Here is a 70429-nt window from a genome sequence, read left to right on the forward strand (position 1 = left end):
CTCACATGGTCCAACATTATCGATATTTCTATTCAGAAAGAAGAGCATTCTAGCCTAACAGATAGCCACTTTAAATTTAAGATTCGGTTAATTATGGAATTTCCAGTCATCAGACTTACTTTATGGCCGAGTAGGAGTGCAGGCTTATTTCAATAACAGCGCCCGGTTCTCGAACCCTCAAATCACCCAAGGAAAATGAGTAATTAACTTGGATTTTTAATTATTAACCGAGATTTACCGACAACCGACAACCGACAACCGACAAAGATTGAAAATTTAACCGACTACAGATAAAGTAATGAAATTCTAACCGACAACCGACATATGAGGACCCCTCATTCAGACCTTCCCAACAATAGCACGTCATGACGTACACTAACCCATAAACCCTTAACACCCTAGCACCAGCATCCATGTTCTCGATACTCTTCTTTAAATACTTTCTTTGGTAATAACATGGAGAATTTTTAAAACAATCAAAGCTTCTTAGGTTTGCCACCATTTCCTTTCACTCTCATCGAAGGACAAATTATTTATTATTAAAGAGTTAGTCACAAGATTTTTCATTACAGCATTGCTACTGATCATGAATCAAACATTAGGTCATGAAAAGAACTGAAATGATCGCCAACTAAATAAACAAATCCTCCTTGTCAGCACCTCAGGAAATGTACAGAGAACAGCATAGAGACTATGTGCTTACTGATGTAAGGATGCAAATGTGTTAAGACCCTGAGTATTTGTCTAGTCGAGGATTTGAATACCGACACACTCTTAAGAGAGTTGACCGCTCTCAAGTCGCTTCAATCGATATGAATCTATTTTCCCTGTCCCCTGATCAGCTTATGAAACAAACAAAATAAGAGAAAATTAGCCAACGAGACTTTCTGCTCAAATGTACCAAGAACTTTTAATCAGTCTCACTGCTCAGGCGACTCACTGCTTAGGAAAAAAGCCTGTCAACAACAACATCCGTTAGGTAAATCGGCGCAGAAAAGTTACGGAGTATGTGCTATGCTTTTTCACTCTATTTGACGGATCATGCAATTTTGCAGCCGAGATATGACGTGTTAGTGCACACGTGGACTTACCCACCTTCCGTGGATTTTCGTGACGAACATATTTCGCAAGTGAAAGTAAACACAGTCTGACAAAAGCGACATCAAAATCCTTTTACGTTTGACCTGACTCCTATGTAAACAACGCTTATGATAAGTTTTTTAAAATGCGTGACGATCAGCGAACTCTTATGAGTAATCACAAGAATTAAGGAGTCTTAAAAAAAATGCAACCGATCATTGTTCTATATTCGAGTCTTGCACTGTAGATGTTTAGATGTTAATTCTTCGTGGCTTAAATAAACCTGGAATCTATCCTTTTATACGGGGGATGAAGTCATTCGAGGGCAAAGCGATGTAGAAAAAACGACGCCGCTATTTGCTTTGTTTTGCGACAGCAATAGCTGTAGTTTATTTAGGTGTGGAACAACTGATCATCTGTTGGCCTGTTTTAAGACAGTATGCAAATCAGCTCATGGTGAATGGAGGAATATGATAATGTCAACAAGCTAGTTGATTTAGTTTTAAAGAGCTGGGTGTTGATTGTTTTAAGACGTTACCATAGGGTGTTTAAATGCCGCCGCAGATCCAAACAATCTTCGTCCTCAGTATCTAAGATATCTGGAACACCTGGTCCGTTACTTCCAAATCGTAAAAAAACTGCTCGCTCGAAGCTAAAAATCATCCCAAATAATTTTGCTTCGACTAACTTCGACGATTTGAACTCCGAAGAACTGGCATGACTGTAAAGGTAACTGAGCTCAATTGGTATTCATTCATTAACTTTCTCAAAAGGAATAGAGTTTCAAGATTCTTATAGTGCTGTAGTAGGCTATTTCATGCAATATTTTGCTGAGTAACCTTGATCAGAGAGCTGCATAACTTACAATGCAACACTGTCAACATGTAAGGCGTCATCTCGTATTGAACCTTACGACTCCAAGCAGCAAACAGTTTGATCAGTATTGTGTTATAGTTAGGGCCCTTGAATACTTTTGTGATCCTAAGAAGTTGAGTTATTTCATTTTCATCGATCAGTTATCTCGGTGCTATGATAGGAAAATCTTGGTATCGAAATTGTTCACATGTGTGAAGAGTGGAGCAAGAAGAAATATGTGCAACTGCGTACAGGCCTCGCCTAATTGAATTGGACTCAATAGAAACAGATCGATAGCCAACTAGAGTGAGTTTTGATAAGTCAAGTGAAGCAACTTTATCAAAATCAGCTATCATTCTTCCTCATCACCCTTGTCGAGATTCGGGTGTATGTTTAGCAAGCCAATAAGCTTACAAATTTCCAACTTTCTAAACACATTCGTATGTAGCTAAAAGCAATATGCATCCGTTTATTATATACATTTGATGGCTATATCTAAGGCTAAATTAATTAAGAGTTATAAATGAAGTTGAGTCAACTTTTAACTTCACTTAACTTAACGCTGTACCTTATCTGACATGATTAACGAAAACAAATGGAAAAGAAAAATTGTCGAGATAAAATTTTATATTTCACCATAGAGTCAGCTGTACTGATTGCGTTCGACTTAAGCATCAACCAAAATTTTCTGATCACTATTCAACTGACTGTCTGGAGTTTTGAAGTGTAAAGTAAAAATTGTCAAGTCTTATTGCAGGTTTTTTTTCTCTTTTATCATCAGTTTTTCAGTGTTTACACTATACTACGTTCTAAGTTTGCAAACTTTATTTCACAGAAAGAGCTTCTTCCGAATGTCACTAAGATTCGGGATTGAAAACCTGTTGTGTGTAATATACTTGAAGCGAAGTTACTTCTTGACTGAATCACCATAATCTGGGTTTGCTGAATCACTAAAACGATACATTATATAGCTTAACCAGAGACATCTAGAACCCCAGTTTTAATAAAGCGAGGATTTTGGAGGTGAGATGAGGTATATAAAGTGTTTGCTTTACTTCTCTCAAAGTCGCTTGAGAATATTATTTCAGCATTGACGTTTGAACTGACGTAAAGTGTAAAATTGTCAGTACCTCAGTTTATATAAGTTATTATTTGCCCGACACTTAAATGCCTGTCATAGCACAGGCTGCCCAAGCTCCAGCTATGAGATGATCATCTAGCGAAATAACAGTCATGACGAAATTATAAGAGTTTGTATGGAAATATTTACGACCGCTCTTAGGAATAAATAATACAGTCAAATTCTCAATGAAAATACCTCACCCTGTTTTCACAATGCGTTACTTGTTATCTGACCGCTTACTTTGTTGAAAACCCATTTTAGCGAGTTATTTATTTCTAGGTTTACTACATAAGAGAAGACTCTCAAACAAACTCTCATAACTTCGCCATGACTCTTATTTCGCTGGTGCTTGGGCCGCCTGTGGTCATAGTAAATTTCATTATGCAAAAATGTAAGTTTACTTAGAGCGAAAATTTCGGACGTCACCGCTAGATTACTCAGTGACGTGCATACAGCACCAAAAAGCTTAGGCGAATCATCTGCAACATACAATAAGTATATGTAAACAAGCCTAGTCTGAGATCTCTACAGGCCCAAATAAAAAACAGCTGGAGTTGTCCATATAAAATCTCATACTATTCATTACTGTTTTGTTTATAATATATTTGCCGCATGCATGGCGAACGTTAAGAAACACTGTTTAGATTTGGGACCTGGAGGTTACTGATCCTCTAGTGCTGCAACTTAATTTTGCTAAGTATGACGTCTTAATTCTCTAACAGGACGATCTAATCCTTTTATAGGAAGTGTCCCCGAAAATAAATTCGTTTTGCTGACGTCATAGAATGAGAAAAGCTGGCATCAGTTGAAGTAGACTGGCTGAAATAACTGCTGTGCAACACACAACGCTATTCGCTCGAAATTTTAAGAATAACGAAGATGTTAATGAGAATGAAGAGAGCAATCATCCTTCCAATGCTGGTTCTCTTTGGATCATGTCTCTACATCGGAACATTTCTTTATCTCATTGTCATTGAAGAGTCCCAAGGTATGCTATATCAACATCTTTACTTAGTTTTGCATTGCGCGTTCTCAGTGAGAATAATTCCTTGTATAGCCGCTTTAGTTCACCGTCTATGATCGAATCGCGTCAAAAACGAAAACGGTTTCTTTGCTATAAACCGCACTCATAATTTCCTCTTCGGCACAAGTGTTCCTTCGCCAGTGGAACTGAAAGTATGAGGCAAAATCTTCGCGCAGACGGAGAAACGTGCGTCCTGCAATGCCTACGAATGGAGAGTTTTGAATCCACGCTCTTCGCCGTTAAGAAGTATGAGTCCAAACATGAGGCGGAGAAACAGACGTTCTGTAGCGCTACCAATGAGCGCGGACTAGCTTTGAAATGAATTCGAGATCAACGTCTAACACTTAATAATAATAACAATCATCATCATCATCATAAATTGAAGATAATAATTGCGATAATAGTTATAATAATAGTAGCTTTGATACTATGACTATTAATGAATAAATTGATGTAAACGAGCTGCCACTACCCCTAAATTCGTACCCAGACACTCGCAACAAAAGATGAGAGGGACTTAGCCTCAGAGGCCAAGTGTATGTTTATCTACTCCTTGTTCATAGTACTGTTTCCTTGTCGTGACTGCTAGTATAAGATTTATTGCCATAATTTACGTTTTTTAAATTGTCCTTGATTTATAGATATGGTTATGAACGAAAACAGAGGAAAAGAGTTTGATTTCTCTCCTTCGAATTTAAAAGAAGTTGGAATAAAGGCTATTGCTGACATTAAGTTAGCAGGAAATATTGCAAATCATAGAGAGCTGGTGACAAACGTGGACGGCCCTAATGATATCGTCATTCCAGATCGAACCGCATCTCAGACGAGTAAAGAGCCAGAACAAGCACGTCAACAGAAAAGAACACCCAGGGAATTACCTGCAAAGTTGATAGAAAGAAAGGCAAGCGTTCAAGTAAAAACCAAACTGCCTTCTGCAAGTAAACGTAAAGACCATAGGAACATAGAAGATTTATTACACTCTGTAAGCAATGACAAGTACTTTCCAGTCGATTCGATTTGCCCTTTTTTAGGATTAAAAATGGAACCGTATATTAAATTCAAAGACAGTTTCCACGAGAATGAACATTGCCTCCAACGACAGCCATCCTTAGATGAGTGCCAGAAGGCAGTAAGAGATTATAAAATAGAGACTCTTCCTATTGCAAGATGCGAGGAGCAAACTGAGAAAAACCTTTGCACGATTAGTGATAAATGGCGGTCAGATCGTAGTGTCAAAGTTAAGGTGCGCTGTGATGTTCGAAGATGCGGAGAGAATCCTATCTATGCTGTGAGCTTGAACCCTAAAACTGGGCATCTTGAAGACGAACATCATTGGCACAAATTTGTTTCCAAAGCAGATATCGAAGCCAATCTTCCATTCGTTGTTATTCAAATTTCCAAAAATGGCCTGAACTTTTGTTTTCTTCAATGTCTCAAAGACAATACCTCTCAGGTAATCAAAGCAATTCTAAATTTTCCTCCTGTTCTTGTTCGATCAAACTCTAATCAACCCAAAGCGCAGCCCCCAGCCTTAAACATTAACATGGTTGTTCTGAGTTCTACGTCTCGACCACATTTCTATCGATCATTACCCGAAACTGTCGCCGCACTACGAAATATGGTTTATGACAAATCAGAAACAGCATCCGCCTTAGATTTCGAACTCCTTCAGAGCCTGACGTCAGATACGGCACAAAATCTTCAAGCTCTTCTCTCAGGGCAAACCGACAGAGAAGCCCGTGTCCAAGGATTGACTCTGTTTTCAACATTGAAAGAGCTAGGATATCAAAACATATTCCAAACTGATCAATGCTGGTTGAGACATGACTATGAAAATATGGGAGAAAAAATTAAGATGGAATGGAGTCGTTGTGACCTTGGAATGACCCATGTAGCTTGCCAAGCGACTGACGAGCACAAAGTTAACAATAAACTCGAAGGAAATCACACGACTACGGCCTCATGTTTAAACGGCCATTACGTTTTCGACTACATCTTCGATTTCATATATAAATTTCAGCTTGCGTTAAGAGTTACTAAGACAAAAACACCTTTCTTTTCTCACACTTATCTGACCTTAACGAAAGACGAATTAGGAGTCAGAATAAGGCAACTGGACAAACAACTGTCGATGTTTCTACAGACCATGGCGCGTGAAGAAAATGCTGTGACTATTGTAACATCGGACCACGGCCCAACAGCAACTAAGTACTCAATGGATTCGATTGGAGGAAGATATGAAATGTATAATCCCCTTCTTTTCATTATTATACCCAAGCAATTATCTCTGAGACTTGGAAAAAAGCAAATGGAAGCCTTGATTAAGAATCAACATCGGCTAATATCTCACATCGATCTTCACGATACTCTTATTTCGATCGGTAAACTCGGAGACAATCAGCGCGGGTATAGTAAAGGACTTTTAGCAGAAATAGCCATCAATCGAACATGCGCAGATGTTGGTATCAGTGAAGAGGCCTTGTGCAAGTGTCGCGGTTGGGAAGAATGGTTCCCGAAGGATGACCCAAGATTCACTTGGATCGCCGAGTTTGCCCTTGGGGAGCTCAACAACGTACTTCAAGATGTGATGCAAAATTTCTCGTTGTTAAATGAGGGACATATCAAATGCCAGAGACTCATTGGTTACGCCATTGAAAAGATTCACCAAGGAAAAGACAAACGTTTTCTTTCACTGGATTTAGTTGCACATCCTGGAAGGCAGTTATTTGAAACCAAACTTTACCAACCAATGAACTTTTCTTTAGAAGCCGGCAACGCAAACTATCTGTTCCAAGGAAGTAGACAGTTGATGAAAGTACTTAGCTTTCGAAAAGGAGATCACCATCTAGACCTTACAGCTACTGCAAAGAGCGGACCAGCGATTAATCTATGTCTGCAAGATTTTCACCGATCGAGCAGCAAGATGCGAACGAAAAGAAATTCTAGAGGAGCAGGTACAAAGTATGACGGAAACATTTTGCGAATAGCACATTATTCCAAACACTTTGGAGCTAGTCCACGAATTCGAGTACTTGAAAGGCGGGAGAAATGTCTCTTTCTCGTCACGAGAACGCATTTTAATCAAACGGTGGCGTTAGAAGTCTTGAACAGCTGTGTTGACAGGACTTTTGTGGTTAAAGTTGATATATCGAATCAAAAGGAACATGTGCATCTGACGAAAAAGCTTCCAATGCTAGTTCAACTAGCTCCAGGGACTTTTCGTTTTTTATTCAGTGCTTATATAATGGAAAGGGCCATGATTCTCAAGCCAAAAATTGCCTTTAAAGTTGTCAAGGTCAATGTTAAAGGCGAGTAACTGTCTAGTAATCTGGAATAGAAAGTGGTTTCTTTTCCACAGAAATAGTTTTGGTTTTAACTATTTAGTCACTCTGACTAAATTTTACTGGCTAAAGGGAGTAAGTTTCTAAAGAAACTGCGGTGCTGCGTTGATCGGTGTTACAACCAGATAATTTGCTTTTATCTACGGAGTTAATAATGTTAACTGGCCATCGCATAAAGCTTCTAAAGCTGAGGCTTCGAACATTAGCCCTTAATAATAGCGACCAATGGCTAGCGCTTGAAATATCAGCATTATAGACTCTGCAGTGGCCAATTTACATTATCAACTCCGTTGATGGGGCCAAATTATTGATGTACTCCCTATGCCTTCCTTGCCTTCTTCTGGTTTGGTTTTTCGTTTCCGTCACCTTGGTGAACTAAATGGTTCGGCCCTTTGTTTCTGATAATGACTTCAACTCAGCTTGTCCAAACGTCAGTCTTAGCACTGAGCTAATACCGACAACAGTCCCTTTCAGGACTATACATCACCGGAAAATTTGACTTATCGATCATTTGCCTAGATCGCCGCTTAGTGTAACCGCCAGAAAGTGACTCGCGTTTTATTAATTGAAATCAGTACCTAGAAAAAATAACAAAAGTTCTCAGTCGTTTGCGTCATCAAATGCGCATTTTACCTGACTTATGTGCAAGTGCATGGTCGATTTCCAGCCTGTAGTGCTTTACGGCATCCCATTAAAAAGGAAGGGGGGTCGTTGATCCGTTTCACCTTAATTATGATAAGCATCGAAAAGTTGTTGTTCGGATCGACTTACGTGAAGTGGCCTTTTATTTTCACAAGCATCGTTGAAAAGAAATGAACTTGAGAGACTGCTTTGGGAGGTAGTCTGGTTTTATTTTCACGAGGTCTAAATCTCAGATACCCAGCAAGAAAGCACTGGAATAAGAGATATTTCTCACCTTTAAACCAAATAGGACTACTAAACGAATGTGACACAAAATTACTAAAATTTTCGTTGAGTGAATTGTTCCAACAGTAAAGTAGCATTAAATTATTTCTATTTACATAACCAATGAATTATAAATATCAAGAAATTGTGGATCCTTTCACTAAGTTAGAAACAAGATAAAGAATTGGAATGGTACCTGCCTTAAACCTGTTATCTCAATTGTTAAAAAAACGAACCCTGCACACGGATTTGGCGGGTAATAAAAATTAGGAAAACACAAAAATTTCTTTTTCGAAAATTGAAAAGATACAACATCACCTTGATTTAAGCTTCGTGTGAGGCAACAAAAACCTAACGTTAAAAACGTTCGGCTTAAGGAATGAAGCGCACTACATTACTGGTTTCTTAAATGTTTCCATAAAGAAAACTTCAATTTTACTGGAGTATTAGTGCTTTGATAACGATTCTGGCGTGAGCGAGCGAGGTTGCACGGGATGTCTGTTCTTGTTCTACGAAGCAGAAAGGTATGTCTTACTTTAGAAGCTTATTGCAAATTTAGATTTTGATTGAGTGATAGTAAACAATATTAAAGCGTTTTCTCTGCTGGAATAGCTTGACCGACACATGTATTGCACCAGAAACTGGAAAGGCGCACTGAAGAATTTCATGAAATAATTCTGTTAATTTCAAAAGAAATTTAAGAGAGTGTCTCTGTAAGAGCGGTCCGGTCGATTTTGCTTGAGACACGGATTTTGCTCGTTTCTCGTGTGTTGTAAGACATTCATGTACCTATACTAAAACCACAATCAGTTTGATCGGATCTCTTTATTTTTCAGAGTTTTACGGAAATTAAATTTCACTCGAGCGAAGGCTTCTTGTGACACTTTTCAAGACTTTAATTTCATACAACTTTAGAGGACAATTTACAAAAAACTACGGAACTCAGCAAAAAACGAATACCACAGCCATGTATATTAACTCTATCTTATCTATCGAGGCGACTTTCGTAAACATCACGTGTCAATCAAGGAAACAGGAAGACTTGAATGACACCTTATCGGTTCGCCTAAATCAAACACGCCAAAACCGATCAAATTCAAGGTAAATTTTTGAAAAAGTGAGGCGTTCTTAACTGATCCAACTAACATAGCTAGGAAGTAGGTGCCATAGAAAAGGTAACTACAGAAAAAAACTTTGCGGCCCGACCTTTACGAGAACTTTATAACTCCGTGAACTTACCTAATTTTCGGCAATCTCCAAGTTTGGCCGCCATTTTGAGGGACTTGTCAACATGAAGCGTATCCGATATAAATCAAGCAGGTTAATCTAAAACCGTCAGAAATATATAAGAAAGCAATTCAAATGAACTTTACTTTCAATTCAAGCGGCAAAATTTGAAATTGTTTGTTAAACTTACCATCCCCATGCGACCATTTATTCCAACAATACAAACACTGCAACTTTCTGAATTCCCCTCGTCGATTCCACCGCAAGAAATAACTTGTGCCACCCAAGCTTCGACTCGAATGTGAAGTACGAATCAAATAACTTAACTGCTTCATCTTCGCGGCAATATCGCGCTAGTATTTTGATTTTCCGATCGACAAGAACGGCGATCAAGAATCGATCGGTTGTTTACCTCGTAAACGTGACCGCTGACCAGCTGCTGAGTGAAAACAGTACGGTTCAGTGGCGAGGAGCGGGGTGAGGGGTGGATGCGGGCAGATTATCAGAGGGTTTTTGGGAACATTCGATAAACATTAGGATTTTCAGTCTTAATGCGAAGGCATACTTCGTGTTGCAGACAACTTTTGTTTTACTTAGTATTCTTTTTTATTTCAAATACACTTCGTTCCAAATAGGACTAGCATCAGTTCATAGATTTAAAAACAAATCTTTACCAGGTAAATAAATGTGTTTAGATAATCGAGATAACCATTGAACCTCTTGTAGCGTGGAGCGGCGAAGACGCGAGATACGCGTCTCGCGTCTTGCGGATTCACCATGCTCACAGGATGCGCGTGACCTCACTATCTTTAAGAAAAATAAGAGACTACTCGAAGTCTGTACTCCGTTCAACCATTTTATAAGAGTGACGCGAGTCTTTCAATTGAATGAGAAAGTCACAAACCCATTCTTTACCTCACGAGCGTAACCACTGACCACTCACGAATTACAGTAGGCTTCTCCTTTGACGCGGAAATTGAAATCGTATCGAATATACAAAGTTATAATGAGTTCCTTTAGATCTCCCGAACTTGTATCGCATTGGAAACAATTACAAGTACAGGAAGAAGTCGTTCACAAGCGAGACGTTCATTATGTCTCAGGACTGCTTTTTGAATAGCAAAGTTGGAAAAAACTTTGGTTCATCGTGTGGCTTAAGTGGTTTGGTACGACTGTCTGGATGCAACGACGAAGTAAAACATCATTTGATAAGCTGCCACCAGTCTAAAGAGGTTTTTGAGTGAAAATGAGCTAATCTTGGCAAGGATTGGCCTATTTCACCTCACTCAGGAGGATAAACAAAAAAATGTGGATTTGCTGTAGGCATCGCTACACTCTGGGGAAGTTTTGGAGAAGTGCAAAGGTAACACGTCAGAATCCTGATCATGATGGTGTCAGGAAGCGTATCCAAGGCAGAGATGTATTTACCTTGCATATGACTCAGGACGTTCAAAAGCTGTTTGGAGTTATTATTCCAGTTGAATCAGGTGCTCTTCAGTAACATTTTCTGTTATCTATTTTTGTCACGTGACATATCTGCTCGAAAAGAGAAGAAATTCTTTATTAGATGAAGGGTACTTAAGTACACATCACTTTGAAAAAAAATAGGTCTATGTGTAAGTGCTTTTCATCACAGATTGAAATATATACAAAGTTGCTCGGTTGATAATCAATAATGTTTTTGTAGAAGATCAAATCACCTGACAACTCATGCGTACGGTTCACAATTATTTGCGGTCAGTTTTCCTCAGTTTGTATGATTCTCATTAACCGATATGATTAAATTTGCAGACTAAAACACCCCTTATTTGATTAAGAATAATAAAAGTAAACAGTGCATGTCGGTTTTTAATTCCTGATGGATGCTACTGGGCTTTACTTTAACTGAGAAATTTGCAATCGCTTACCTCAGCTCACTGTGTCCCATGCCGTAAGAAGCACAAGAAAAAAGTTGATGATAGTGAGTCTTGGCTGAGACAAGAAGAATCAGAGAAGAATCTACGGTCCCCAGAAACGCCACTTTTAAACACGAGACAACTAAGGTAAATTGAATGAAATGTTATTTGTTTTATTTAAAACTATCGTTCAGATTACAAGATACGCGAAAAACTCTCCCCACCGATTTTTTCCTACATTCTGTTAATCAAAAGTTTCAATAATTATAAAGGCTTTCTTGTTGATCGTCTTAATAGTAACAGTTTCCAGGATCCAAGGGGAGCAAAAGAGAGAACAATTTTCTGTGTAGCTAGGTAAGGCGACATGGCGGCTTTATACTTCTTCCGGCGTGATAACGATAATGATGACAACAATGGGCAAAAAGCACCTTCCGCTAATGATGACGATTATCATAGTTATTAACAATTTTCAGTTATAGTCCTGAAAAAAATCTCAAGGGGTCCTTTGAACCATCCTCTTAATCTCGCCAGAAATCAAAGTTGCCTAAACTCATTCTAAGGTTCGTGCGATTTTACGACGAATTTTCAATTCCGGTGTGTTGCACGCGCGACTTTTGATAGAAAAAACCTGCACGCGCCATAACTTAAAAGAACGTGTCAGCGGAATGAATCAAATCTCTATCACTTTGTATACATTCTTGGGAACAGAAAAAATTACTTAGAGCAAACATTCTAAGTATAGTGTTCATTCCGTGCAATGGGGCATAAATAAAAGGTTCTGGTGGAAAAGACATTTTATTTTATACCACTGATGACAAGCAAAAAGGTTATATGGGTGCCCCGGTTAAAAATATATTGATAACTCTATTAATTAATATCAGTTCTAATTTAAAGAAGAAAGCTATGAGAATAAAATAAAAATTGTCTGTACCTCGAAGCATGCCTTCACTGTTTAGACTGATAGTCCTAAAGCTTTTTGAGCATGCATTCGAATATCTTATGACGATAAGCCCGCCAACCACCCCACCCCGCGCTATGTTATTTTTACTTAGCGGCTGATCAGAGGTCACGTTTACGAGGTAAACAAACCGATCTATTCCTGATTACCGTTCTTGTCGATCCGAAAATCAAAATACCAGCGTGATATTGCCGCGAAGATGAAGCAGTTATGTTACTTGATTCGTACTTCATATTTGAGTCAAAGCTTGGGTGGCACAGGTTATTTCTTGCGGTGGAATCGACGAGGGGAATTCGAACACTAGTTGAAGTGTTTGAATTGTTGAAAGAAATGGTCGCATGAGGATTGTAAGTTTAACGAACAATTTCAAATTTTGCCGCTTGAATTGAAAATTAAGTTCATTTGAATTGCTTTCGTATGTATTTCTGACGGTTTTAGATCTACCTGCTTGATTTATATCGGTTACGCTTCATGTTGACAAGTCCCTCAAAATGGCGGCCAAACTTGGAGATTGCCGAAAATTAGGTAAGTTCACGGAGTTATAAAGTTCTCGTAAAGGTCGGGCCGCAAAGTTTTTTTCTGTAGTTACCTTTTCTATGGCACCTACTTCCTAGCTATGTTAGTTGGATCAGTTAAGAACGCCTCACTTTTTCAAAAATTTACCTTGAATTTGATCGGTTTTGGCGTGTTTGATTTAGGCGAACCGATAAGGTGTCATTCAAGTCTTCCTGTTTCCTTGATTGACACGTGATGTTTACGAAAGTCGCCTCGATAGATAAGATAGAGTTAATATACATGGCTGTGGTATTCGTTTTTTGCTGAGTTCCGTAGTTTTTTGTAAATTGTCCTCTAAAGTTGTATGAAATTAAAGTCTTGAAAAGTGTCACAAGAAGCCTTCGCTCGAGTGAAATTTAATTTCCGTAAAACTCTGAAAAATAAAGAGATCCGATCAAACTGATTGTGGTTTTAGTATAGGTACATGAATGTCTTACAACACACGAGAAACGAGCAAAATCCGTGTCTCAAGCAAAATCGACCGGACCGCTCTTACAGAGACACTCTCTTAACTTTGATTCGAAGACACTGAATTTTAGAGAGAAACGTTCTAAGTGTTTGATCGTTTCGACAAACATATTATACAATGACAGAAGGAATATTCGAGCAAAAGGTGACAATTTTCAGAGCTCTCTGTTTACGAGAGCGAAGGCGACCTTTATGTTTTTGTAGTCATGGATTTATTGCCATGGTACTTCTACGTCGTTTGAATATTCAGAAAAACAGCTGCACAAATGTTAACTAAGCGTTTGCTAATTTTTTTACAAAGGGCTTTATTAGAATAATTCTACATTCTCTTTGACATTCCTTGTCATGGAACAATGATTATATGTAACAAACACCAGTCCATTTTAGTGATGGTTATTATTAGAACATCAGATACAACGCCTTTCTTTGACTGTCACGAGACGTAAGGCACTTTCCTATCATGTTATCAAAACTGAAGCATTCTTTCCACACCATCGTGCCAATCACTCTCGTTTTCCCTAACCCTAGTGTTCAGACGATCAGAACAATTGTATATAAACCAGCAAATGATCCCAGACGACTGTGTACGATCGGAACGACCACGGTCGCGTCGACCCTTATCGGGACGACTACGATGGGGTCGACCGCGATCCGTTCGACTACGATCGGGGCGATCACGATGACAATGACCACGATCGCGACAACGACGATTGCGACAGCTATGATCGGAACGAACTCGATCAGAAAGACTGCGATTGCGACCATCACTTTCACAACGACGACATGTATGTCCCAAAAACCGAAAAAAGGTGCCTTCAACATCGCATGGCTTAAGTAGATTTCGACATCATACGATATCATCTTAAGGAGTGTGAACAGCATAAACAAACTAAAAGATTTGGCCTGGCAGAAGTTTACAATTTCGTAGCTTAAATTGGACAACGAAATACTGAAATCATACATTTTGCTTTAATTTCCTAAGCAAGTGATCTTTCGAATCCAACGAACACGTTTGCTCATACTTAGAAATCATTCCTCAGTTGGAAACTAGTTTGACAGAATGTGTGATGCTTGATTCAAATTAAAAAATTGCTTCCCCTTTGACAAATATTTTAAGCCTCCTGATTGATCGAGTACTCCCTGACCGTTTGACTTAAAATCAAAACTATAATAAAATTCTCGACTGGCCATCACCACCCCGACTTGAGCACTAATAGAAGAGTGTACGCGTCATGCTTGTAATTGGACAGTGTAATAGGACAGTTGAAACGTCATGCCTGTGTAAATGGACGGTACGCGTCATGTGTGTTGTCGTGCACTTCGCTGAATTAACTGTTTTTTATGAAAAAGTGTAAGCGATGTCTTGTTTATTTCTCAAATTTTTCATAGTTTTTATTAGCTGGTAACGGGACTTCGAATCGTCCAATTCTGTCTGAAATCATACTCGTGATTAGTAGATCTGACTCCCACTTCTCGGTCGTCCGATTTGGATAATCACTCGTAAGATAACGGACCGAATTGGACTCCACTCGGTTCTATTACCATTAGTAATCAAGCTGGTTGACCAGCTGACCTCGTGGGACCGCCTGACGGAATTTAGAGTCAGACCGCATCTTTAATACCCGGTTTAAATGACCTCAACGGTTTGGTCCACCTGGCCGCATGACTATCTACAAACCAATCAACTGACAGACGGACCACCAGACAGATGGACCTGGACTGATAAAACAGATGGATAAATCCAAATTCAGATTCCAATACCAGTTGTGATGAGACATACAGACAGATATTGACATATAAGTTTAACAGGCAGCATAGATGGAATACGGATGCGGGATCGAACGGACGGAAAGAAATGCAAAAGGGAGTAAGTTTCTGAAGCAGCTGTGGTGCTGCGTCGATGGGAGAGTATAACAGGGTAATTTAGTTTTACCAACTGAGTTGATAGCGTAAATTGGCCACCTTAAAGAGTTTAATTTAAAAGTTGACATTTCGAGCATTAGCCCTTCGTCTAGGTGATTGTTTCGAATGTTTCGCTCTGACAAAGGGCCATTGTTCGAAACGTCAGCTTTTAAACTCTTTACGGTGGCCAATTTACGTTATCAACTCAGTTGTTAATACTAAATTACCGGAAAGACAAATAGACAGACTAAACAGATAAGAGAGATATTTTACAACCAGTCCATCAATCAATGGTGAGTTGGTGAGGTAGCTGAATAAACAATTCAGCTCTTTTATTACGTAAGTCTTAGCCCTAGTCCTAGTCTTAGTCGATAGCCCAGGTCTGTGAATTCCATTTTGACAAATTTCTCTTTCCCAACAGGCTTTCTTTCTGCTTGTAGCTGCCGCGGCTCTTGGACTTTACTTTTGGACTACAAGAACACAAATGAGACATTTTGCTTTGTTTGCAGCAGACATTGACAGTACCATTCTAAAAGGTAATTTAAATAAAATTCAGAATAAACATGACTTCTAAGCGCCTCGTTCAGAATCAAACATAACTATAAATGGAAACAACTGTAAAAATACATGAATAAACAAGATCGCAAGAATTTCACTTAACAAAACTGCCATCGGAGCTTGCATGCTTTTATCTTTCACACGAAATAATCAACAGGTTATGGATTTTAAATTTGCCCAATATAGCCTCCTGGTCATCGAGGTGCTCAGTTGTTTGTCGATCATTTTCAGAAAATAACCACGTATGATAAATTTAAACAAACTCTTGATGTATAAATTTAGTTGTCCACTGAGAAATACATGTTTTCTTCGACAAAAGGTGCATCTGCAGATGACACAACATTTTCTTCTCAGTTACCACTACCAACCACTGCTCCCAAACTTAAAAGTGTCACGACGAGCACTGAAAATTGGTGGGATGAAGTGGAGGGAGAAAGCATAACTGAAAGCGCTAAGAACACTGTGATGCAGGGACCTACTGGGAATATTTCTGAGGATATGTCACATGAGATGGACAATGAAACTAACAGTTTCGATCAGCTTTGGGATTCTGCGTCTGAAAGCGAGCCACTTCCCAGAAAGAACACCGAGAAATTTTTACCTTCTTTCACCGATGTTCTGAAGGAATCTTTGAGGGAAATATCTCCATCTTCTAACATCGGGAATGCCAGTAATAAACATGATGTGCCTAGCAAGTCGCAAACGATAGATGGCCGCAATCGTGTGGTTAGCGAAAGAGCTAACGTCTTTGAGACATTGTTTGAAGAAGACCGGGAAGATCCAGGGGAGTTTCCGATAGGGACGGCTTGTCCATATATGGGTGTGAGAAAATTTAAACGCACAAAACAGCAGATGAAACAGAAAGAGAACGTATCATGCGTTGCACACGTATCGACGGATGAGGACTGTCAAATGGCAAATAAAGAATATAGAAATCACCAAAAAATTCCTCAGAGCAATGAAGGGCCTGAGAAAGATATTTGCTCAATTGAAGAAACATGGCGAGCAAGTCCCGAAAGTAAGCTAACAATTCAATGTGACCTATCAATTTGCAAGGGACATCCCGTGAGCGTCACGGGAATTCACCCGTTGGAGGGCGTGGTGGACAAAGAGAAAGAGGGATATACGTTTAACAATTCCACGGCTCTTGAAAGATTTCTGGGACACTTTGTAATCGTGAACACGTTACGCAAATTTAGCTTCTGCTTTCTTCGATGCAAAACAGGGCGTAAGAAATACGCCCAGCAAATCCTGATGTTTCCTCCGTTATTAGATATAGAGGACTCAGAATTTCTACCAGATAAGAAAGACCCCAGTCTAATAAACATCAACATCGTAATGCTGGATTCAGTATCGCGCGCACATTTTTATCGTTCGCTGCCTAAAACAGTCAGCACGCTACGAAACATTGTTTACAACAAGTCAATAAACGCAACGGTGCTAGACTTCGAGTTATTGCAAAGTTCAGCGCCGTTCACCTTTCACAATATCAGAGCCTTTATGTCTGGGAAAAGCGATTTCAACTACATCGAGCATTCAAATGGCACATACCAAATAGAAGTGCTGTATAAGAAGATGAAGAACCAAGGTTATTACACTCTCTTGCAAGAGGATAGCTGCTGGTTTGACGAGTGGGGATCCTTATTCACCAACAATATATTTCAAAACAAGACACCTCACAGTCGAAAGGAATTCCAAAATCGCTGGAGCGGATTTCAGGATGTGGTAAACGGTTATCATGTGGATGACTACGGCCTTTCGTATTCATCATGTGACGTTTTCAAACAGTACAATGTAACTAATCAATTTAATCGGCCGCTCAAAATTTGCTTCGGGGGTAAAGTGTATTCCGAGCTTTTCTTGGATTATTCCCTTAGTGTCTTTCAAGGATATATTGATTCCGGTAAAAGACAACCAATATTTGCCTATACACATCTGAATGCCGGACATGAAGTAACTGGAACCCGCATAAGACAAATTGATTACGCTGTATCAGGGTATTTACACGCTATAGCGCACGAAGAAGACACTCTGACACTTGTTTTCTCCGATCACGGACCAAAAACCACGAAGTTCTCGTTCCAAACAATGGAGGGGCGAGGAGAGATTTACGATTCGTTGCTATTTGCTATAGTTCCAGAAAACGTGGCTAATATTCTAGGATTACGACGCATGCGTGCGATGATCACAAACCAGAAGCGTCTTCTAACAACTTTGGATCTTCACAACACAGTGATGTCGATCGGAGATTCTGAAAGGTCGACTTCCGATTCTTACTCAAAGGAAGGTCTCTTCTCAGAAATACCAGCCAATCGTACGTGCGCTGATCTACCGATCAAACCTTCAGCTGTTTGCAAGTGCGAGGGCTGGGACCAAAAGTTTCCTGATAATGACCCTCAATTTATATTCCTCGCCGAATTTGGTTTGGGACTACTTAACAATAAAATTCAGGATGATTATCTCACAACTCCCGATGCTGCCGGGGGGTTTGGAAAATGCCAACGTTTAGTTGGACATCGTTTTGAAAAAATACGCAGGAGGAAGGTTGGTGAAGAGTATTTTTTGACTATGGATCTAATTGTACTACCAGGGAAGGAGATATTTGAAATTTTATTGAGATACCCTTTAGGAGTCTTAGCAGAAAGGCGGAAGACTTTTCCCGCTCTAATGGGAAAGCGGAGAGTGAGTATATATCGCAAATACGAGAAATGCCTCGATGAACATGTCAAGGTGCAATTATGTGTTTGCGATTCGCATCACTATGGAAGAAACATAAGCAATAATAATGCGTGGAAATGGTTCGAGGTTAGAACCGGATCAGACGTATTGGAAACCGTGTTTAGAGCAAATAGTTTTGGTACAAACTCTGAAGTCAAAGACTTAAGTGAGTCGTGCTTGTTATTAGTAACACGGAAACGTAAAAACCTTAGCGTAGCCTTCGAAGTAGCGAACGCTTGCAAGAGGCGAAGGTACAAAGTCAGAATTACAGGGAGAGGAAACGGAAAAACCTTATTAACAAGAAAACTGCCTTTCTCTATCATGCTGGAACCAAACACAGTGCACTTTGCACTGAGCGTTCATTACGTGGAAAAACCTTACGGTTTTTACCTAAAGACATCATTTGTGGGTTATAATGTTTGACATTAGTCTGTCAGCTTATAGACCAGAAACATTAATTTAAACTTAATTCGAAAACTCATTTATTTGATAAATCAACAAAATGAAACTTTTTAAATGTTATTACCTTTGTCTAATGTTTTAAGTGTACTGTAAATAGAGCCTAAGGGACTGTAAATATATTCTATCTGTGTGATTCAAATCGATTGCTTTTTCACCTTCTACCTTTAGCTTAAACCATTTGAGTTTCATTTTATTTTTAAATTGCGTCGCTTAATTGGCTTTGTTCCTGTTATTCCTCCCGTCATATCCGTTAGTATCGGATTACCGGCTGATGAATCCGAGAGAAGTCTCCGAATTTTTTAGATAATGTGGCCAAAAGTTTGCAATCAAAGGGAACTTTTATTTGAGAGAATAAAAAAAATCGACTTCTAGATATAAAGATGACCCCCCCTAATTATTTGTCGTATAGCAGGTTGTTTCTTCATTCCGCGGGCTGCTCAAGAGACATTACCACGTGACTTTGCAGGTACAACCTGTTGCTTTAAGTGATCAATCGATAGAGTAACACTGATGTGAAAAACGCTCAATCAGTTATCTAAGGTGAGCGCCGGCTTCAATTTGCATGTAATGTCTTGGAGAAGAGAGCCTAAGAATGAAGCAGCTATTAGCAATCGAGTGAGATGACAATACAAGAGCCTTGTGGGGCCCGAAAAATATTACTCAGTACATCTGTGACCGCCAGACAGACAGAAAAGAATGAGGCTTCAATCGATAGCAAGCTTGCTAGTTCTCCGCAACAAGAAGGTCAGAAGATTATCCTTAATAAGGTGTCTTTTATCTAAGCTTTTTAACGCAAAAGGAAAAGCTTTTAAGGGAATTTTTCCAAGAAATTGAAGAATAATTTCAAATTGTCTCGATGACAAAACGTCGTTCAGGTTGCTTGAAAAGTTATACTTCGCGATGCATAAAATCAAGTAGTTTTCAAATTGTTTTCAAAATATTATAGAGAGGATTTACGACTAAAACAAACTCCAAAACACACACACAGATGTCTCAGCAATAAGCCCATATCAAGCCAATTTACTGTAAATAGATACAGTCAGTGACATATCTCACAGAGCGTTTTGAGCACCTTGTTTACTTGCTTTAATCTTTAAAACGCTCCATGGTGTTTTATTGTTCGTAGCAAATTCGTTTGGTTTCAGTATTTTGCTATCAATTGAGTGGAAACAAAACATTTACCTCACTTCGCTTTTCAGAATCATCGACCCGTAACTGACCTAAACAATCAAAATATCGCCAATATGACAGTCGACAACCTGAAATAAAATCCGAGTCAAAATATGGGAAAACTTGCCGGTAGAAAGGTGTAATTTTACCCGAAAAAATATAGATATGAAAAAGGAAATTGGGTGTCCAATGCTTCATTCTGAGAGATGTGGTTCAAATTGTTCCAAAACCATTTTGATGGCTTCTGCAACCTGCCCTAAAGTATCAAAAAGAGCAATTAGTACTCGCAGGAATCAATAAACTAACATTTGGCTAGCGGCAGAAAATTATTCTTATCAAGAAGAGAGATTTTGGGTTTTAATTGTCTTCTTTTTATCAAGGCGTTTTTTGTCATTGTGGTCGTTGTTGCAACAGTCGTTTATCTTGGCACTGTGAGGGATTTCTTCCGAATGGAACAGTACACGGCAGTAACTCCTAAAAAAGACATGCAGATACAGGGTAAGTCAGATAAAGAAGATGAGAAAGAATATTGGCGCAACGCTCATGAGTTTAAGCCTCTGTATGAAGCATTTCCTCGGTCAAAGGTGTTGCTTGGCTGAAATTTAAAAAATAACTTTTGCTAACCGTGGGAAAGCCTCGATACTTCGCTCTCAACACTTTAAGTGCTTTTGTACAAAAAGTGCTCAGTTTAAGAACAAAATATAAAGGAAATTTCGAGCTCATTTCGTCAAAAAAATCAACACCAAAACTTTGCAATGATGGAATAGAAGCAAAGTAAAAAATAAAACAGGAACAGAAATAACAACTCAAAGTATTTTGAAATAATGCGTCAGCTATTCTAGGTGTAAGATCTAGATCGTTTACATCCAATTGTGCACTGTGCAAAGCTGCCCCCAATTTAAAGGAAGCGACAAAATATTAGCTTTAAACAAATGTAGCAAGATATTTCATCTCTGATCTTCCAGGAAGACTGACATAACTCTGAGGGAGGGGAGGGGGGTGTTGCGCTCCTCACAGTCTCTTGATGCTATGCAAACCTGGATAAGATCTGGCAAGGGGGGGGCCTCCTGGCTCGTGTGCTGATTTTACTGTCACATTCAATTCCCAGTATTTGTATTTACAGGGGAAAATCTCTTTTTGGATCGCATTATGAGCCAGCGGCGTGAAGACGAGACCTTTTTCGGGGATGTAACAACCAGAAGAAATTCGATAGCTGGCATTTCTGATGTACTGCACATCGAAACACCAGGAGAAGAAGTATTTCATGCCATGAAAACGGGCAAAAGTAGAATGCCTCAGGGAAGGAGAAACAAAAATATCACGCTATTACCAAGTGATGATGATAATGATGATGATGATGAAGGTGGCGACAGCAATGCTAATGATGACGAAGATGATAATGACCATGTTAACAAACTGGATCACAGTGAGGAGACCCATGATGACAATGATGATGATGATGATGATGATGATGATGAACATCACAGTGATGATGACCATAATCAGAAGGATCGTAATCGAAAGGAAGGTGACGACGGTGACGACAATGATATGGACCATGACGACAAACTGGATCACTATCAGAACATCGATGAACACAATGATGATGATGATGATGATGATGATGAACGTCATAGTGATGATATCCATAAAAATAAGGATCGCAATGGAAAGGAAGGTGACGACGATGACGACAATGATAGTGACCATGACAACAAACGAAATAATTATCAGAAGACTGATGATGACAATGATGATGATGATGATGAGCGTCATAGTGATGATGACCATAATAAGGAGGATGGCAAAGATAGGGAAGGTGACACTTGGAATGATTTGTCCATCAGTAGCCGCTATAAAGGATCATTTCCATTATCAAAAGAGAGAATGACGGATACCCCAGGTAATTCTAAGCACGACTTGGTCAATTCTATACAGCCCACATCACAAAAAAAGAAGAATGCAAGATTTTCTCCTTCGACAATTGCAATTTTAAAGGGTTTGTCATCGAAAGTTATCCTTAAAGAGAATCAGCAACCTTTAATCCCAAAAGAGCTGAACAGTGTTGTCAGTGAGAAAAACTTACTTTTTCAAAAATCAAAAAAGATATTAAATCTAAGTGATTCTGATAATTTCAGTCAACCGCCAGTTAATCTGTTGGTATCTCAAGGCTTCAGGAATAACGGAAACCGGAGATCCTCTACATTTCATTTAAACAAACCAATTCCACCACCTATTGGATTTTCACCGGCTCCCAGCCTTTCGATAACAAAATCATCATCGCTATTTTTTAATGACAAATCGGTTACACCTAAACATTACAATAGAACATCAGTTTGTCCACTCCTGCAAGTACGAAAACTTAGAATGTTGCCTGAGAATGTCCACTGTGTTCCACGAAACCGTTCCTTTCGGAGTTGTTTGAAGGCATTTCAAGACTATGATCTTGGAGGCAAACCTCTAACCTGCGGAAACAGTCCACCAGAGGAGCCGATGTGTTTGATCAATATTATCAGGCAATTTCCTAACTTAAGGATACCAGTTGTTGCGTGTAATACATCATTGTGCGGAACAAATCCTGTGTACGTCCTAGAGTACAGTCCTATTTATGGAATCCTCGAGGAACGCCATCTGTGGAAACGCTTTTTCACTTCACGGGGGCTTGAAAAGTACCTCGAGAGATACATAAACACAAATTACACCCTCAACTTTAATTTTTGCCTTCTCCTTTGTGTTCGCAAAGGTAGGACAGGTTTCATCGAACAGTTGATGACATTTCCCATAGCGCAAAAAACTACTAGTAGTAGAGTAAGCGATGAGGCGAAGTTCAACCTTAACATTTTGGTGCTTGATTCTGTGTCACGGCCGCATTTCTACCGAACACTTCCGAAAACGGTCACGTCCCTGAGAGAAATAGATCATTTAGAATCGCACAACGCTACTGTAATGGATTTTGAGTTACTACATAGCTTAGCTTCATATACTTTCCCCAATATCAGGGCTTTAATGTCTGGTAGGATAGACTTGAGTGCTTTTGGAAGGCATGAAAATGAGACTTATGGTATAGAGGTTCTATTTGGAAAATTCAAACAGCTTGGTTATTACACATTGCTTCAAGAAGACAGCTGTTGGTATGATTCGTGGGGTTCGCTGTTTACAGACAATGTATATCAGGGTAACATGCCACGATACAAACACGAGTTTGCCAACCGTTGGAAAAGGTTTCTTGAAAAGGTCAAGAATTACAATGTAGACGATTTTGGTTTATCGCATGCTTCCTGTGAAATTTTCAAGCGCCTTAAAACAACCAATCAATTTAACCATCCGAAGAAAGTGTGCTTCGATGGAAAACCTTTCGCGGAATACTTTCTTGATTATAACGAGAAGATTTACAACAATGTGCGAAAGATAGGGAAAAAAACCAGACTTCTATCATACACACATCTTAACACGGGACACGAAATAACTGGATCTCGCATACGGCAAATCGACAAAAGACTTTCACAATACATTAAAAACATGGCTAAAATGGAAGACACGTTGACTATTGTGCTTTCAGATCACGGTCCAAAAACAACTAAATATTCATTTCACACAAGGGAAGGAAGAACCGAAAAATACGATCCATTATTTTTTATTGTAATTCCAGACAAAGTGGCAGCAATCCTAGGTCGACGAACACTCCACGCCCTAGAGCAGAATCAAAACCGTATCATCAATACTCTGGATATTCACAATGGGCTTATGTCTTTAGGGAAAGCAACAAACTCGTCTAGTATAAAAGACAAAGGCATATTTGATTTAATTCCTGCCAATCGCACGTGCGCAGATTTACCAAGGAAACCTCTGGCGGTTTGTAAGTGCCAAGGCTGGGAAACAAATTTTCCAGATAACGATAAACGATTTACCTGGCTAGCAGAATTTGCCCTTGGAACTATAAACAACCAAATTCAAGAGCAGTTTCTGAGGGGCGACAAGCAGGCTGGAGGTTATGGAAATTGCCAACGCTTGGTTGGAGAGAGCTTTACCAAGATTCGGCGTCGCTCCCAGGGAAAACATTATGTCACAACCATGGATATTATCGTAACACCGGGACAGGAGATTTTCGAGGTGCAAATCAAATATCCTCGGGTGTTAAAGAACCAAAACTCCTTTGCAAAACTTACAGTTCACGAGCGTGTCACTATTTACAGACATTTTCGAAAATGCGTGGACACCACAGTTAGTTTAGGATTGTGTGTTTGTGATAGTAAAAAACATCCTAAGCAAAAAACAAAGCAAAGATGGATAAAGATTAAAAACAGAGAGGATGTCTTGAACATCATTTCACGATCCAACAGCTTTGGATCACAAACTAGGATAAAAGATATCCATCAAAGCTGTCTTCTTCTTTTTTATAGGAACCGTAGGAGAAGGAGCACTAGTTTTGAAATTTCAAATACTTGCAACGACAGAACGTATAAAGTCACTATTTCTTTAATAGAAGTTGATACCAATAGAGTTTTCGTTTCGCGAAAAATACCATTTTCCATTTTTTTGCCTCAAAGGACAATTCACTTTCTTTTAGCAATTAGACGTTTAGGGAATACATCCCATAATTTTAGGCTGAGAGTAAAGCATGCAGTGCAATTTTCCAGGAATAGATAGGGTGTGTACTTTTTTTTAATTCGCGTCTTTGCGTGCCAGATCATACACATGACCGTGTGTTTTTGTTTTGTTTCGTCTCTCTTTTGCTGTTCCTGATGGATGCTTTTTTAACAAGGGATATGAATAATATTGATTTATTTGACCTGTGCTAGATAGTGGATTACAAAAAATGATAGTCTAGTATGAGAGGATGTGTTTCTGGATTGGTTGATTAGCGTAACAGATATTTTTTATATCTCCAATCTTCAAAGAAACTGAAAAATTTTTTGAGGTAAAAAATTTGTTGCAACTGACGTTTTGAGAAAAGATTCCTTTTTTTGCAATGGCGAAGCATTTGCTAACTGTTGGGTCAATAAATACAAATTTATTAATATCTAGTTTGGTATATTGACTATCAAAGTAAGGAGGGGAGTTTTCTATCTGTACTATCCAACGAGCGTAGTGAAGGTGTCTAGTTTGGTACATTGACTATCAAAGTAAGGTGAGGAGTTTGCTATCTGTATTGTTCAACGAACGTAGTGAAGGTGTCTAACGTGACATAGGCCTGTGGCGTTTGAGTGCTGAAAAGACTTAGCGACAAAATGGCCTTTAAAAAAACGAAGCGGGATGCATTACATACTGGTCACGATCAATTTTTCTCCTATTTGCTCAGTCTAAGTGTGGTTGAAACTATGTGTATGTGTTTATCAGCCCAGGCTTGAAGGACGGCTACGTTATCGATTAAACCCACGTTACATGCCTCAGACATCGCTTATCATTAGGGAGTTTGTGATGTCACTACGGCGACGTCTGGTAAAACGTTGCTGAAAAAACGTAATATACTTTCCCCTAAGACTTTCACCGGTTAACGTTCCTGAAAAAACGTAATTTGCTTTCCTCTAAGACTTACGCCAATAGCTCGTGACGCTGACGGCACGACATCTTCACTTCGGTATAACATTTAAATGCAGTGTTGAGCTTTAAAAAGCACGTGTTTCGCTATTGTTCTGCTAAATAGATCATTTGTTTTGCGACGTTCTCGTTGCTGTCGCCCACGTGGTTTCCTCGTGGCGAGCAACCACCAAAAGCATGAAAGAGTTCCTTTGCTTCTAATATGTTTTTTTTGTTCGTCTCTGAAGTGTCTTATTGCATAACTTGACATGTATCATATCGATAAGAAAGTACACTTCCTTGGAATGTCACCTTTAAGGGAGATCTTCTCTATTTTGACCCTTTAAGTGACTTTTTTTGTGCGTGCGGTCTCAAAGCAATAATAGCTGATTCGGAGCCTCCAAATTAAATATGAGGGCAACTCTGCCACTTGCTTTGCATCACAGGTGAGGTGTCGGTCAACTTGTCTGTCCGAGGAGGATTTCTCACATGATTTTTGCGCGTCCTCTAAGGGGAAAAGGGAATTAGATCGAAAGATAGAAATTCCAAACCTTATTAGAATTCCTCGATATAAAAGTAATCAGATCTTAAGGCGAACCGAGGTTACTGTAGGTCATTCAATATAGCAGCTTAAGTGGACTCTAACCTAGCACTTGGAAGGCAGTTGTGATATTTTATCCAATGCGCTAGATTAAAAGGCGTGAGTCAGGAATCACGGCCGGTAAGTCACGCTATAACACATGCCGTTGAACCTTTGTAATTATAAATAACTCTCCGCGTGATTCCGTGAGGCAAAAGAAAATTTGAATTTCAGAATTCATTAAGCTGATTAGATTTGCCAATCACCTGCTTATTTTTTGACGTTAACGAAATAATTTCGGCTATGCTGCTGTGCATGCGCACGCTCAGAAGGACCTCAAGTTCCACTCCTCTCTTTTCGTTCATCTCATCGCCTCGAAGCAGACCGTTGATCATTATCGCGGTTTCACCACGGTGTATTTCAGTCGCTGTAAAGTGATTATTCGTGAAAGTGGAAATTTCGTTCTCTTTTGGTACGCAACTATGAAAGCGTTTGTTTACTTCGCAATCTGCTGCCTCCCGATAAATGCAGTTGGTAAGTACTAAATTGCATTGAACAATATAGCACTGCTCGGTTAAACGCCTTAAGCTCGTTGAGAGCCGAGGAGTAATTTGTTATTCTTTGAGAAACTCAACCGCCCGTAAAAAAAATATTCAAGTCACTTAGTAATTGTGCTGACCTTGTCAGACTAAACAGCAACCGGCTAATTTTATACATGATAGTGAATTCATGAATCTAAATTAAGTTTCACAATTTCCTTATTTATGAAAATAGGGACTTGTTTTATAAGCCTCATTCAGATTATTGTGAAATGCTTCGAGGTATGTCTTTTTAACATACATCAAGTTGTTCAATCGTTCTCAATTTCGTGTTGTTTCAACATTTTAGAAGATATTTAAGGCAAAGTAAACTCCGTTAAGAGCCTGAATTGTTGATTGATACTGTTTCACAGCCTTGAAATTATGTGTTGTGGAAGATTAAAGTATTCGCAGCCTTATGAGCAGGTCTGGAAATAGTGACCCTTGCTTAAGATGTCTCCTGCGTATCATGTCCCACCTATCCTGTTACCCGCGTGATGAAATTATTTGACTAAAAGCAACCGCGAACGGTAAACTATCTCAAATGCCTAAAAAAAAAAGGAACAAAAAGATTTCTACGAGTGGAACTGAAAATTTTGGCACGATATTTTGATCGTAGCCTTAGACGAACGTTACTTCAGATTTTGCCTCGATTAACTTGAAATAGCGAAGTTTAAATAAAGGCTCCATTTACCGTTCGATTTATTTGTTTTTCCAGTTTGGACATGAAAATGAATGAAAAAGGATTTTAGTTAAATTTGAGAATGTTTTTTTTGTGAAGCCAAGTTGGTGTGAGAAGCATGGGAAGGTCTGGTGTAAATACGACAACCACACCAAAGTTTCCTACTTTCCTTTTTCCTTTGCTGCACGAATGCCCGTGCGTGACAGGTCATGACTTGTCAAAATGACATTCATTTAATTCATTTGTTGTTAGGCACCTTTCTTTGCTTGTTTTTGCCTTTTGATTGTTTTTCTTTTGACTTTTTACTGGTTTAATTGCGAATAAGCCACGGTCGGAGAAAGTCATTTGCGTCCCATTGGCAGAGCTCAGCAGTAACCGCTTGTAAAGGAGATTAAAACGAACAGAGTGATTATATTCATCCAAGCAACTGGGGGAATAACATAGAGTCGTGTGCAGAGAAAGGCGCCGTCAATAACGTCCCTCTCTCTTTAGTTTGCTTGAGTTTTGCATTTGTTCATTTGCAGTCGCTTATTTACGAATGTTGTTTCCTTGGTGTCTGTTTTTCCTTCGACAGACGCCGGTCCCACACAGTGTCACTCATGCATTGAAGCTGACGACGCCTCTTGCTCTGCAAACCAGAAAAACCAAACCTGTGCCTCAGATCCACTCTCTCTGGGAACCACTCACTGTGCTTCCGTAGCAATCTCTTATTATGGGAACGAGACTGACATCCTAAATGATAAACTACATGACGGCTTCATACGAGGATGCATTGATTGCGGAGGTAAATTGATCTCAACTTAATCTCCTCTGACAGGCACTTTTAAATCACTAGAAACTCATTTTTTTCGTTTTTCTTTCATTACGAGAACCCACTTCTCCTTAGCGTCCTGTGCCACGAACAGATCAAACATAAGAAATTTTGGGATAATGCTTTAGCTCTCGTTAATTCAGAGGCTGGGGTTAATTGTAAATATAAAGTTAACATTTGAACAGTGTTAGCTTTTGCCAAATGGTTTCTAAGTGATTCGTTGGCCAATCCCGCTAAAGAAGATAGTAGTAATGAATGTTTCTTTCTATTTTTTTTTTGTTTGTTTGAAGTGCTAAAGCAGTCTTTATTTCTTCACAATATAAAAATTACATGTCTGATGTTATAAAGTGAAACGTTATAAAAGTAATAAAAACGTAAACGATAGTAAAAAAAAGAGTAAAAACCGAAAAACCTTACCTTGTAATTGAAAATGAGACGATTTGCATAATAATCTTTAACTCTGGGGCAACGTAAGAAATGTTTTGAAAGTTATATTTCGTTTCTTATTTCTTATTTAGGAGGATGGAAATCTAACTTTGCGCATTTATTTGTCCTGCTTTTCTTGAAGATAAAACTGCAGCCTGTTTTGCTCTTATGGGTGCCCTAAAGGCTCAGAAGACATGGAGCGTGCGGGAATGTTCAATCGAGTGTTGTACTGGTAACAACTGTAACAAGCAGACTCCAAACCTTGATACTGGCGACAGAAAAAGAGTTTTTACACCAGAAGGTAATCTGATGGAAACAAAACTTTGATAACTTTTTGCTGACCTTTTGTAAGGGCTAGTTACATGTATTTCACGTAAGCCTCTTGAAATGTTTAATTTTCCGATCTACCAAAGGCTCCTTTGTTTTCCCGGCATATTGTCAAACTCCCAGTCTTATTGGCTAGCGTTGTTGACGACTTTGGAGATTCAAGCACATCTGTCTCTTGAAAAGGAAAGACGACTCGATGCAAGAACTTCTCTAAAAAACAAACTTGCGATCAATTTAACCGAAGGACCTGTTTAAACAGGACCTCACGGAGCTGTTTTGCGACATGCGTGATTTCGTCTTGTTTGTAACCGCCTGTGTGTACCTTCGAATTCTATTGAGGTTGATACAGTACATGTCTTATTTTTTTTCTCGTACCGTCCTACAAGTGTGGAAGTAGACCACTGCCTCGTCGACCTGGATCATCCCAAACGTTTATGGTCTTAACCCTTTAACTCCCATGAGTGACCAAGACAAAATTTCTCCTTACAATAAAAATACAATATCAAGCAGACAGGTGATGAGAATAACGAAAAATATCAATCAAAGGATTGTTAGCTGATCCAATACCAAATTCTCCATACTGACAACATGAGAACTGTATTGCAGACAGTAAGGAGAATTGCTAATGAGATCTTGGGAGTAAAAGGGTTAATCTCTTGTCACTCAAGGTTCCTGCTCCATACCGCAAGACTGCTAACAGTCTGTTGCTGTCACAATAAGAAGAGAATATCTATCCCTCAGTATGGCGTATGCCACACTCATTCTCAGACGTTAAATTCTATATTGTCCGGGAAAGCAGCTAAAGATGAACCTCTTTTTAGAGTTACAGTTTACTACTGGTATTTACGAATATTTCTCATGAACGACAAAGTACGTTAATACGTGTCCGTTTTCTTTTCTTATCAGCTGACTGGCCCAAAAAATGTAACTCTTGCAGTGAAAAAGACGCAGGTACTTGCGCAGCAAACGAACAGACTCAAACCTGTGTGACAGATCCTAAGTCACTGGGCACAGGCCAATGTGCGTCTGTATTGGGACAATACCGCGACAAGGATGGCAAAATCCATGAATCTTTCTTTCGAGGATGCCTTCAATGCACACGTAAGTCCACAGACTTAAGAAAATTTAGCAATTTTTAAGGGAGCAGGCTAAAAAAAAAGGAGCTCCACGCAATGGAGGGTATAGGGGCATGTTTTCCGGTCATATTTTGAAATCTCTAGGATTAGAAACTTTGCTTATTTTAACTGCCCTGATATACCATTCCCTCCAAAGTCACGTGGAATAATTACTAGCGAAGGCATTTTCCCCAGGAAAGATTATGTTAGTAATTTTTTTTTATAAATTGTCAGAAGCAAATCATATTATTTTCAAGATGTCTTGACTGCTAGTCATGGCCTAGAGTACTGTATAAGTGATCTTCCTATTACTCTTTCTCACGGACGTGAAGGGCACAAAGCTCACATGGATATTTCTTGTCTCGAATCGGGGAAAAATACATTCTAGCGTATGCATTAACGCCGCTTTTGTTCAAAGGTTGTTCTCCTAGATCTCTCTCACCTGGTCTCAGCGAGTAAAAAGAGATTTATTGTCACAGTAAGCCACCCGTCTTACGATTTCTTTTTGTTTGTGTTTTTTATTTCCTGCATTTCAGACGCAAAACGAGCATGTTTCAGTTTAGGTGGTTTCTTCAAGAGGAATGGACAATGGACAATGCAACAATGTGCAATCGATTGCTGCCAGACGCGAAACTGTAACACTGGGGTCCCAACAATGACCCCAGCTGCCATACCTGTGTTTCCAGAGACAGGTGATGTGATTTTTCACACTGCTTTTATATTTTTTCAGTCTAACCAAGTAGGTACCGTATTAAGGGAAATTCTGCTAAGCCTTAAGCAGCTTCACAGGGAGCCCATCAGAGAGAAAATATAAATGAAATTCTGGCATGTTTACAGGCACTGGCGAGTTTGCTCGCTTGTACTCGCATCTTTCTATATTTCTTTACCGAGCTCAAAACTTACCATCTCTCTTATTTCTATCTACAAACATTACGCTTTCGACATTGCTGATCCTGGCAGTATGCAGGACATGTGTCATATGAACTTCGTTATAGACCTCGCTCACCGTGGAGTCTCTGTGGCTCAGTGGCAGTGCAACGGAGCACGAAATCCGAAGGTCTGAGATTCGATTCCTCATGGGTACTCAGAATGTTTTCTTTGTCCCACGCTCGTGACAAGACGAAAAAAACATCTTTCTCTTGTTCTTGCATGTTTACAGGTAATTACAATAACTCAAAGCTTGTGATGGTTAATGCTCCACAGAATCCTTTGCGATTTTGGATTCTGCCGCCCCATGTATGTTCACGACTTAAAAAACATAGAGGAGTTGACGATGATTTCTTTTAAAGAGAAAGATTTAAAAAATTATCTTCAACTTAAGTAGCTAAAATTTTAAGGAGTATGAATAGATCCTCTGTAACAAGTAGAAAGAAAAGCCTGCGGGAAAATGGCTGGAAGAAACTTATTCCGTAGCAATAAATGCAGGCATCATGAAGGACCAGGCCAACTATCAAGTGAAGTAAATGTTGTGATGATTTTAGGAAATACCATCTTGTTAAAAGCAACAGCTTTAACATCGGATTCAAACATTCGTAACCTCTCTTGTTGCCCAGTGGAGCGGGCCGGCAATAAAGATATAGGTAGCCATTGTTCCGATTTAAACCTCAATGTTAATGAACCCAATAATTACAATAAAATCAACTTTCTAACATGTTCAGAGATCAGGAGGGGGTTAAATAAAATAATTCAATTATGTGTGTACATCAATAAAAAATTTGTTTTGTGATCCAACAGCTGAGTGTAATAGCTGTTTCGAGACTGATTCAGGTTCATGTAAGACAAATCAAAAGCCTCAGTTTTGCGCTACAAGTGAAGATTCACTGGGCACGAGTCACTGCGCCTCGATGGCTGGATCATTTCGAGACCAAAATGGAAACAAAGTGAATGGTTTTTATCGAGGCTGTGTGGATTGTTCAGGTGACTTAATGAGTAGAAGCCTGTAATATATTAAAACACGCGAGGTAACAATAGATCTGCTGCATACTCAAATGGTTTAAATGCCCTCTGTAACGATATTTCGTGTTAGCTAAGTGAATTATAGGGATATTTCGTGTGTATATAAATAATGTATTTTGTTTGTTCGAATCATCTTTGTTTAAAATCAGTTTAAGTGTGACTGTGCGATTATTTTCCGTAATTTCGTTTTGCCCTCTTGTGTTTCTCCGAGTTATCAAAGACGATACACCCTTGTTTCCTCTGTTCTGATTGGCCAGTGTCCTGATCGCCTACTCTAATCTGCCACATGCTGTCGTTACTTGATCGAACAACGGCCTTACAAAGAAGCGATCATCAGTTTTACAATTTTAGGTTCAAGTGATCGTGTAGGAGCACGAATTTGAATGGATTATGCGAAAACGAAAAGGCGGGAAACAGAAACAAAGCCCCTAATTGAAGCACTCAATGCAGTAGATGTTGAGCCCGAAGTTTTATCGCGAGATAGTTGAGAAGGGCAAAACCCGAATCGTCTATGAAGCTGGCATAAAAAACGTGAACAAACGATTTGATGATTTTAGTCCAAATCTGGAGGCTGTTTAAAACTTTAACTTATTTTAATGATCGACACATCGGGTTCTATTACGATTAAGTATCTAAATCCAATGATGCGTTTTTACAAATGCGGCAATCTCATTGGCTTCGCTAATCGCTACATATTTTGTCATAGATAGTCGATATGGGAGAGGTATATCGTTGACCTATCGGTAACATCATTCAATAATGTAAAGCGAAACGTACATATGTTGTCTCCAAACACTTTTCAAACCGAATTTTTTTTTTTTTAGTTCACCCTAAGAGAGCTTCTTTAGAAGAAAAGGGTTAAAAACAGTTGGCTCAGTAAAGTAGTTTGCGAAATATATGATAAACTTCTTATCAGATAGAAAACGTCGGCTTTTTGTCCTTACGCAATTTTCGAAGACCAGTATTGAATGATCTCCGCTTGACCCTTTAAAATTCTCCTACGAGACAAAGACATAATTTCTCCTTACAATATCAATGCAAGATCGTTATGACGCAAAAAGTGATAAAAAAGTGATGAGGTAAAGGAAAAATATCATTCAGAGGATAATAAGTTAATTTAATACCAAATTCTCTTCTAACCTCATGATAGGTTAGTTTATCACCATGTATCGCTAATAAGATCTTAGGAGTAAGAGTTTTAGGTTGTATTTATTATTTCAGAAAAGAAGATAGCCTGTTCAACTATTGGTGGCTTTATCAAAGCAAATAGACGATGGTCGTTGGGTCAGTGCGAAATCACGTGCTGCACTGGTAGCAACTGTAACACTCATATCCCAACGTTGTCGGACGCTACATCAATTCAAGTTTTTCAGCCCCCAGGTAAGAGATTGCCGCAACTTACCTCCTCCCCCCCCCCATCTTGGCAGATCTTCTTCTTCTCAGCATTCACGCGCGGGCACAAGCTTTAGCCTTGATTTTGAAAATTGACCTGACACTTTCGTGTACTCTTGTTGTCACTTCTCCAAGTTTTACCTTTTTCGAGACTTCTAAATTTCATTTCAAATTTGTTACTTGTTCGTTTTAGAATTTTAGAAGTTTTAAAATCTTAACTTAAGCCAAATCTTGTGGTTTTCATATCTTTTATTACGGAGTTGGACTTAAGCCTCATTTTCGAAAAATTATTTTTATATGTACTATACAATGATCGGGCACACTGTGGCATTGCAAGATACTCATTTGTAGATGCTTCCTCGTAAGAGTTTGCCCCTGGAATCCTGAAGTGGCGGCCCCATGAGCCACGTTTGACTGATTACGTGATCAACTTTGAAAGGAAAAATGGGCTTTAATACCAACGTACACGTACAGGTACACACGTACAATTGAAATACTTAGACGAAATAAGGAACTTCTTTGGCGGAAGTGGAATAATGAATCGTGAATCATAGCAGTTAAAATGGAAAAAATCATCAATTTTCTTGTTTAAAACCACGGAATCGTGGATTGAGATATTGTTAAAAAAGCGAATCACACATATCGAAAAAGGAATTATGAAATAAATCATGAATCATCGGGGTAAAATGAAAATAAATAAAAAATAAATAAAACGTCAAATTTTTGTCCCAGGGAGGCACCAAAAGTTTTGACATTTTGCTAGGATTTTGTACCGCAAGACATTTCAGTCATGTTTTAATCTGAATAAACTGGTTACCACTCTTCCTTACAGCATCGGGACAAAGTCTGCAATGTCTGTATTGCCTCAAAGTTAACAGCGGAAGGTGTTACGACGGCAAAGTTCAAGTTTGTGCCAGAGATCGAGAATCACTGGGTACCAGGCAATGTTATTCCGCAGCGATCAGATATTGGGACGAATCGAGATTTCAATCTCCCTCAATCTATGGTGGTTACGTCCAGGGATGTATTGATTCATGCGAAGGTAAACACCTGCAAAATTAAACCAATCATACTTAATATGATTAGCTGGTAATTTATTAAAACATCAATAATTCCTTTTATCTAAAAAAGAAAGAAACTACTTTGTTAGGTATAGTGACGCAAAGGAGAGGAATTTAACAAGGGACATATTTCAGTTTTGACCCATAACCTGAAATGAGCGGTTAAAAATTGCCAATATCATGGCCGACGACATAGCTAATACGTTGGATGGATCATTTATTTTGTTTTTCATGCAAACAGTTCCTGATAAATGTGTTATCCTTCTATTTTTGCCCACGCCTTTTCCTCTTGATTCAGTTTTTCAGTAGCTATGATGAGCCAACTCATAATACACACCGATTCCTTTTATATTAATTAAAAAAAAAACAAGTGATAAAAGCTATTTCACTGGCCTTATCACTTTTGTCTTCTTTGCATAGACGAAAAAGCAGCTTGTGCCGCTATCGCTGGCTTGCTGAAAGACCGTAAACTTTGGACGTTAACAGAATGTAAAATTCACTGCTGTACGGGCGACAAGTGTAACACTAAAGAAGTATTCCTACCATACCCTGGAAGCGACGGTGTGTATTATTTCGATGGCAGCAAACTACAAAATAATTTTTCTTGCATTTTAGTTTGTTTCATTTCAGTTCATAGACGCGCGGACCCCGGCATAATCCCTACTATTTTCGTGACCATGCAAATATTTTCATTTTTCGTTGGAGCTCTGTCTATCTTCTGCTTCGCTCTTCCCTCAGTTCTGACTCCAAATCGTGCCTTTCATTTCATTTCCTCTCTTTTCTTTGCCTCTTTTTGGCTCAAGGACTTTCTAATTGTAAATGTACGCTCTTTCTTGGGTCTTTCTCATCTTCTTTCCTTATGTCAACTGGCTAGCGTGTTTTCCGCAATTTCCTTTCAAAAGCTGGGTTCAATTTGGCGTATATAGCGTTGACCCAAATCCGGCTTTACTGGAAAAAAAGCAGTTCAATCCTTGCGAGTGCCGAATATATCGTTGTTTAACTCCCCCCTGACCCTTCTGCCGTACTCCTCCACATGAGCTAACATTAGAATCGATTGCCCTCCCTTGCAAGTGTAGTTGAACTGCCGGGGACACTTTAGCTGCTGCGCTAGGTTCCTCATCTTACGATGTGTCGAAAGGCTGAGGAAGCCCTGCCCTAAGTCGCCTTGGATATTGGCGACCTAAGATGGTCCCAGCATGGACCAATATGATTGCATTTTCGAGAACTGAATAAAGAACAAGAAATTTTTGTATTAAGATGCAACCTAGGATAAACAAATTTGGCAGTTGTTCATGTTTTTTCATCTATTTATGACAGCAAAAGCTAACGTAAAGTTATTCTGAAGATAAGCCCATTGCCACATGGTCGCCATTCGTTATACCTTAGACATAATTTTACATTGCATGCCACTCCGCCCTTACCCCATCTAAACTCTAATGCGGTACTAAGAACATAATAGAGTGAAAGTTGTATGCCAAGATTTGTCTTTAAATCGCAATAGCAAAAAGGAATATAAAAAGAAACATACGGGAAAAACAAAATAACGAATTGCAGCTTCTTTTAATGTCAGAGTTCACATCTTCCATTAATTGCTTTTTTTGCACAGGCTTCAGCACAAAGCGACCAACTGATCGCTCTTCGTTGTCAACTGAGTCGTCAAATGTGTCGTCAACTGAGTCGTCAAATGTGTCGTCAACTGAGTCGTCAAATGTGTCGTCAAATGAGTCAACTAAAACAACTAAAGGAAGTCGCGGCAGTAGGCTCGCGTCGTTCTACGCGTTCACACTCGCGTCGTTCTATACGTTGGCAGTCGCGTTTGGTCATATCTTTCACCAGTTATAAAAGCAGAAGATGAGAAAACGAAGAAAGACTGAAAGTAAAATAGGAAATTTAGTGATCTATTACTGGCTTTTTCTATTAATTTGATTGTGACAAGAAAACATCAAGTTATTGATCCCTTTGTTGGAATTATCTTCATAAAGAATAAACAGGGCAAACTTTAATCAAATTTTTGTTCTCCTTTGTATTCTGAAGCTCTTTTCAATATCAGACAGTTCAATAAGAGGTTTGGTCCGTTTTTCAATAACCCAATCGGATTTTCCTTTCCATCCTACTTGTGATAGTTCTGTCCAAGTTGTCACAGTCACGTCTGATTTTATTTCAAATCCGTTGTGTACACGAAAATCGCAGAAAACGTCACGAACCCCAGGAAGGATGATAAACGTGACTAACCCATACTTTCATTTCATGTCAGTTGTTATATTTCTTTTAAGGCGCACAGTGAATGATAACGTGAATGTAAATATTAAAACAAGACGGAAATCGTACAGGAAGGAGGAAGTTAACTTCTCTTGGGGGCGAAAAAAGGTTGTAAATAACATGTTTCCGTCAGTGGGACAATAAATGAATGCGTTAGGATCGGTCAAAAAGTCTGTTAGATACAGCTAAAATCTCCGAGTTTAAGTCGTTTTCGCATGGCGAACTTGATCGGTAAGCACTAGGCCTGGAATATTCTCCCAAATCGTTTTCAGGAAACGAGGAACAAATCAGCTTGAGTGATTCAGGGTGGGTCGTAGTTGATCGAAAAGCGTTCAGAATTAAACTTGAGACAAAAATAAAAAAATAAAAAAAGGCAACAGCTCCGTGGAGGTGGGAGTGAAAGCTGTCTCCTGTTGAGCAGAGGATGCTTAACCCTTGGACCTTGGTCAAGTGATGAATAACTGACTGTAAATAAATTAAAATCATTTTTATGTTTATTTGGGACCAACATAATGACCCGCTCCCAGTTGGAATTTGAAGCGCGAGAACCTTCCAGACATAAAATTTCCCTATAAGCGCCGTGAATCAAGCTCTCGGTTGACCAGCGTGGGTGTCTGTCTGCCTGTGTGAGATGGCTAATGTCCAATTGCAATAAGGCGGATTTCTAAACAGGCACTGACAGTATAAAAATAACCAGCCTGAATAATTAGTCAATGGTAAACAACGGCATATTGGCTTGACTTCTTTCGGGAGCTCACAGTGCCTCAATCGAGCTCTGGTCGTGTTTACGTAAATTCAGTCTATGAAATCGGATCATCCTGACTACTTGTAAGAATTCATATGACTACCAACTTTTGCCGTGATGTTCAAAAACCTTTTGATGCAGTTTTCACAAAATTTTACCGTGGCAAATGTAATTATCATCCGTGCTAAATAGAGCCATGTGATAAAAGTAGTCTATTCAAAGTGATTTGAGTGAAACCGAGAAAACATTCACCCCTCTGATGATTTTCAGGCCATTTTCTCTATTGTGTGGCGCGTGCTCCGCCGATTCATTTTGAAATTTACCGCCGGTTAAGTCCAAACAAGTTCCTTGATTAGTCGCGGCATTCGCGTGATGTAGTTTTCGGTAATTTAGGACTGAGGGATTAACCTGAAGTAGATGTTGACATAATTACCATAACTATGCGGTACTGACTCAAAAATTCTGTCGTGACACTTGTGCGTCACCATGTTACCCCCAAGTCAAATGTTGGCTCAAGTTCCTAGAAGAGTGGAACTTCCGAATTTCTTAGAATTTAAACGCGGAGGTTGACCTTTCGAAATTCGTAGAATTGCTGCAGCTAATTAGTATGGGTGTAACATCTTACGGAAAGCAAGAAATCACAGGGAACTAAAGATTTGTTCAAGTAGGTTTATTTCATATTCTTCTTCGATCCTAACAATTGAAAATATTTGTTTCATACATTTGGTTTGAAAGATGAGCTATCAGAAACCCTATTTCAGAGAGAAAATCTTGCATTGTTGCGTGTGAGATGGTGATTTAAGATTTTATGGTCGGTCATTTGAACGAAATCTCACTTATTCAGTATAAGGAAATACAGGAGTGCTCTTAGTGTACCTTCAGGCGTCTGTAGAGGTATACAAACGTTTACAAGCGTTAGATATAATCATTTGGTTCGCAAAACTCGACATTCACATGAAAGGTTTGGCTATATTGAAGAAAAGTTTGAGTGTAGTTTAGCAAAAACAAACACAACAAAGAGTCAACCTTAATTATAATCGACCCGATGACTTCATTAACTGGCTTCACTAGTCTTAGCATAATACGTGCTCGCTCTCTTTGATACGAAGCAATGACGAATTTCTTTAAAACATGATAGGTAAGAAAGTAAACCTATCTGTACGGAAGTTATGGGACTTAAATTTATTTTTTAACAAATGGACTATCCAGAGAAAGCGGCGACACTAGTGCCTATTATATAATTATGCAGACAGGCAATTCTGCCGAGAGTCGTAAACAAGTTCTAAATGAATTTCGCATCAATTGCAAGCTTAACTTTTGATCTTTTACTGCGTTGATGTGTATCACTGACTTCTTCGTGATATGTTTCGTAACTCTTTCTTCTCGTACACAATAAGAGCCATCTGCATTTGCAGCAACATTTGCAATTTAATTTGCAATTTAACATGGTTGGAGATCAAGCAGAACCAATAAGGGGGTGTATTACTTTATTACAGCTTGTGGTTTCACATCCCTCATCCCCTCTTTTATTTGATATTACATTTTAAAGCGCAAGCTGAACACAATTCAAAAGTGCTCATTCCTCATTCTCAATTTTAAAAAAAGAAATACATTTTTACTACCATTTGAAGTACTCCCAGTCAGTTTTGGATCTCAAAAGGCCCCTCAATACTGGCATCTGTACTCAATTAATAGATGTATACAGCGAACATGGGTTAATTTCACGACAATTATGGGAATATAAACTGAGGACTCCAGCTACTGTCTTTTAAATAAAATCATAATATTAGGTCAACATCATACAGGTTTTACAATGTCAGAGTGACTACTGAACTTTGCTTATAATAAGTTATTCAATCTCTCAACCTAAAGTACAATTCTTTGTCATGAGAGACCTTGCATCAAAATATTTAAGACTATAACTGAATCACTATTCAACCCCACATAAGTAAATTATTTGATATCGTAATAATAATAATAATAATAATAATATTCTACTTATGACAATAAGGATAATGCCATGATAATTATTTATAATGAAAGAGCCTGACATGGTTGAAGATCAAAAAGATGGGTGCACCCCCCTTTGCAACTATTTTTTAGCCTCTGCTGTAGTGTCTTTTGCAATTGTATCTTTTGGAATAGCAACTTTTTCCAAACTAAAATAATTTTCACTTCATAAACATTGATTTATCATAATTGTTAATTCTCATATGTTTAAGTGCATCTAGGAGTAATGTTTAGCAATGGGAAATTACAACATCAATTTTAATTTTAAAGGAAAGAAAAATTGGTTAGAGGCAAGATTTTCACAATTCTTTCAAACGTATTCATGATTGGGCTGTTTTCCTTAGGGATATAATCACATTTCTAACTTTTTTAAATGTATCAAAATTTGATCTAGTCACTCGAAGTGCATTTTCCTTTATAAAATTTTTAATTATGAAAGGCATTTTTGTTTACATAGCTGGTTTTAACCATTTTTCAAGTAGATCAAATTTTCAAATGATTGAAGGGATTTTCACTCTTGTGAAGAACTTTTCAACTATGAGAAGCATTTTTGTTTACACAGCAGTTTAAAATAATTTTCACTACATAAACTTTGATTTATCAGAATTGTTAATTCTCATATGCTTAAGTGCATCTGGGAGTAATGTTTAGCAATGAGAAATTGTAACATCAATTTTAATTTTAAAGGTAAGAAAAGTTGGCCAGAGGCAAGATTTTCACTATTCTTTCAAATGTATTCACGATTGGGCTGTTTTGCTTTGGGATATAATCACATTTCTAACTTTTTTCAATGTATCAAAATTTGATCTAGTCACTTGAAGTGCATTTTCCTTTATAAAAGTTTTAATTATGAAAGGCATTTTTGTTTACATAGCTGGTTTTCCATTTTTCAAGTAGATCAAATTTTCAAATGATTGAAGGGATTTTCACTCTTCTGAAGAACTTTTCGACTGCAATGATCCTAGCGTCCCAGAGCATTTTGGTCAACCAACAAGTCATAGAAGCAATGTTGCCAGAAAGTTATCTCCATCACATAAGTAACTTTTCACGCTTTTCTTTTTCTTTCAGATGGGGAATTTGCTATCACGGGAAAACAGACCCAAACATGACTATGGATCATCAAGATATGGAGGAGCCACCTCGAGAGGAGGAGGTTATTCATCAATATATGGAGCTCATTCTGCTGTTTCTAGTGACAGTGGAAGTTACCCATTCATCAACAATTATCCAACTGTAACCAGTACTTCAACAGTCCCACCTGTAAGTGCTACCCCTGTAAGTGCTAGTGTCGAGCGGCCTTCAACAACATCCTGGGCATCTTCCTATCACCCCAATGGCGTCACTAGAAAACCTTATGAAACTGATGGTGTTATCAAATCAGCATCAAGGGAAACTTATGGAATTTCTGCTGTGAAGCCCACAAGTACCGGTTATTTTGCCACTGTGGAATCAAAATCGAATTGGCCAAATGTAACTCCTGTCACAAGACGTGTTGGAGAAAGAAGTAATTACACAAGTTCTGTTTGTGGTGATAAGACTTCGTTTTCCAACAGCTATGCCGATGATAAATTCAAATCAAAGTCTACCAATGTTCATCCTAATAATGGAAGTTATGTAACTGAAAGAAAGAGCTCAATATCAACTGGAAGTCCATTGGCTTTCGACTGGACACCCTCATCTGAGGATGTCAAAACTACACTCGTCCCAAGTGTGTATGCCACCCCCTTACACAACAAAAAGTACACTGGTGGTGATGCCAAATCAACATCACATGCATCTAAAAGTTATCATGCTGTTCCTGGCTCTAGATTTACAGCAGAAAGGAGAAGTTCCACCTCAAGTGTTACGCCTGTAGGACCCAAGCGGCATCCTAGCGGCCGACGCAGTTCGTCAACAAACAGGCGGAACATCAGTCATGATGGCAATCGAGGAGATGGCAGAAGACGAGTGGCAACATACGGTGCTAGAGGAGGAGGCAGGGTGGTCATTTCTGTACCCCTTAACCCGTGGCAAGTGTTGGGTCTCAATTCATCTGATGCATCTCGCGAGGCTATCAAAGCAGCTTTCAAGAAGAAGATACACCAACCAGTGCGTCAGAATCGTGCCATGGTATCAATTGCTCATCATATGCTGACCTCTCCAGCTGGCAGGTACAAGCGAGTTGAGGGCACAGATGAATTTGTGGTTACAAGGCGTGACCACTTCATGCTCGCAGCTTGTGGCCATACACACGAGCTCACCCTAAGGATTGCTAAGGATGGTAACATTGTCGAACGAAGGGATGAGCATGGTCGAACACTGCTTTACATTGCAAGTAAGTCAGGCTTTTATGATACCTGCAATTTACTTCTCCAGAAAGGTGCTTATGTCAATGAAGCTCAAAGAGATAGCAGCACTCCTCTCCACGGTGCAGCATTTTTCGGCCATGAACTAATTGTCGGTCTCCTACTTCAACACGGAGCAAAGAGTGATATCAGAAACAAATGGGGTAATACCGCCATTGACGAAAGCGCCACTCCAAGTATACGAAGTTTGATCCAAACCGCGTCCGGAGATGACATTTCTTCTCTTGCTGCCAGGCTCAAAGAGAGGCAACTTGTGAAGAGTGTACGACTCATTGAGTACCAAGGAGAAGTCATAGCAAAGGAGCTCACGCGTGATCCTCGTGGTCTGGATGCCCTCACGCGAGATGAGTTGAATAACATTCACAGCACATGGGAAACAGCATGGCATGGCACTCGTTATAGGTATCTGGAGTCAATAATTGACAAGGGCCTTCTACCCTCTGGGTCTAGTGGTATCAAACCAGCAAAAGGGCACTATAAACTTGGTGAAACGCATTTTGGCATCCGAGACTGGGCAGCAGCGATCTTTCTTTCACCAAGTATTCTTTACGCATCTCACGCCTGCTATTCCGAACGAATCTTTTCCGAGTCCCAACGGTGGTGCGTCCTTGTCAAGGCCTACTGTAAACCTGGTAGCTTCAAGTCATATGATCCAACCGTGTTCCAATACGAACCAATGGATGGTGAGCCAGACATGCCAGAGTATCGCATTCCAGTCACTGAAGCCGACAAAAATGTAATTCTGCGAGTTGAGTCCACACGCAGCGTTGTCGTCCAATCATTGATATTTGTGCGCCTCAGCTTTCTTGAAAATCAAAACATTAACTTTGAACAAGCAATGAAACTCTTGCGGTGATGTGACACATCAATCGCAATCGCCAATATGGGTAGTTCGGATGGCGCCATCTTTTTGCCTTTAAAGAGCGTGCCTAGCTCCAAACAAAAAAAAATAGCGAAACAACTCCAAAAACCATGAATTCTTTTTTTTTTTGAACGATTAGATTCAGTTTCGCAGTTGTACTTAGTTAAACCATGATTCTTACTAACAGTAGGTTCTTTTACTTTTGGCTCACCCTGACACCGAAATAAGGTATGAGCTGTACATGACCATGTGAATTGCTTATCTCCAACATATGATAGCATCGAGATAGCCAAGAACTGAATATTTCAGTCACAGTTGTAAGCACTAAATAGATGACTGCTCGATTGAATACTCTAGATGGCAAAGATTATTATCTTCACTGTGTTAGAACTTCATATAGCTTGCTACAAATGTTACGGCTTTAAAATAAATAAAAAAAATGTTTAACTATAACAGGGTAATCAAATAATTTCCTTACATGGTGACGCTTGGTCAACTCGGCCGAATCGGAGTTCGTGTTGCTAAGTAACATCAGATAGTTTGGTTTAAGACGAGTTGCGACTCTGTGCGGTTACCTAGATCAATGCCAGCTTGCTCTGTCTACGCTTTAATCTCCGCTGTCTGTCGAGGAAAGATCACTCAATCGTTCAATGTCACCCTAAGGAGAGACAATAATTTGCAATTCCTTGCCGAAGGATGATGAGATTGAAGTATAAATAGGCGGAAAACCTGTCGAGGATGCCCGAAGTTACGAATTAAGAAGTTCTTCAGAGATAACTCCCGGAGAAAAGCAATTCGTATTTAAAGGGCGTAATTAAGTGTGAAAACTTATCAACTATTCACAATTTCGTTTTCTTTCCCTCCTAGTTCTGACACTCGTTTTTTGTGAGAAACTTTCGCACCCCTTACCTACCTGACCTTCACAAAACATTCAAAAAAAGCATGAAATGGTCATTAATTATCGTGTTTAATCAACAGTAACTACGAACGTATAACATGTTCACCACTTCATGTGGCAAATAAATACAAATACAACACGTGATATCATTTAAATTTGATATCCACGTTATGGTAAAGTCTGTTGCAGAATCCTTTCGCTTATGAGTAGATGACTGCAGGCCGGCTCTCACGGGCGTTACGGAAGGAGCAATGAGGCCCCGAGGTTTCGAGCCGGCGAGCGATGCTCTGTATGATGAATTTTTTTTAATGGTGGTGCAAAGTAAGTAGGCGCAAATTTGTTTCAAATTGCGTTGAAAACTAAGATATCAGCTTTGGCTACAATTGATTATTTTGGCTTGAATGAATTAAGATTTATATGACCGTATCAAGGTATGTGGCAAATGAGTCTAGTTCATCACCAGACGCGCTTGTGAACACTTTGCTGAGTTTGTGAATTTCCACCGTTCGAATTCCGCTTTCGAGCACCAAGACAAGAGTTAACGTAGAAATTGAATTTCATACCAATTCGGGATTTCTTCCTGGAATACCAATTCCGGATGCTGAGTAATCATTAGACAGTTCAAAATACACAACTCTGGGTGCATGCATAGGTAAGGAAAGGGTTTCACACGAAAATTGTACTCTTTCGACTGGTATTACCTTCCAATCCACACAAACGGAAAACGACGACTTACACCACAAAATGATAACTTCACTGTAACCTTTTCTTTCCACACTTTAAATCTAAATGTATGGAGTATCTCTCACTCATCGTTCATCCATTCTTAGAAAAGAAACTGAGCACGCAGATGTGATTAACCCGGAACAAAAACCCAGGAAAAGAAAACGTCTGTGCACTTACCGTCCATGTTTGAATTTCTCAACGGCTACTGGACCTTGGTTACTTTTAAGTAAGTCGGTGAGAAATGAACTTCAACCATTAATGGATAATTTGTGGTTGAGCGTGGTAGGGTAGGAGAAAAAGTCTAGAAGTGAACAAAGTTTCCCTTTCCATCTCAAAATATTCGTTTTTTCTTTATCTGATGGAGTCCAAAAAATCGTCAACGAAAAAAATTCCATAATCATTTCGAGGATACACAAGCATATTTTCTTTTATTACACCCATTTTGAAATCACTGGTGGTCCCTGTAATCTGATTGGCTCTAATTGATGCGATTTATTCACGAATCGCACCGTTTGTTGCTCTAAGTCGCGTCTTTTTTCCAGCCAATGAGGTGGCTACACTTAAAACAAAACAACCAATCAGATTTCAAGTTTGTTTAAAGTAACTGATCAAATTGCAGGAAAATTGAAGACAAAGAGTATCATGTGGCAAACTTTGCAACTTTTGTTTCCAAAACTCTTACTTTCCCCCCCCCCCCCCAAAAGTGGATGAATTAAATTTCAGACCGGCTCAGTACTGCATCAATAAAAAATTTGAACTTACCAAGTCCTGCATTTGGGTGATTTCAAAATGGATGTAATAAAGCGGTAATTGAACCTTGTGTCGTACAATTTTGGTCTGAAATCATACTTGTGATTTCAAATCGAACTCGCGTTGCGCGCTCGTTTGATTTTGAAATCACGCGTATGATTTCAGCCCAAATTGCACTCCACTCAGTTCAATTACCACTATTAATTAAATGACCTCCAACTGATATAACAATCTGATTTTCGCAAAAAAAAATTTTGAAACATGACTCAATACAGTGAAATAATACAGTGAGGCTTTTCGGAAATTGTAATGGTTACGATTAATTGGTAACAGGACTTCATGTCATCCAAACCTGTCTGTAATCATACTCGTGATTGACAAATCGCACTCCCGCTTCGCGGTTGTCCGATTTTGTCAATCACTCTCATCATTACAGACCTAATTGGACTCCACTCGGTCCTATTACCATTATTAATCAAAATTATGACAAATTCTCGAATGCGATTGGTAAATTTTTTTTTTAGGGCGAGTGCAATTTGTGGTCTTTGAAAAAATTTGTAAGTGCTTGTTTATTTCAAATTGCACGAGAAAAATCATGTAATACACCGAATGCAAATATGGTGGACCTCTCGGGCGGCCCGGGGCTAGTTGCGTGGAAGCGAGGCTAGTGAGGCCAGCCGGTGAGGCCGGCTTTTCCCTGTGTTTTGATCGTCACGAATGGCTGCTTCACGTGCGCTCACAGAAGACGATATTCCTGGAGCTTCTCTTCGAGGTAGATCGCCTGCCACGCTAAAAAATGAAGAACTTCGTTTCTGGCTGAAATGTAGGGGCGATACATTGAAAGGACTGAAAACAAAAGCACAATTAGTGAAAAGGTAGGATGCTCGTATTTCGACCGATTCGCGGAGATTTCGCGCCTCGCTTGCCTTGATTGCAATTGCGGTAACCAAAGTTTAAAAACGATCTTATCTTCCCTTCTGTTTAGGGTTGAGGAATATATCAAAGAAGGTCGTGATCAAAATATAGTAGATCCGGATCCTGACTCCGTATATACAAAGCGCAAGGAACGCTTGGATAAAAACAAAGATGACAACTCCGGAATTGCCGCAACTCAGCATCCTTTGAGTTTCCCATCAGATGGCTGGTCTGCAGACATACGGCGGATGCCCTTTTTTACCCGCGCCGAAATGAATGACCACATTTCAAAGTCTGGAAAAAGAATTGATCCGACAAGTAAAGCCCATTCAGTGCCAACGAGTATTCGGAAAGCGACAACTTTTCTGAATGACGAATATTTGAAGGGTATCTCCGCAGCAAGCGATGACAACTACTTTTATTTCCGGTCTCACTGCTATCACAGTTTTCGGAAGAATGATGCCCCACACAACTTGAAAGTCGCATTGTGCATTTTAAGTGGGGAAGTGAAACATGCTACATGTTCCTGCGTTGCTGGGAAGGTTGGTTTTTATAACCATATATTAGCACTCTTGATGAAGATTTGCAAATTCTCATTATATGAATGTAAAACTGTCCATGAACTTGAAAACGAAGAAGACATGCAGCCAAAGCAAGCATGTACTTCCTCTTTACAGAGGTGGCATAGGAAGGGAAGAGGAGACTCTATAAATCCACAACCAGCAATGGAGGTGCTTGTAGCAAAGACCTACCTGGAGCAGCCCAGATCATCAGCTCGAGAACCTGGTGTCAGATGTACACTATATGAGGCAAGGTATTCCTATACGGGGGCAAAAGGCAGATGAAGAGAAACTATTGGCAACCTTGAAAGAATTGAACCCAAATATGGCGCTAGCACAGATTATGACCCCAAAGGCTGATTCTATTCCCTTAGTAGAAACCAAATTTGGCAGAAGTCCACAAGGCTCGTATGCTAGCTATCAACTTGCAGTGACCGAAGATAATTTCAAAGTGTTTTGTGACATCACGTCTATCCCAAGGGCAAACCCTGCCAACCATGGTGAGCATATTGTGACATATCCAAGATTTCCCCTATCAAGTCAGTCTAATGAACAGTTTGAGATACCTGCTGATCTTTCAGAAGCAGAAAAATCACTGTTAAAGGATCTGCAAGTTGATGAAGATAAACTGAATGGCATTGAAATTAAAACACGCAGCCAATCAGAGTGCCCTGAATGGAAGTTGGAAAGGAAATTCCGATTTACTGCCTCCAATTTTGGTCTTGTACGGGACAGAAAAAGAAACCATGAATCTTTAGTACAAAATCTTATAAATCCAAAGCCTTTTTCATCAAGATATACTAATCATGGACTTAAATATGAGCCAATTGCCTTAGAACAATACCAAACATATATGTCCTCTATTAACAAGTCAGTGAAGGTTTTTAAGTCAGGACTTGTAATAAGTATGGATGCCCCATACTTGGGTGCATCACCAGATGGCAAGGTTATTGATCCTGGATGCTCTGATCAATTTGGTCTTTCTGAGGTCAAGTGCCCAGAAACCAAGTACTTAGTCACCCCACTGGATGCATGCTCTGATAGCAGCTTTTTCATGGAAGAAGTCGATGGAAAGCCTAAACTTAAACGCACCCATAAATACTATGTCCAAGTGCAAGGGCTGATGGGTGTGACCGGGGCAAAGTGGTGCGATTTCATCGTCTACACCAGTAAGGGAATGAGCATCGAGCGAATTCCATTTGACGTGCAATTTTGGAACAATTTAAAGGACACATTGAAACTGCATTATTTTAAACACTTCCCAGCTATAGCAGCTAGAGAACCAAGAGCATAAGGCAAAGTCACTGTTATTATAATATGCATGTTTACTACTACATATACTTTTGTTCCATCGACGATCTTAGAATCCTTTCCTTCTTCACGGCGAATTGCGTGAATCCACTGTTTTCTCCTCGTAGGAGTGCGTGGGAATTCAAAGAAAGAAACTTTCTCTCCTGTGGGCGTCTTCTTTCCTTTCTGATTGCATTCAGGGACACAACAACTCGTAACCATATCGAAAAGGAAAGCACTATATAACATCGTCCTAAACCAGATGAGCCCACGACATATCAGCGGCATCTTGTATGAGTATCCGCAGTTTACAATGTGACTTCCGCTTTTTCTTGTTGACGCGTACTCACAGTGTACTCGAGTGTTAGGAAGTTCGCGTAGTGCGTCTGAGCCAGTTTCTGCCAGATTTGAACAGAAAAACAGGTCCTTTGTTGGACTGTAATGATACTTTGATGGCGCTGTTAACGAAATGTTTGGCCGGTTCGTAAGTTGTCAACCTGGTTTCGGTCGATCTGATTGATTGGCAACACCTCTTGAAAATCCAACACACCATCGACCTAAGCCTCATAGCTGCCAAGTGAGCAGAAGAACAACGACATCAAAATACTCGAGAAAGATAAGTATTAATTTTAATTGCATTTGTGTTAAACTTATATGTACAGAAATTTCTGAAGAGGTACTTAATCAGAAGTTTATCACATGATAAGCCTTCAAACTTGTATTAAATAAATTGATGTACATATTTCACAATTTTAAGATGATTGTGTGATGACAATACACCGACGGTCAACATTCGAATATTCAGCTTGAGCTTCCTCCTAAATGTTAAGTATTTCAATTTGAACTTGTAGAATATAACCTATGGATTAAATGTGGGTCTATAAGTATCATCCATGAAATTCTTACAGGCAATTTTCATCATGATATTAAAGCACCACAAACTCAAGAACAAGGAAAAATAAGTTACGCAGAAAACTGACGGAGAAATTCATAGTTTTCATAATTTTGAATTCATTCATAATTTTGAATTACAAGTCATTCAGACCATAGCCACATATAGACTTTTAGATTGTCACTGCTTTTCTTTTGGTGATTGCATGATATGGTACCCGTCTTGACGTTCTTGGGAAAGGAACCATATCATGCAAGTCCAGGCAGTTGATGTAGTGTTTGCGCATTTTGTCTTGGTCATATTACTGCGCTGTGGGGTCCTTGTTTGCTTTTGCACTCTTTCATTACAAAAAGTGACTGTAGAACCAGTATACAATAGCATGCGACATGAATGATCAATGGCAACCGTGCTTACATTTTGATATAAGCTGTCATACACCTTGACAGTTCCAGGACTAGTAGCTATTGTGCTCAGGCAAACCCAGTGTGAGCCAGTGTTTATGATCTGTACAAACTCACTAATGACTGGAGTGACTAATGCACCCACAATAACAGGGTCCCTTAGACCATCTACAAGAGGGAATTTTTGTTTTAGGAGGATCTGACCAGCATGTATCTCAGAATCACACAGCCATGTTGTCTTGTTTAAAATGGATCACCTATACTTATTTTAATTACATCAGTGCTGTCTTCTTCCTTCAGTGACTGTGGTTGTTGATAGGACTCACTATCACTTGTAAGGCAGTAAGGCCTGTAAAAGAAATTATCATCTGGGCTTTCTTCTTTCCACTTCTTGATTTTTAAGTCAAGGTTTTCTTGATCAATTTGTGAATGTCTGCACACCACTGTGGCACAATACATGTGGTTCCTGACATCCATGGTTGTTGGGAAGAACCGTCTGTTGGTTAGATCTGGAGGCTGTTGGCCTGTGAAAAGTTCCTTCTTTACATAATGATGCAGGTGCCGTTGCATTTCAGAAACACAATTAACACTTCCAACAAGCTCATGAATTTTTTTAACCAGTGTCTCATCAATAGGCTGGAGTAGCCCAGCAGTCTGGTTACACAACAAGAAAGAAAGAATAATTGCTTTATTATTTATTCATTTAAAAAATTATACAACCTCATCCCCAGGTTTTCTTGGTCAATGGTTCAATAACCTGGAGCCAGCTGCTTTTGATGTCATTGGTTCAATATGAGAAAATTTTTTCCAAATTTGGTCAACAGCAGCTGGTTATGATGAAATATGTGAGTGGTTTTTAACCTTTCAGAAACAGGGAAATATTTTGAATGAATAATAATGCAAATTATACCAACATTACTATCGGCAGTCCTCTGGTAGGGCTTTTCAGTAATAGTTACAGAATGTTACAATTACAGAGTACTGAACACTGTATATTTTAAGAAAATCCATTTAAAAAGTCCATGACAGCATTCCATTAAAACAGTGCCAGTGGAAATCCCTCTCCGATAAAATTGTGATATTATAGTCTTGACATTGAGTTTGAGGAATGAGTGCCAGTGTAGCTAAAAGAAGCTCTACATGTATTACATTTTATTGGTCTTTTGTTGTGATGTATAATCTTTATTCATTCTTTATATATATTCGACATGACAGTGGAAGCAGCACAGTCTACAGTAGACTGATGATCTGTGTGAAGTTAAGTCACCTTCAATTCCCCACCAAACTTCAGTTTCCTGATTCCAAAAAAAATTTAATTGATGGCCAAGTATTTACCCTCCCCATGGGGTGAAATAAGTGATCCGTAGGTTTAGGAAGTAATATGTAAATACGCTCCTCTGTAGCTATTGTTTGCTTCTTTTCTGACTCTAGAGATGTTCTCAGAAATTTTGACATTGTCTACCTTCTACTCTTTGTGTTCTCTGAAATCTAACGATACAATGTTTTAATTTAAATAATATTTGAAAAATTGGTTTCTAAAATATTCACTCTGTTTCCATTACAGGTAAATTTGTTTCAATTCTGCACGACGAAATGTCCAGGTTGTCTTATCATATGTCCACTTCACCTACATGTAACACAAGGCCCATTAGGATTAAGCACCCTTTATTAGGCTAGTGATCATTCATGTTAACGGTAGTGCCCCCTGAACCCTTATTCAATAATTAAAATAAACTGACCTTATTTTCAGGATACTTGATTATTTTCCTTAGGTGGATCTTTGCTGGACAGTCACATTTCTTCGTATCCTGTACTATAAAGCGCTGTTTGGTGTTGTTATAGCAGTGATCAGCATTCTCCTTCTGAAACCAAATAGATTTATTGAATTGTTAGATAGAGCAGTCATATGGGAATAGTCAAGTTATCAATAAACTTAGAAGTAATGAAAAGTATCCTTTAAAATAGTACTTGATTCCTACCTTGTAAACTGCAGTCACAGTGGTCCTTTTTTGCGACTTTGCTTATTTTAACAAATAAAATGTGATATGTCCTTTTACTTGCAAGTGGTAAAAAAGAAAACATTATTGCCTGCTATTAGCCCTGAGGGAGAGGTGAGTGCTCACCAACTTGCTTAGAAAAATCAGTTGGGACTTACCACCTTGTTAGCTTAAGAGCAAATAGGTGAAGGTAAATCAATAACTATGTAATGCCCTACATATGATATCCTCTGTGGGAGTCCTTAAGTAATAATATCATCTTGTTTACATTCTTATTTAGTTAATTATTATGCATGCTTACATCTTTTTGTAGTCTCTTTTGAGCCTCCTTCCTTTTGAGTGCCTTATTTCTGTCTGGCCCATTTTGGCATTCTAAAACTTTGACCCCCACAATTTGGAATGGGATGCCATCAAAACTTAGTCTGCATCCTGTCATCTCCTGTGAGTCAGCCCATTGTAAACGGTGGTTCTTAGCATTTTTATCTGCATTTTCTTTTATGTGAGAAGAGGAACCAAGCTAAGTTAGCAATACGATACATGTACACAAACACATACGTACATATGTACACATGGGTGCTTAAAATGGATGGCCTGAAAATCAAGCCTGCCCCACCCAGATGTAGCCCAAGGACTGGTGTAATGGATGGGGATGCTGGCAGCTGTGTGTCAATAGCACTGAGTAGGGTTTTGACACTTTAAGCTTGATCTTAATTAATTAAGCATTTCTTGCCAACTCTTGCTGCAGGCTCACAGTAAATTGACACTTGAAGCTAAGTTGAATTTTAATTACATGTTAATTTTGAAAGTCTAACTGACCAGGGTAAACCGAAGAATAATGATGTGTACATGTATTCTTGAGATATCAATAATTATTGGAAAAAAGTTAAATCCCTTTTTTTATTTTGATTTATCTATATTTCATGTTAATAACACGATCTCACACGCCCCTGGCTTTAAATACCTATAGTGTCTAAATAAAGTTATACTTCACTTTACTTTACTGTCAGTATGGTTTATTTTGTAAATCTTTACATGTGAGCTTACTTACCCAGCCTACTGCAATTTGAAAATCCTCCTGTTTGTTTAAATACAGTGAAGCGTGTCGTCGTAGCTATCTCGTACTGTTTTATGAGTTCGTCAGCGCTGCTTTCATCGTTAACATACCCGGAATAAGGGTCAAACTGTACGGTCCATCTTGAAGCCCAAGGTGTACTGTTATCAGCCATGTTTGTTCTTCTACCAAACATTTAGATTTCCCGCCAATATTTACCCGCGAGCCGCAAAACATAAATGCATGAGTGTTAAATATTAACTGGACCACCCCTTGGCAAATATATTTATTAGTAGCAAATAAGATGTTGAACAAAAACCAAGAGATCATGGTCAAATAAAACGTAAAGATAATTTATTACTAACAGAAAAGAACTGTATGTTAGTTCCAATCGAAAGATTTTACAGTGCAAAGTTATGCAAATGATCTTTGACCTGAATCTGCTTTTGGTCGATGATAGCGAGGTCAGAGGATAGCATCGACCGAAACTATTAGGCCGGTCATATTTAAGTGTCGATCCTCCTTTTAACGCCTTTATAACAGGCTAGATTTTTTCTTAAATATGTGATCTAGACAGAAATTAGTTTGTACAAGTTATGGGAAGAATACTTTCGCAATAAAATATTGAAGAATACGACGCTTTATCGTCAGTCACACAGGTCACGGTCTCTTGATTTGCCGGAAACGAGCAGAAAAATAGAAGACTCTCGCTACGATTCCGCTGACGTGTCATGGGCTCATCTGGTTTGGGACGATGATATGTATTGCCCTAGGGGTGTTGTCAATTTATCAGATCGACCGAAACCAGGTCGACAACTTACGAACCAGCCAAACATTTCGTTAACAGCGCCATCGATGAAAATGTCATTACACTCCAACAAAAGACCCGCTTTTCTGTTCAAATCTGCCAGAAACTGGCTCAAACGCACTTCCTATTCCATGAGTACACTGTAAAATACGCTTTAACAAGAATAAGCGGAAGTCACATTGTAAACTGCGGATACTCATACAAGATGCCGCTGATATGTCGTGGGCTCATCTGGTTTAGGACGATGTTATATAGTGCTTTCCTATCGAAAAGCGTAGAACAGAACGACTACAAAACACTTACTCGATGGACTCGAAGGACGCGTTGTCAAAACAAACTCGAGGCCTCACTAGCCTCGCTTTCGCGCAACTAGACCCAGTCCTCCCAAGTGGTCCGCCATATTTGCATTCGGTGTATTAGGTATTAATAATATACACGAAAAAATACGAGACATCTTATCATAATTATGCAGAAGCAAAATGCGCACATTAAGTGCAAAAATAATTTATTCCAACTGCGCGTTCGATCATAACAACTGCGTGCGATCAAAACAATAATATGCAACGATATTTTCATATCTTTAAGGCGCAAAAAAAATTTAAAGTCCGGCTAAACAGTTCAAGGAATTGTTCAGTCTGGTTTGTTACTTCTTTGCACTGAATTAACCCTCTTCTGTACTGAATAACCTGAAAACTGCATTTATCTTAATCAATCAGAACGGAGTAATTTTTTCATGTATCTTATCAGAACGCTAATAATATACATAGAAAAATTACTCAGTTCTGATTGGTTAAGATAAATGCAGTTTTCAGGTAATTCAGTGCAGGAGAGAGTTAATTCAGTGCAGGAGAGGGTTAATTCAGTGCAAAGAAAGTAACAAATCAGACATTCTGATCGGTTAATAATCAAAGAAACTCACAGACAGCCGATCAAATGCGAGCCGTGAATGTCGCACCGAAATTTGAAAATTTGAAAATTTGCGAACGTAACAATGGCCGGCGTTTTCAGTAGGTTTTCTTTCGCCACTGCGGCTGAAAAACAGCTCAAACAACGAAAACACTGTAAAAAACACTGCTATTTGGTTGTCGATTTGGAAAAAGTGGTGTTTAGAGAAGGGAATTGCTTAGGAAATCGAAAATTACGAGCCGACCCAGCTTAACACTTTGCTCGAGTGATCCAACGCCGAACGTTTTTTACTTGGAAAGTGTAATAGGGCAATTGCAAAGCACGTAAATGGACAGAACGGGTCATGTGCGCGCGCCGTTTTCGCGCATTTCGCCGAGTTGTTGTTTTTCTATGAAAATTTATAACTGGTGTCTAGTTCCTTTCTCAAATGTTGTCACAGTTTTGAATAATTGGTAACAGGACATCGAGTCGTCCAATTCGGTCTGTAATCATACTCGCGATTAACAAATTGGACTCCTGCTTCGCAGCCGTCCAATTTTGTATTTACTCGTGTGATTACAGATCGGATTTCACTCAGTCCTATTATCATTGCAAATACCGCAGCTGTGGATTGTAACACCGTTTTGGAAACTGACGAAATCGCCAACTTAGACAATGCATCAGCCCCAACCAGGGTTGTAAATGTACACATCGCAAATTTATTTACAGAACCTATTCTTTAAAAATCGCATCCTCTTCTCACTGCGCCTCTCTGTCATTTTGTGTATCTAAAGGTGGTGAAGGAGTGGCGCGAGGGACTGGGGTTGATGTAGTTTTCACAAAATTTTTCCGTGGCAAAACGTAATTATTGTCCGTGCTAAATAGAGCCATATGGTAAAAGTGGTCTATTCAAAGTGATCTGAGTGAAACCGAGAAAACGTTCACCCCTCTAATGATTTTCAGGTCATTTTCTCTATTGTGAGGCGCGCGCTCTGCCAATTCATTTTCAAATTTACCACCGGTTAAGTATGAACAAGTCCCGGATGTGTCGCGGCATTTTGTACGATGCAGTTTTCGCCAATTTAAAAGCAATTTTGTTCCTTATGACCAAGGGATTAAACTGAAGTAGACGTTGACATGATTACCATAATTACGCGGTTCTGTCTCAAAATTCTGCCGTGACACTCGTGGATCACCGTGCTACCCCTACCTACCTCAAATGTTGGCTTGTTGTTGGCCGAAATTCTTAGAATTTAAACGCCGGAAGTTGATCTTCCGAAATTCGTAGAATAGGCAGCGGCATTTCGTCTGCGCATGCGCCAATAAAATTTGTTCGGCGCGTTTTGATATTAGCAACCTTTAGCAATGACGACGAGAACGTGGACTACGACGTATATGACCGATTGAGGCCTGAGACGGGACCGTCGTCCACGGCTGGAAATACAAGCACTTTAGCACACCGGTTACGTGGACGAGGATCGTGGAAGAGTCTTTGACTACAGCTTTCGTTACAGTCACAGGAAAAATGTCTTTTAAAGAATTTCATGAGCTGCCTATACTACTTTATGGCGATAACATTGTTTCAGATGAAGAGTTTTTACTGCTGTACGTTACTTTCAAAACAAAAAATTCCGAATTTCCTTATGGAAACTACGAGCAATTCGATCTGGATTTTATGAACTCCACCGAATACAAAGCAGAGTTTCGTTTCGAGAAGCAAGACTTGCCTCGCCTTGTTGCAGCACTCCGACTACCACCGGTGTTGAGATGTGGACAGGGAAGTATTTGTGACGACATAGAAGGCCCATGTATGTTTCTAAAAAGAGTTGCCTACCCATGCCGGCTCAGCGATATGATTCCGTGATTTGGCCGACCAATTTCTGTAATAAGTCTGATCACAAACGATGTCATCGACTACATCTATGACGTTCATGGGCACCATACAACCCAGTGGAATCAAGATCTCCTGGATCATGGTGCTTTACAGCGTTACGCAGATGCTATATCAGCACAAGGAGCCACCCTCGACAACTGCTTTGGTTTCGTCGATGGGACTGTCAGACCCATTTCAAGACCTGATGAACGTCAGAGAATTGTTTATAATGGTCACAAAAGGGTCCATGCATTAAAATTCACATCGTTGTCTCTACCAAATGGACTCATTGGAAATTTGTATGGACCAGCTGGTGAGTTTTTTTTTTTTTTTGGAATAGAAAGTTATTATTATAGTTTTTAGCTACATATACTTCCTAAGCAACTTCTATTCTCACCTTTGATCTTTTTTCTTCGTTTTGGAGAGGCGTAAACACGACGCAGGGATGTTAGCAGATTCTGGACTGTTGTGTGATCTTCAACGCCATGCTTTTTCTCCAGCAGGTCAACCAGTGTGCATCTACGGAGATTTGGCGTACCCTCTCCCACTTAAACCCCTCATGCAAGATTATAACGAAGCTATGAGCGCTTTAAGAATTTCAGTGGAATGGCTTTTCGGGGATGTCATCAATTCGTTTAAATTTCTTGACTATTAAAAAGAATTAGAAGATCGGACTTAGCAGTGTATGTAAAATGCATATTGTCTGCGCACCGCTTCGTAATGCCATAACATGCCTTTATGGTAATAGCGCAAGTAATTATTTTGGTATTGAGCCCCCCACTCTGGAACAATACTTTCACTGAAAGAAAAATAGCTGTATTTATTTTGATGATACAATAATTGCAATTGGGGTATAAAATGCAGAATGTAGGGAGGGAACATAGCACACTGCAGAGACACGGAAAAAAAAGAGCAGACCACCCTCTTCTACAAATAATGGCCCTTTATCCCTAGTTAGCTTGGGCATTTTTGTTTTTCTTGAGCCTGGGGATGGATGTAAAGTTTCCCACTCCCACCCTCTTGAACGTAAAAGTATATTTATAACTGGGGGAAGGGCCACTTTCTTTAAAGCAGCTTAGATGAGTGACCTAGCATTTCCATGGCAACAAAGCTTTTGCCAAATTTTAAAATTTTGTGTTTTATCTGTTTTTTTTCCACGCAAGATATGAAATTGTCACATGAGAATGTTTCAAAGCAAATCTCAGAAAAAGTCAGAAAATGGAGCCTACTGCTTAATCCAGTTAAAAGTAATGTTTTAAACATTCAAAGTTTCCCACCCACACCAACCCCTTAACCCGAGAAATACAGTTAAATATCCCAGGACCCCACAGCAATAATATGCTAATTCTCCAAGAAAACACTCAAAAGCAGGTGTTTAATGTAATTTCTAGATTAACAATGATTTCTGCGCCTCAATTTTATTCTTAAAATGTAACAAAAAAGAGGATATTTTAACACCAAGTTCCTAAATAAGTAAAAAACTTTTATTACAATAACTTGAAGGTAGCTCCTTCAGTTTTTGCACAAGATAAAACTGCTATCCATAGAGGCCCTACATATATAATAAACTAAATTAACTAGAAATAATAGCGATACACAAGTATATTTAAAAATAGCTATAAAAATGTTATACAAAGGACTTAAAAATTAAATTACAAGAAAAATCATAAAAATCTTAAAATCTGAATAAAATTACACAACCATGATAAAAAAGGCCTCTTATTTACATTCTGACTTTATAGACGGCAGTCTAAGTTTACCACTGCCCCTTGTTGTTCTGGGCGATACATCTTTGTTATAATTAGAGTAGTACATAAAGAACTGTGGACAATGGTTGCTTAAGCATTTCTTAACTGAGGGTCTGAATGGGGGTACTTCGATAACACTAAACACTTATTTTTTTTGACTGTATAACATTAAACAGTTAATTTTCAGCCATTTTAACACTAACATTAAAAATACGTTGTAACATTTTTTTTCCCATAAACAAACAAACCACACCCTAAAAGGGGAAATATCTATGTTGGGCCTATGTTTATTGTCTCAAAGAGGTTTTTTGGCCATTTTCCAACAATTCGGGATTATTTCAAGACTTCCGAAGAGTGAGGAAGATATCCGAAAGCTGCCGAAGATTTCCGAAAGCTGTCGAAGATGTCTGAAGGCTGCCGAAGATGTCGGAACACTGCTGAAGATGTCCAAAGACTGCCGAAGATGTCCACTGAGACTGCCAAAGATGTCCACAGACTTAAGACCGACGATATTTGAAGACTTCCGCAGATTTAGCTTGTATAACTCATAACAATTTTATTCTTAAAGCGCTTTTACAGCGAGGATTCACCAACCGTGACCACTTAGATCTTAGAGAGAATATATTAGTAACAAATCAGATTACGATATTCAAATCAAACAGCCAATGGGATAGAACATCGAAATAAACAGTAAAATTAAGCAAATTTACGGACTGCCATCCGTTGTATGAATACCTCAGTATGATTGGTTGGCTTTGTGAGATGGTCCCAGTTGGTGTATCTGCACTGTAAACAAAAAGAGATAAATACGAAAATTACAAGGAAAATGAGAGTTAACATATATGAGTGTTTAAATTTGAATAGTAATGAATGCAATAACAGAATATTCTTTTACCAATAAGATCGGCTACTGTGCTCACAATTTATAATGGTCAACAAAAATGACAGACATGTCACTCCATCCTGGCCAAAAACATTTGATTATATTCCATACCTGAATAGTCGCGATTGTCCCAACTGTTTCTAGAGATCAACGCGGAAATGAGCGCGGGTGGTGCGACCAAGTCTGCTGAACGTTATGTCTGTATCATTATCCGCATCGCTCTCCGAGTCGGTGTCGAATTCATCCTGTTGCTCGGGGAGGTCTGTCACGTCACCAACTGCGACAACTCCGAGCATGCTTTCGTCAACAAAGGTGATTCTCGGTACTTCGTGTGTAGCTCGTGGAATATTTGTATCCTGGTCGACTCGTTCTTCATTGTCTGTCCCTGGATCATCTTAAACATTCTCTTGGAATGTTACTCTAGTACAGATGGCGTACTGAAATATACAGCTGGCGGCAAGGCTCCCGCTTTGTCTTTTGTTGATTTGCTTCTTACCGTCCTTGACAGGTCGATACCTGTCAACCAATTCCTTCATGGCTGCCTCAATGTTGGGGTCAACGTTATCAGCTGGAGGAGGTTTCATCAAATCTACGTCCCGTAACTCCACACTGGATTTAGGCACTGGATAATAAGACTTCTCAAGTGTGAAGTACTTCGCACCCCACTTCGTTGTTCTCTTTGAAGATTCCTTTAAAATTGTTCCGAAGTCTTTGGCATACTGAAGAGCGGTGAAAGTCTCGTTTTTGAAGTGGGGGACTGCATGAAGGTTCTCCACCTGAGTTGTTAGCAGCGTACGCAGGTCAGTGTCACCAAGATAGTCCTCGTTTACATTCTTACGGATTGCTGATGAGCCTCTCTCTGCAACGAAGACTACGCAATTGGTAAAGCATAGGTCCCGCGCATCCTTGAATACTTCCCTTCGAACATTTACATCGACTGGTCGGTGTAAAAGCAGTTCTACGAGACTATCGAGAGTCGAAATCGTAGTCCAACGCCAGTACTTTGCCTTGGGGCCCAATTTCAAGTGCAATTGGTCTTTTTCAAACACTACTTTGGTTGGATTTCCAGAAGCGATATTTTTCAGGAACTATTGTGTGGATTACGTAAGTACGTAGTTCCTTAAGTACATCCAGTACTGAGGGTCTAGTAAGGCGCATTATCGGTTCTAAGGACAAGAGCATTTCAGCTTTGGCTCACTGTTCGCGAGTGATTTTCTTGATTTTCTTGCAGAATTTTAAAGAGCAGATAAAATTTGAAAATCCTTAAAAAAAAAACTTTGGGGTCTCCTTTCAAACACTAAACAGTATTTTTTTCAAGAACAGTAAACATTAAAAAAATGGCCAATTTAACAGTAAACACTAAAAAATATGGACAAATAACACTAAACACTAAACCCCATTCAGACCCTCTTAACTAGATTTCGTACATGGCTCTCACGCCTTTCTCCAGAGTTACGTAACCTAAGAAATTTAGCGCTTTTTCGCTGCTCCTCAGACGCATAGATAGATAGATAGATAGACGTTTATTAATAATACCTTAATAGCAGCTGGAAGCTGAATTACAAAGGTGTACAAATTATATAATAGAACTATACAATAAAATCAAACCTAAAAGGGAACTAATTTACATATGGGCCCATATACAATTGTAATAGATGTCAATTAAAATGTCTTGCGCTTGCTGGAATGAAAGTATCTCTGAACCGATTTGTTTTAAAGGAAACTCTAAATGGTCTGCGTCGTCGTAACTCCCTAAGTTGATCTCGGTTGTCGAAAGGCAGTAAGTGGTACAAACAATCCAAGGGATTGGAGACGATGTTGTTAAAGAATTTTAAGCAAAGGTCTTCCCTCCGATCCCTTAGGGTTTTCAGCTCTGCCATCTGAAGCACTTCTCTATAATGATTATCATAACCGTATATAATTTTCAAGGCTCTCTTTTGGACCCGCTCTAAACTTAAGCTCAAATAATCTGGGAGACTATAATGGTAGACCTGACATCCATAAAGTAAGACGGATTGAATGCAAGCAACATAAAAATTCACTAATTCTGGTGATGGTACCTTAGCTCGCTTTAACTGAGTTAAAAAGTAAAGGCGTTTAGCGGCCTTTTTAATCATCTCAGTAACGTGAGTGTTCCACTTGAGGTTGTCTTGAAAATACACACCCAGTAATTTCACGACACTAACGGCGCTAACCTTAGAGCCATTAATTTCTATGAGATCGTAGGAAGGAGGGGAGCGCACGAAGGAAACTCTTAGCTCATTACATTTTTTCGGATGAAGTTGAAACGAGTTAAGTGTTGACCAGGTAGCTACTTCGTTTATCATAGACTGAGCATTGCTAGGACCACCCTTGCTTATGATTTCATACACTGTCGTGTCATCTACATATTTTATACAATCACTGGCTGATGGTACTTTCAAATCATTTATCATAACTAAGAATAGCCACGGTCCCAATTTTGTTCCCTGCGGTACTCCTGCTCGGACTGATCCCCACTCTGAGAGACAATCATGTGCAAGTTTGACCCTTTGTTTCCTATCTTTAAGAAAGGCTATTATCCAATTAATGATGTAAGGGTTGATGTTGTAGGTCGAGAGTTTCGATAGCAAGAGGCTGTGATCTATCAGATCGAAGGCTTTTCTATAGTCCAACGCAAAGATCCGCACGGTGTTCCCCGTTCCGTCTGTTGCTTGCGCCCAATTGTGCATCAGGTTTATCAATGCATGCGCAGTGGAGGATCCTGGAATACACCCAAATTGATCGGGTTCCAGGCGTTTCAGAAGTGCTGGTTTCACATGTTCATGGACGACGTAGTGCTCGGCAATTTTGGACAACGTTGGTGTCAGTGAAATAGGTCTCAAATCTTTCGCCGCATCCTCAACTATCTTTGTTTTGGGAAGAGGGGTGATGTTTGCACATTTCCAAAAGTCCGGTAAAGTCCCTTGACTAATCGAGGAATTGATGATACAACGAAGAGGTTGAGCGAGCTCAGGAGCGAATTCACGCAAGACCCAGTTTGGGATATTATCTGGGCCCCCGGCTTTGGAGGAGCTGACCGTACTAAGGCATTTGAAGGTAGCTTCCAGTGAAATAATGGGAGTTTTAAAACCCTCAGTGCTCACAGTTTCGATATTATCTAAAAGTGGGTCAAACGAAGCTTGAGGTTCTAGCAGAGCTGTGTTGTATAATAATACGGGAAGCGCGCCTCTGCAACTTCTCCAACTTATCAGCGTTAACACTCCCGCAGCAGCTCCACACTGTGTCGCAGTAATTAAGAATAGTGAGAACAAACGACGTATAAACGGTACCTGCCGTTTACATGTTTATGTTTTTCTTAAGTCGGCCTAACATTGCTAATTTCTTCCTAACCTTACCGATCAAGTGTTCAACGTGCGCATCCGCGTAAGCGACGCATCGAGAACAACTCTAACTCCATTTATACTCAGAAGCACGATTAAGTACTTTTTCATCAATAACTACAGAGAAAGAAGTATAAAGTGCCAGCATGGAGCCAATGCCAAATAACATACTCTCCGTTTGCCCTTATGCATAAACAAGTCATTATCTATGAGCCATTTATTTACCAATGCCATTCGTCAGTCAAGGTGTCCGCTATTACTTGAGAATTGGAAGCGCTAAAATACGTAACCGTGTTGTCAGCGTACATCAAAATTTGGCATTTAGTTAAAACCTCAGGGAGATAATTTATAAACAAAACAAACGATAACGGACCTAAAATTGATCCTTGGGGAGCCCTAGACATAATTAGGCAATAATCAGAGATCTCTTTGCCAACGCTGACAACTTGCTTGCGATCAGATAAATAGCTTTTGAACCAATTCAGTTCATTGTTCTTGAATCCATATGATTCTAGCTTTTTTATCAATAGATCGTGGTCGACAGAATTAAACGCTTTACGCAGGTCAATAAACACAGCACCAGTAAGTAAACCTTCATCCATACCACGTCGAGAAGGCAACAGCAGCAAATTCAGTGGAGTGACTAAAACTCTTAAAGACAGCTCTGTCAAAACTCCAGTGTATGGCTGTGGTTATTATAATTATTTAAAACTGAATTGAAACCATGTTATTTTTAATTACTATTGCAATTAAAAGCTATCCAGAAGTACTTTCATGAAGAGGTTCACTTAATTTATCCTAGCCTCAACTATATATCTTGGATCACTGCGAGCATTCTATGTCCCAAGAAAAATAAAAAACCCAGTTTTTTCTGCAGAGAAACAACACAACATACTAAGTCTAGAATAAGAGGAATAACTACCAACTTTGAAAAAACCCTCAGAGCACTTAACGCTAAACAAAATGATAACCACGACATCATCGCAAAGGGACGAAGTGTACAAGTCTTTTCATCAATTTTCTCTTCTTAACGGCTTTTTTACTCTTCTCTCATGAGGTCTTGGGCAAGACTTTTTCCTGCAAACTCATGAGTATTTGACTCTGTTGCTGTTACTGTAGCAAGAAAAGCATTCGAAAGTTTTGCGGCTGTTCCTGCCTGTGCTTCTGTTCAGCCATGATCCTCAACTCATCCTGGTATTGTTGCTGTTTCTGTCTCTGCTGATCTATAAGCATCAGATGCTGTGCGGATTTATTTTCTTGCTCTTTCTTCTTGAGCTCAGTTTCTTCCTTCCGGATTTCTCTCTCATTCTTAAACTTCTCTTTTAGGATTTGCACAGCTTCAGTAGTACTTTTTCGGCTTTTTGGCCTAGTAACTTCATTGCAACTTGTATGAGCATTCCTCTTCTGGTGCGCCCCAGGTGTTCCATGGCTTTTAATCTACTTTCTTCTGCAGAAGCCTTATCATTTTCATTCTTTTTAGTAAGGGTATTTGAATTTTCTTTCCTTTCCAAATCAGCTGCCTGTTCTTGTTCTATGATTTCAGACAATGCTATCTCTATTTCCGTTTCATCATCACATTCAATGCCAGGTGCTTGTTCTTCCTTTCTCATCTTTTCTTTGTATTTGGCAAGTAAAAGAGTAAGCCTGTCCCTTACAAAGCGCTTACTAAATTTGAATTTTGGTGAAATGATGCTATTTAAGCTTTGTGCTATTTCACCCCAGATTTCTCCTCTCTCTTTACTTTGTCTTGGATGCTTAAATGGTTCAAGAAGAAGAACCTCCCCACAAAACATAAGGTCATGTTCTTCTAACCACTTCGTGGAATAATTTCTGAAAAAAATACAATTTGTATTACGTAAGGAAATTTACATCTTATACTCAGTGTTATTGCTATGTACTATATTGCATGATAAAATTAATTAATTTTGAGTACTTAAGCTTCCATGAGCTTAAAGTTTTTTTAACATATTTTTGTTTTAATTTATTTTCTTCGGCTGAAAATCAATGCAGGCTTAAACATGTCAAACGTTTTGGAAATTTGAAAATGCAAAAGTTATCAACTAAAACAAGTTAACGTTTATTCAGTGTTGTAATCAAAGTCAGGTGATTCAGAGCTAAGCTAAGTTTAGAGTCAATCCGAACAGTTCGGATTTTAAAAGCCAAGAAATCTTCTTAAAAATGTAAACTGGTGCAAATTATAAAATTATAACGAAATGCCCGAGATTATATTTATAAAAGCACTTATCAGACTACGTACGTCATCTGCCATTGCTTTCTTCAATTTAAACTGTAAAGCTGTACGACCTCTACCTGCAACTCGAAAGAAATCGAGTTTTTTTTCCATCAAGGTACGATCAAATTACTTTCGCCCCTGTTTTTATTCACTAGCCGACCCTTTAGATTCAAGAAATCCCTATGGTAAGTAGGTAGAAATTAGAAAGCAATTAAAACATACTCACGTTCACGACAAGACGGCAGATGGCGGCAAATGGCGTCCTGAACGAGATGTGGACAAAGAGTCGTGCGCGTTGGGCATGCGTGGTAGCATCGGAGTTCGTTTTCCCAACTTCCGGTCGGTGACGTTCACGTTCTCGTCGTCATTGCTAAAGGTCCTTATTAGGCACCTTAAGCAACAGACATCAGGGACCTTAAGCAAACCACGACGGCGACGGCAACAAGGACATGGAAAAACAAAAGATCTAATTGGCAGAACAATAGCTCAGCAAGTGCGTTTTAAAACTTTGTACATTTCTTAGCCGTCCCATGCAAAACAACAACGTGAAATCACCACAATTTGCGTCATCTGCGAACCGAAACCGCGACGGCAAATTTTTGTAATTTCCAGTTGGAGCTCAACGCTTCTTTTATACGTTATGTTGAAGTTGAGGTGTGGCGCTGTATGAGACGGCAAACACATGCAGCCATTTTTGAAATTCTAATTAAAAGCAGAAATTTATTTTTTAATCAAAGTCTTCCTTGGCGTTGCCGTCCTGACTGCTTAAAGTCCCTATCGCCGGCCTCACGACGGCAACCGGAAACGTGAAATTTCTTTGCAGTCCTCACTGCGCATGTACAACACAATGTGACTCGCCAGTGTCCCGAAGTCGAGAACATAGGGTTTCACGTCACGACGAAAACGTGAGTACTTATTCTTTTGTTTTGATCACTTTTAGCTTACTTTCGCACTAATTCAATTTGGAAGCTAGTTAAAATTACATAATGATTGATTTTATGCTTGAAGTAATGTTATGCAAGCATTTTTAGGCTCATTTTTTTAAAATTGTTTTCGCATGTCAAACTAGCTTCCAGCGAAGAGGTTGCTAATAATTAATTGTCTTTTCCGATTTTCTCATTGTTAAACCGGTAGATTGTTATAGCTTGAGATAATATTTAAGTCATTTTTGTAATTCCTTCCTCTTGGCCTTTCATTTAACATAGAAGCTTTTTTAATCGACTCAAATTAATTTTGTATTTAGTGTGTTAATCGCCATGTTCACAAGCAGACGAATACGCGCTTCTTGTACACACAAGATGATTGCGTTCTTCGCAAAACGTTTTTTCTTTTCCGACTCTTGAATCGAAGTAGCTGGCAAAAATAATGAGTATATAACTGGTGACAATTGATCGCTTTAACACGACAGGTATAACATGTAAAACAATTTCTGTCTTTGATATGCCAAGGCAGAACCATACTAATAAGCTTAATAGCTCGTAATTTTTCGCAATAATAATTTCAAAAGGGATGTGTCTATTACTAGAAAGCTTTAATAGTATAAGGCTTGAATTCATCGGGTTATTTTTCAAATATAGTGTATGTTTAAATCGTAGATGGAGTGGACAGAACAAAAAGATGCCATGTTGGTCAGAGAAATCTCATTATGCGAATCCTTTAAATAAAAGGCTAGCTCCAAAGAGCGTGGTTCAGCAAGGAGCCAAATAGCACAAAATCTGAACACACATCACAGTATCTCAGAGAGCTGTCAGAGATAGTTACGACTCGACGATAGTTGACCCTTTTAATAAAGGAAACCAAAAGGAAATCTTGCGTTTCCTTTAAGCTCGACATGACCGAACAATACGAAGGAATCGATAGCGTTATTGTCAATTTTGAATTTACCACCAAATTTGCGAAGCTCGCTCGGCTCGGTGTCGCGTTTTTCGCTCGCTTTGCTTCAGGATGACAACTCGCAGTCGCGACCGCAACCTGAAGCTATCCTCAGTTTCTTATCGGTCGTCACGTCGCCGTCGTCAATGAAAACGTCTGTCGCTTAAGGTGCCTATTTTCAGCGCGCTTCCGCGGGTTTCAACTGGGCGATCGACACCTTTATGTAAAATGTTTTGGAGAGAGATGACAGAGTATGGCATGTTTACCACCACGATTTCTAACTCTGTGGATGCTTGTGGAGTTTGCTGGCTCTTCGGATGAGGATATTTTAATGATCAAAAGTGCGAACAAAACGCGAAAAAAGGCCGAAAACTTGAGGTTTGAGATTTGATTTACTGACGATCGAGATGTGCACTTGAAGGTTAGTCTTAAGATGTTGATACTTTACTTCAGTGAATCACGAAGTTGTATGTGGAGACGATCGTGAGATATTCGTTACGATAATGGAAGGTGGTTTAGAACTTGATCTTATTTTACGTCCACAGTTTGAAATAAAATTGCGTAAAGTTCGAGTTTAAACTGGTGCCGTTTTCATCATGTTCATGTGTTATTCGAAACAAATGGCGTCAGCTTCATTCTGTCTTGTTTATTTCAGTACAATACTTCTGCCGCGCGGAATGAGTTTTGAGTCGAAGTGTACCATGAAACTCGCAGATTAAAATTATCAAACTTTCTCTGGTTCTTAAAATATGAGACAAACAAATGGATAAATACTCAAGGGGCTGGAACTCCATGTTTCTTTAGAATGTTAACTACGGTATTTCTGAATATGAAAGCGATCTTCGCAGTTATGAGCACTACTTAAGCAGTAGTGAAAAGAAGGCCTAAAAAAAATTCAGGCTTGTACGGGATTTGAACCCATGACTTTTGCGATACCGGTGCAGTGCTCTACCAACTGAGTTAACAAGCCAACTAGGAGCTGGTGACTGTGCTGGTTCCAAATAAATCCGTGAAGTGTTGAATAAACGACTGTGAATATATGAAAGTCATATGTTTGAACTCGATAAGCTGAAAACCACTCCGCTTCGCGTCGTGGTATCCTACGCTTACCTCGTGTTCTCCCAACCTCCAGCGTGTTTATATCAGGCTATGTAAACACGGAAACCATTTTACATTTCTTCAGGAACGTTCTATTTCTTATGTAATTACTCAAATTTAGAAACCGTGTTAATCTACTAAATTTAGTTCCTTCGAGAAGTTTCTAGATCCTTGGACTTTATTTACATAAGAGCGATAGTTGCATAAAAAAAACAGAGAATTGTGAAGAAGCTTGGTGCTGTAAAGTCAGGAAGTCAACTACGTGGGAAAAAATCAGTTTGTTGCTGTTACCGACGATCCTCAGTTTTGTCTAGGAACAACCCTGCTCTACATCGATACTCGTAACAACATTGCCCAGCAGTACAGTTGAAGCTCTAAAAACGCTCACTGGAAAGTGAGTACTTCATATGATCAACGATAACTTGAGAGAGCATTGACTATTCAATTCGGTTGTGCTCTTCGACGGGCCTATTGCATCCTTCACAAACAACACTACTCTTCATCGATCGTCCAAATAATCACATGGATATTGTTATCCATTTCGAGGTTTTCTACGTACATAATCATAATAATCAGCTGCAGTAATCAAAGGTAGCCCAAGCTTCAGCTGTGAGATGATCATCTTGCAAATAAGAGTCATGGCGAAATTATGAGAGTTTGTATGGGAATATTTACGACCGCTCTAAGGAAAAAAAATAGTTCAAATTCTTTACGTGGAAAACCTCGAAATGGATAACTCGCTAGAATGGGTTCTTTTCATCAAAGTAACCGGTCAGATAACTAGTGATACACTGTGGAAGTAATTTGAGGTATTTTCATCAAGAGTTTGACTTATTTTTTATTCCTTAAAGCGGTCGTAAATATTTCCATAGAAACTCTTATAATTTAGCTATGACTGTTATTCGCAAGATGATCATCTCACAACTGGAGCTTGGGCCGCTTGTGAATGCAGCAGTCTATAAGTGTATCCTTTTTGTTTTAACGTGTCAATGAACTCCAAAGAATGATTGAAAACATTTTATGCCTTCAAGTCTTTCGCTCAATGTTCTCAGGTTTGATTTGTATTTATTAAAACTGAGCATTTTCAGAGCTTTAAAAAGAGACCTTGAACGAGCATATTTGATGATTGTAGGCCAAAGTTCGCATTTAGCTTCTTGTTATCGGCTTTATGCACAGCCGTCTTCTACCGGCGCGTGTGAAGCATCAATTCCAAAGAATGACTGCAGACATTTAATGCATTTAAGTTTTGTTCGCTAACTGTTTTCAATTTTGATTTTCTTAAAATAGAAAAGGGCATTTTGAAAGCTTTATACTGAGACCTTTGAACGAGGTGCGTGTGAAGCGTGTTTGCAAGTGGTGCATTTTCGAACATTCCCATAAGCGCGTGCCAGATCACCATCGAAATTTACAAAAGTCCGATCTGAGAAAATAAAGAGCTTCGAGTCTGACAGCTCTTTACACATTTTTACGACTCTGAAATTAGCCTTTGAAAGCAATTAATGGGGGAAGTGTTCGTGGGACGGGTGCGCTCGCGAGCCGTTTTTGTTAATGAACTCCAAACTTCTGTTCTTAATTTTTAACCAAATTCACGGCAAACGCGAACGGCAAATTTCGCCTACTTTTCTTCTTATCCAATAGACCCAACAGAGAAATACACAAATATCTTCTAATTACAATAAACGCAGATATTTGTGTGGCTTACACGAACTGTAAACCACACTATGTCATGATCGAAGATATTTATTCCTGGCTGGATTTGTCACGGTGAACAGAGCGCTTGTCACGTGGTTTACCATCGTCGAAGATAGGTTCCAGTCTATGCTCGGCTAAGTTACCTGAGCCTCAAAGCTCCAGAAAGCGACCATTAATGGTGGCTGTAACACACTGTCGAAGATCGGTTTTTTATCTAGTTTTTGGTTCATCTTTTAGATTTCACACGCCGGCTTTCCTATAGTCGGCTTGTCTTCTAAGTGCGGATTACACCGTGGAGTTGTGCTCTCACAGGCCAACATTTCATGGTCTGGACCTTTAGTGCAGGTCGTGCCACATTGAAACTTACGAGCATTATTGACTCTCTATGCGGTCACATTTCACTTAAGTCATTTAGCGGAACGTTTTTTATCCTGAATTTATGTTTATACCACATGCTCAGTAAGAAAATTACTTAACCAGTCTTTTTGGTACATGCTGAGATAAAATTTTGGTTAAACTGCAGAATACCCTGCCACCCATGGCATTACGTGTCATCCAATACGAATAGAATAAACAATTTTTAGCAAGTGAGTGAAAATAGGACTTTTTTGTTGCCATTAGAAAATCAAACACTGCTGTTGTTTGGAAATTCAATTTGACGCCCCTTTAAAATGAAACTATACTTTCATGTTTACATACTTTAGCTAAACCAATTAAAATCACAAACGTCTAACGCCTAACCTGAAACTGCGGTTTGTCATTAACATGGTGCTAAATGTCTATTGTGATTGATTTTAAACTTTGGTGAGTAATCCATCGAAACTCAGTGACAAAGAGGTTTTGCTGAATGAATAGGAGCCTAGTGCTTTAACTGAAATGTGATTAGTGTTATGTTTTCCAAGTTATGGCCAGAATTATTCTGACCTGAACATTTCATGACTTCCTTCAAGCTTAGCAGTCTTCCAGATTCTCTTCATAATGGTTCAGATAAGCATTGTTATCTATACTTGGTAGCAATACATGTGTATTAGGCTTTTATTTGGTAGACTACAACTCCTTTTTGTAGTGACAGTCAAACATTGGAAACTTCATTTAAGTAACTTTACCGGTACTCGTAATTTACATTGTTGATGTTATTGTTAATCCGGGATACCGATACCTTTTAGTGCCGTCAACACATATGTCAGCGGACTCGTTCTGTGAAGACGCCATTTTGTGAAGTATATGTAGCACGAGGTTTTTGTAGATTAAAGCCTTTAGAAACGAGGCCAAACGTTCGTTTAACTATCATAACAATTTAATCTACAAAAACAAATGGATAAAGTCCTCAGGCCCGAGAGATTCAGCGCCGATCCAAGCACGTCTGGAGCATCAAAATCGTGGATTCACTGGCGTCGAACCTTCGAAAATTTCCTCGCCGTATTGACGGAAGAAGGCCTCGATAAATTTGGAGTCCTGACAAATTTTATTTCGCCTGCGGTATTCGAATATGTAGAAGAATGTGCCGACTACGAATCTGCAATCGAAACTCTTCAAAATATTTTCGTGAAGCCGACGAACGAAATCCACGCCAGACACGTGCTCGCT

General features: G+C 39.1%; 8 protein-coding genes and 2 pseudogenes across 10 annotated transcripts; 7 read left to right on the top strand and 3 right to left on the bottom strand.

Moving 5' to 3' along the window:
* The first annotated feature begins 1569 nt into the window (after window positions 1–1569).
* Window positions 1570–7515, top strand: LOC113686855 (uncharacterized). Of its 2 annotated transcripts, XM_089181474.1 has the most exons (4): window positions 1607–1809; window positions 2771–2958; window positions 3802–4046; window positions 4724–7515. In XM_089181474.1, exons 3-4 carry the CDS (start codon window positions 3938–3940, stop codon window positions 7396–7398), a joined length of 2784 nt encoding a protein of 927 aa, XP_089037600.1. In that variant the 5' UTR covers window positions 1607–1809; window positions 2771–2958; window positions 3802–3937; the 3' UTR covers window positions 7399–7515. The 2 variants fall into 2 exon arrangements, with proteins under 2 accessions (XP_027060330.2, XP_089037600.1); XM_027204529.2 differs by lacking the exon at window positions 2771–2958 and having other exon boundaries at window positions 1570–1809.
* A 132-nt stretch (window positions 7516–7647) lies between these two features.
* Window positions 7648–19211, top strand: LOC113686854 (uncharacterized). The gene is made up of 3 exons (XM_089181472.1): window positions 7648–8853; window positions 15756–15870; window positions 16212–19211. The coding sequence occupies exons 1-3, from the start codon at window positions 8824–8826 to the stop codon at window positions 19031–19033; spliced, it is 2967 nt and encodes a 988-aa protein (XP_089037598.1). The 5' UTR covers window positions 7648–8823; the 3' UTR covers window positions 19034–19211.
* A 352-nt stretch (window positions 19212–19563) lies between these two features.
* Window positions 19564–25260, top strand: LOC113686853 (uncharacterized). The gene is made up of 3 exons (XM_027204526.2): window positions 19564–19816; window positions 20623–20740; window positions 21366–25260. Exons 1-3 carry the CDS (start codon window positions 19769–19771, stop codon window positions 24887–24889), a joined length of 3690 nt encoding a protein of 1229 aa, XP_027060327.2. The 5' UTR covers window positions 19564–19768; the 3' UTR covers window positions 24890–25260.
* Window positions 25261–26651: 1391 nt separating this feature from the next.
* On the top strand, window positions 26652–36695 carry LOC113686850 (putative skeletal organic matrix protein 2). Its single transcript, XM_027204524.2, has 10 exons — window positions 26652–26873; window positions 28174–28383; window positions 28979–29137; window positions 30070–30264; window positions 30815–30970; window positions 32013–32195; window positions 33456–33614; window positions 34459–34668; window positions 35108–35248; window positions 36294–36695. Exons 1-10 carry the CDS (start codon window positions 26822–26824, stop codon window positions 36527–36529), a joined length of 1701 nt encoding a protein of 566 aa, XP_027060325.2. The 5' UTR covers window positions 26652–26821; the 3' UTR covers window positions 36530–36695.
* A 1431-nt stretch (window positions 36696–38126) lies between these two features.
* On the top strand, window positions 38127–43361 carry LOC113686861 (uncharacterized). Its single transcript, XM_027204539.2, has 2 exons — window positions 38127–38355; window positions 40770–43361. The coding sequence occupies exon 2, from the start codon at window positions 40770–40772 to the stop codon at window positions 42900–42902; it is 2133 nt and encodes a 710-aa protein (XP_027060340.2). The 5' UTR covers window positions 38127–38355; the 3' UTR covers window positions 42903–43361.
* A 2910-nt stretch (window positions 43362–46271) lies between these two features.
* On the top strand, window positions 46272–48081 carry LOC149040420 (uncharacterized). The gene has a single exon (XM_089181328.1). It carries the CDS (start codon window positions 47002–47004, stop codon window positions 48049–48051), a length of 1050 nt encoding a protein of 349 aa, XP_089037454.1. The 5' UTR covers window positions 46272–47001; the 3' UTR covers window positions 48052–48081.
* A 1363-nt stretch (window positions 48082–49444) lies between these two features.
* On the bottom strand, window positions 49445–50808 carry LOC149040421 (uncharacterized). Its single transcript, XM_089181335.1, has 2 exons — window positions 50676–50808; window positions 49445–49994 (listed from the first exon to the last, which is right to left on the bottom strand). The coding sequence occupies exons 1-2, from the start codon at window positions 50793–50795 to the stop codon at window positions 49584–49586; spliced, it is 531 nt and encodes a 176-aa protein (XP_089037461.1). The 5' UTR covers window positions 50796–50808; the 3' UTR covers window positions 49445–49583.
* On the bottom strand, window positions 50691–52731 carry LOC149040422 (uncharacterized). 2 transcript variants are annotated; one of them, XM_089181333.1, is made up of 4 exons: window positions 52386–52731; window positions 51639–51829; window positions 51080–51202; window positions 50691–50828 (listed from the first exon to the last, which is right to left on the bottom strand). In XM_089181333.1, the coding sequence occupies exons 1-4, from the start codon at window positions 52582–52584 to the stop codon at window positions 50799–50801; spliced, it is 543 nt and encodes a 180-aa protein (XP_089037459.1). In that variant the 5' UTR covers window positions 52585–52731; the 3' UTR covers window positions 50691–50798. The 2 variants fall into 2 exon arrangements, with proteins under 2 accessions (XP_089037459.1, XP_089037460.1); XM_089181334.1 differs by having other exon boundaries at window positions 50710–50828; window positions 51136–51202.
* Window positions 52732–55741: 3010 nt separating this feature from the next.
* LOC149040423 (uncharacterized) lies at window positions 55742–56909 on the top strand (annotated as a pseudogene).
* A 6088-nt stretch (window positions 56910–62997) lies between these two features.
* LOC149040424 (uncharacterized) lies at window positions 62998–63770 on the bottom strand (annotated as a pseudogene).
* Between the last annotated feature and the right edge of the window lie 6659 nt (window positions 63771–70429).

Source organism: Pocillopora damicornis, chromosome 9 (genome assembly GCF_964200805.1).
Source record: "Pocillopora damicornis chromosome 9, jaPocDami1.2, whole genome shotgun sequence".
NCBI lineage: Eukaryota > Metazoa > Cnidaria > Anthozoa > Scleractinia > Pocilloporidae > Pocillopora > Pocillopora damicornis.

Coding starts and splice junctions, on each gene's coding strand:
- LOC113686855 (XM_027204529.2), top strand. CDS start 3,938: ATGTTAATGAGAATGAAGAGAGCAATCATCCTTCCAATGCTGGTTCTC. Junction 4,047..4,723: donor TGTCATTGAAGAGTCCCAAG/GTATGCTATATC, acceptor CTTGATTTATAG/ATATGGTTATGAACGAAAAC.
- LOC113686854 (XM_089181472.1), top strand. CDS start 8,824: ATGTCTGTTCTTGTTCTACGAAGCAGAAAG. Junction 8,854..15,755: donor TTGTTCTACGAAGCAGAAAG/GTATGTCTTACT, acceptor CTTTCCCAACAG/GCTTTCTTTCTGCTTGTAGC. Junction 15,871..16,211: donor TGACAGTACCATTCTAAAAG/GTAATTTAAATA, acceptor CTTCGACAAAAG/GTGCATCTGCAGATGACACA.
- LOC113686853 (XM_027204526.2), top strand. CDS start 19,769: ATGAGGCTTCAATCGATAGCAAGCTTGCTAGTTCTCCGCAACAAGAAG. Junction 19,817..20,622: donor TAGTTCTCCGCAACAAGAAG/GTCAGAAGATTA, acceptor CTTTTTATCAAG/GCGTTTTTTGTCATTGTGGT. Junction 20,741..21,365: donor AAAAGACATGCAGATACAGG/GTAAGTCAGATA, acceptor TTGTATTTACAG/GGGAAAATCTCTTTTTGGAT.
- LOC113686850 (XM_027204524.2), top strand. CDS start 26,822: ATGAAAGCGTTTGTTTACTTCGCAATCTGCTGCCTCCCGATAAATGCA. Junction 28,384..28,978: donor AGGATGCATTGATTGCGGAG/GTAAATTGATCT, acceptor CTTTTCTTGAAG/ATAAAACTGCAGCCTGTTTT. Junction 35,249..36,293: donor ACCATACCCTGGAAGCGACG/GTGTGTATTATT, acceptor TTTTTTGCACAG/GCTTCAGCACAAAGCGACCA.
- LOC113686861 (XM_027204539.2), top strand. CDS start 40,770: ATGGGGAATTTGCTATCACGGGAAAACAGACCCAAACATGACTATGGA.
- LOC149040420 (XM_089181328.1), top strand. CDS start 47,002: ATGAGGCAAGGTATTCCTATACGGGGGCAAAAGGCAGATGAAGAGAAA.
- LOC149040421 (XM_089181335.1), bottom strand. CDS start 50,795: ATGTCAAAATTTCTGAGAACATCTCTAGAGTCAGAAAAGAAGCAAACA. Junction 49,995..50,675: donor TATTTCACCCCATGGGGAGG/GTAAATACTTGG, acceptor TTGTGTAACCAG/ACTGCTGGGCTACTCCAGCC.
- LOC149040422 (XM_089181333.1), bottom strand. CDS start 52,584: ATGTTTGGTAGAAGAACAAACATGGCTGATAACAGTACACCTTGGGCT. Junction 51,830..52,385: donor TTCAAATTGCAGTAGGCTGG/GTAAGTAAGCTC, acceptor CTCACATAAAAG/AAAATGCAGATAAAAATGCT. Junction 51,203..51,638: donor AAAAGAGACTACAAAAAGAT/GTAAGCATGCAT, acceptor ATTTGGTTTCAG/AAGGAGAATGCTGATCACTG.